This window comes from Homalodisca vitripennis, chromosome 6 (genome assembly GCF_021130785.1).
Source record: "Homalodisca vitripennis isolate AUS2020 chromosome 6, UT_GWSS_2.1, whole genome shotgun sequence".
NCBI classification, from domain to species: Eukaryota; Metazoa; Arthropoda; class Insecta; order Hemiptera; family Cicadellidae; genus Homalodisca; species Homalodisca vitripennis.
The window spans coordinates 86,426,844-86,482,434 of record NC_060212.1 but is presented as its reverse complement, the minus strand read 5'-3'; the positions used below and the strand labels follow the sequence as shown (position 1 = coordinate 86,482,434).

The 55,591-nt window shown below is 34.2% G+C and overlaps 1 protein-coding gene across 1 annotated transcript; it reads left to right on the top strand.

Moving 5' to 3' along the window:
• Positions 1 to 320: 320 nt before the first annotated feature.
• Positions 321 to 29,075, top strand: LOC124364518 (armadillo repeat-containing protein 8-like). The gene is made up of 11 exons (XM_046820064.1): positions 321 to 469; positions 2,978 to 3,051; positions 8,779 to 8,993; positions 10,794 to 10,987; positions 13,196 to 13,356; positions 14,048 to 14,210; positions 14,828 to 15,052; positions 18,849 to 19,028; positions 21,164 to 21,373; positions 25,287 to 25,481; positions 28,142 to 29,075. Exons 1-11 carry the CDS (start codon positions 443 to 445, stop codon positions 28,412 to 28,414), a joined length of 1,917 nt encoding a protein of 638 aa, XP_046676020.1. The 5' UTR covers positions 321 to 442; the 3' UTR covers positions 28,415 to 29,075.
• The last annotated feature ends 26,516 nt before the right edge of the window (positions 29,076 to 55,591 follow it).

Sequence of the window (55,591 nt, the reverse complement as noted above, 5' to 3'; positions counted from 1 at the left end):
CATTTGGCACCGACATTAAATATTCTTTTTATTTAAGTGATCGCGTTAAATTTCTTCGTGTTGGTTAAGGTCTTTGGACCCTAATTTACCATGTTTTCCAATGTATCGTATTTACTCATTGTTAATATGTTATTGAATTGATTGTAAATAATAAACAAAAGTTGTAAAAAACATCCAACCCTGTGGATTTCGGCACTTTGACCCTATTATGTTGATGAGATTTCACACCGGTAGAAACTTCTCGCAATAAATGATGTACTAAGAAAAAAGTAGGGGAAAAAACAGAACAATACATTATAGTTTTGTACTGCCATGCCGAAGAACCGAGAGTGTTCGCTTTGTATAGTTCCGTTCCATCTCTCCTCTAGGTTGTGTCTTAACCTCTAAAAATTGTTTATGTGCGTTGGAATGAAATGAACGTGTTAGTCTGAAATACAGCATCATGGTTTCAGTTATTAGAGCTTTTATGGTAATTAGTATTATTATCTATCTATATAATATGCTTCAATTTTGTGCTCATACTTAGACTAGTCATGCGCAATATTATTTCTTTATTCTTTATAATTCAGAGACCGGCTCTTTACTCTACCTATGTTCAAGAATGCAGGGCCTATGTGTTATAGAAATTTGTTTAAAATCTATCAAGATTTTATGAAATGGGTTTGTTTTGCATTTTGTGTTGTAAATTATTCTTTTAATTGATTATTGAAATGACATTTGTAAAAATTAGTTTAAAAAAGGCATTCTTGCTTTTCAATAATTAGGTCTATACAGATGGGGTAGGTTATATTCATTGACAGACTTTTTAACCCCTTGGTTAGAAGAAGCTTGTGAGACAAAGTGCACAGAAGTGAGTGGCATGAGCAGTGCCAGCACTAGTGGATGTGTGTTCTGATATGTGCCAGGCCTAATTGTTGGTTTTTTAAGCTTGTATTAGAAAATTCATAATTTGATTACATGAAGAGGTAAAATTGTTTATACCATGGCATTTAGTGGTAAAATTATGCTCTAAAATCTATGTTCCTAGGCAATAACATAAAATTGACAGCAAAATGTGTTTTTTTATGATTTTCATTTAGTTTTTATTAGTAAGTTGTTAATATGCGTACATTAAGAAACAGAGGTGTAAATGTGTATAATAATTAAAGGATACAACTAATACATCATTTGATAGTGCTTGTTTTTTTTATAGTTAACCTTAAATGTTGAAAACTTTATAACTGTTTTTGAAAATTGTCTTATTCCATGTCAAACTGCCCATTTATCATCTTACCTGTTAAAAAAAGATAGTTTTTTAAATATAATATAAGATCAAACTAATTATAATAATCCTGATAATATGTAACTTAAGTTATGTAATCCCAGGGCTATAACCCTTATGAACATAAAAACTAAGTGTATATTACCAAATAAATTTCTAATACTGGAAGAACATGGTTAGCCACTTTACCCATCTTATATCCAGGCTACAATTTGTATTTCAATTTGTCACTTTGTAAACTAGGCTAGGATATGTCCAATTTTTAACAAAAATTAAGAATTAGTTTGTATAAAAACAGTTTTGGTTATTATTTATGTATAGGCCTTATAAGAGAATAGCTGACGTGGAGTAAGTTGAGTTTCTTGGTCTACTTACAATGCTAACAGAACAGTTTTGTAGTATTTGGTGTGGTCCAAGTAAAAAGCAGTTCTTTACCTTTTTTAGTGTTATATTTTAATAACCGGCTATTTTGTTTGTCACTTTTTGCCACTATTACTAATTGCACGAGCTGTGTTTATGCACTAATTAACATGTTTAACAAAAGATTGTTTATATTAATGTTTTTTTTTTTTTTTTTTTAATATGTGTAAAAATATAAAGCTTTGTATTTTAATCATCCAGTAAATAAAACAGCAATTTGTGCATGTTTTAAAAAACATCCAGTTACCTGGATATAGGTATTGAAATGTTTAGAGGATTATTATTATAAAAAGTTTAAATTAAATTTATTGTACACTAAATGTTACGGTTTTTCACTTTTTGTAATAGATTCAATAATAAAAGAAATTTATCATGCCATTTTGTTTATTATATTGTTTACTAATATCCATGTCCTAACATGTGTCATTTTTTGTTTTCATAATAAACTCAGAAGTTTACCTGGCAATTTGTATTTTTTATAAGTTGCTTTTTTATCGAATGTTAAACTTAGTTTAATATGTGTCCGAAGTCAGGAATAAATGTTAAAGCTAACATTTAAATTTACAATCTAAAAGTGATATTGGTTTGCTTTTAAATACAATATTGGATACATAACAATTATATACATTTATGGTTTCTTATTGTAAACATTTGAGGTCAAGAGAGTTAAAAGAGAATTATTTATGGTAAGGTATTTATATGTGAGGTATTTAAAGAAAATACATTGTCATTTATATTTTATTGTGTAATGTAGAAATTTAAATAAATAATAAATTTAATAAATAGTAAATTTGTATAAATAATGGTATAGAATATATTCTAAAGTTCTTAAAAGCCAGGACTTTACGAATCACTATAAAAATGTCTTGTATCGAATAAAATTAATTTGCCTGCTGCCAGTAAAATACATTTTGTTTATTAAAGAGGTATCGTTAACACTGTTTAATATGGAGCTTAAAAACGTTTGTTATTTAAATCTTTTGGTGTGATGATCCAACTTTTACTTATCAGTGTTGAGGTAGGTCCAGTTTATATCATTATGTATCTTGTAAAGTGTGAATGCCATGTACTTCATATGTAAATTACAGTTCTATTGTTTGTAATAAAGGACTGTCATTTAAATTACACATTTTCAAGTACATATTTCATTTTTGCTAGTGTTTACAGTGAAGTAAAAAATAATAAATAAATAATAAAATAACATTGGTTTAAAAATCTAGCTTTAAAGAACAATCTTTGAACTTTTCTAGGTAAAAGCCAGTAATTAAATTAATTGTGTTTTTATTTTGATTCCAGGATATGGAGAGTTGTAGGTACTACATTGATGAACTCTATTCCCAGGATACTCAAAAATGTTTGGATGCTATTGTGTAAGTACTTATTTATTAGTTTTATTATTTCAATTACAATTTTTTGTATCAGCTATTTAAATCTTTCAGTGTCTTGTTATACTTTTCAAAATGTAAACTTTACAGTTGTAAAAAATTTGGAAAAGTACGACCTTGCATTCAACATTTGAAGCCTCTTGTCATGAAGTATAGAAACAATTTTATTTTCATGTGAGTTTGTATTACTAGAGTAGCAATAAAAAAACAAAATCACTATTTTCTTTACACTTTAGACTGCCATTGCAAAACAAATATAGGTAGAGTTAACTTTTTCTTTGCCAAAAAGTTTTAAGAGACTAACACCTTTAAAATAATGTATAACGTGATGTGTGTTCGTATTTGAATTTTTTGAGATTTGAAAGTGGGACAACTTTTATTTTTACAGAGATTAAATAATTTTAAATCAATTCTTTGTAGTCCATTTAATAAGAAATTTGATAAACTAAACGTCTGCAGTTTGCTGTTTGACTGGTAGACATTTTAAGTGTGGGGGGTTTGGATGGTTGTTTGGGCTATTTTCATTATGTGCTACTATGAAGACATTTGCAGAAGGTTGATTTTGAATATGAAAAACGGTTCTGTCACTAATTATTGTTTAGAATTTAAATATTTTTTATTATACCTACAATAAATTGAATATCATGTTGAACTTGTATTGACACTTTAAAATAAGAATTGTATTAAAGTTGTTTTGGAATAATAGGCCTCTTGTAGGTATTAGACCCAAGTCACTAATTTCATTTTTATTATCCTCCTCTGATGAATGTTCACACTCTCTAACTTCTTTGAGATTATTTAGAGGCTCATTAACAAATCACTAAAAATACAGTCACTGTCACTGTAAACATGTTTTCAGTGCTAAAATTATACACAGGACCAGTGGAAAACTTGGTGGTCTCCCTGGTTGAACAGTTCTGGGTCATCAACTTTCTTTACTTCAATACTAAAACTACTATTTATATAGCTTATTACATCTATCTAATATCTATCTGATCTATGAAACAGCTTTCTATTATTATGAATTATTTATTGACACATCCTTATCATGTAATTTGCCACAAATCATTAAGTAGAGAATCTCTTAACCCTTTCAGGGCCAGGACCAAATATGAGACGTTGCAAAATTTTTTCATATCATATCCCATTGTGACTAGTCAAAAGTGCCAGGCTAAAATTAGCGATTTTGCAGTCTCTTAGATTAAAATTTATAACTTTTCATAAAAATTAGAGAATGACCTAAAAGTTGCACCAAATTACTCGTATAGATATATATACTATCAAAAAAAATATATAGATGTAGTTTTAAGTAATTTAAAATAAAAAAAATAATGTTTTAATAGATTACATACATTTTTTTATTTTTTTTTGTAAATAACTAAAAAAGGAAAAATAATTTTATTGTGGGAAGCTATTTTATTATATTGTACATTTAGAAAGGAATAACCATACAAAATTTTGTGTTATTTCTCCCATAAATACATTTTTTATGACACATTTTGTATAATTGTAATACGCATAATTATTGTACTTTGCAACATTTTATAAGTGATAAAGCAACTGACTCTTACACTGCAAGAAACTTAAAATCAAACAAAAAGTCAAAATTACATGAAAAATCTTGTTTTAATTGTTTTATAAATTATCGTATATAAAGGATTATAAATATAAAAATTAAGATAAAATTAAACTTACGTTTACTGATTAATGTGCGATCTCAACTCCTTTTTCTTGATGATACTCCAAGAAACAGTTTGTCTTACAAAAAGGAATATCACACTTGTTACACTTCCAAACAGTTCGAACGCCTCGGCCCGAATCTGTTTTCTTTAGCTTTTTCGAACAAACACCACAAACCCGTCCATGTTCCATCTTTTCTAGTTTATGTGCAGATTTAGGGGTATTCATAGTGCAAGGAAGGCTTCGTTTTCTACCAGTTTTTTTTTTTTCGGGATGAAAAATTTCCTATGAGCTGTTGGAGCAGGGCTTTTCGGAACTCCAGTTGAGTGCTACCATGTTTTGTTTTTTCTGGCATGTTAGTTAGTTTTTGTAGAATAAATGAATTTACAATCGCTGTATTGATTACAAAATGGTACAAATCTTTCCACCATTTTTTAGATGGTCTTCCAAAACTGTAGTACGTCCGGAACTGGTCAGATCGGTCCACCCCTCCCATGTTTTTTGTGTACTGAAGCACTACTTCAGGACATTTTATTGTTACTTTTTTATTGCCCTTCCCCGTGTGTCTTTGAATGTCATGCTGAACTTGTGGATTGGCATTTGTAGAAAAAAACATAACGTCTCGATTGTCTCGCCACACAGTCGATATGACTCTTCCACTTTGAAGGTTAAGACTTTCTCCTCTTTTGAGTTTCAGATTTTTTTGATTCTTGAAGTCAGCAGGCCAGCCAAAGCGGTTAGACCTGACAGTACCAAAAGAGTAGATATCATTTTGGAGTAAAATATTACACAACTTGAAAGATGAAAAAAAGTTGTCGTAATAAAGATGATGATTTTTTCCAAAGAATGGCTCAGCCAAATCTAAAACAACCTGCTCTCCTAGTAAAAGGTCGTTGTTCTTGGGCTCTTTTTTCCCCAAGTATACTCTCCCTCCTAAAAAATAACCAGTTTTGGAGCAAGCAATTGTCCACATTTTCATTCCCCATTTTACCGGTTTTTTAGGCATGTATTGCTTTAGGCAAAATCGACCTTTGAACCCAATCATGGCTTCGTCAACAGCTAGTTCACACTGTGGCTTATAAAACTTTTAAATGAGTCAATAATATCCAAAACCGGTCTAATTTTATATAAATAATCATAGTTCTCACTATCACGATTTGGGGCTTCAAATTTGTCACTTAGGTGAAAATATTGATTAATTCTTTTGAAACGGCGATGAGTCATTGCCTGACGCACAAGTGGGCAAGAAACAAGATTTTCACTAAAATAATCTTCAACATCTGGAAAATCATAAATCCCCATAAAAATGTCTATTCCAATGTGTGCTTTTATTTCCTCTCTAGTAACAGGATCCCATTCATTGTCAATATTTCCCAATTGTTGTTGCTTATAATTTGCATAAGCATTTGTGCATTCAACAATATGATCAAAGAACGGATCCCCACCGACGAGTAAACTAAAATACTCAAGCTCAGAAGTGCAAGGAGGGAGAGAGTGTGTCTCGCCACTATCTTCAGAGAAAATATTTGGTTCTATATAGTTTATTTGTCTAGACCAGATAGGCGGGACCCGAAAGGCGGTACTAGAGGCGCGAGGCAATGGCGGGACACGGGTGGTGGAGCCGGCGGCGCGAGGCAGCGTCGGAGCACGTGGCGAGTCATCAGTGTCACTATCTTCTTGGTTAGAACGGTGAATTTCCTCATCACTAAACACATCGCTATTCATGGAACTTTCATCGTCACTGAAACCATCACCTTCAACATCCACTTTATTGTCAAAAACGCGATCAATTTCGCTATCACGCAAACACCTTGAACCTGCCATCTATGAAGACTGTGAAAACAACCAACAAAATGATTTCAGTAAACAAGTGGTTATAAAAAGTCCCAAATAGTTCATCAAATTACGTAAGATAGCAGCACAAGTCAGAAAGAATTGTACTACTAAACAACTAGATCACGGTCAATGAGTAATCAATGAACGGTTTCAAATTATTACTCCTAGGTAGCGTCCCTAGTCATAAAACTATGAATACACAAGGCAACAATGACACTGCCAATAGATATTTCCAGTATTAGTTCCCCAAACAATCGTATGACAGCAGCACAAAGCAGAGGGCGTCGATAAAGCAGTTGGAGGCGTTTGGACTTTAGCGCCGGACGCCCTGCCGAGGCGTTTGCCCGGGAGAGGGTTAATATATGCCCGATAGTTTTTCCCACGCAAAGTTAGCTTGTATAAAACATAGCAAAATAGTAATGTCTCAGAGAAATAGTCAGACAAAATTTTACATTAATAATTTTACAGATAAAAGAGTAAAAACTTAGTTAAATACATTAACATTACAAGAATAAATTTTTAAACATTGGTTGAAAATTATAACAAATTTCAAACAGAGAAGTTATAACTATTTTTTTATATTTTGAAAAGAAATGTAAAAAGAGTTGAAAGGTACAGAAGGGTAACTGAGACCAGTTTGTAGTCCTTAAAGCCCTGTGCAGTATTTTGCTCTCCAGAATGGACTTTATTTTTAGCAACAGATGTTTTGGCATCTAGTTGACATTAAATAAGCAGATTAAAAATATATACTTTCATAGTCTTGAGAAAAGAAGAAGGAGGTTTAGTTTTTATTTTATTATATTGACATGATATGTTTCACAGCATAAAATTAAACATGAAATATAAGCCAATACATTTTTCTCTAATACTTTTATACGAGGAAAATGTTGCTGCTTAAGAAGCATGGTCCAAATTAAAATTTAACCTAAATAGAGTTTATCGTAGTGTACAAAAACACTAATTTCCAATTAATTGAATTAATTACTATAATCTAACCCCCTAAATCTTCATAGTGCATTAAAATAGCTGGGGGAGAATTCTTTCTGTTGGGGATAGTAGAAAGAAGCATATATCATAATAAAAAAAAGTTCATCACTTGAAGCAAAAGAGTCCTTCAGTTCTTAGTCATAAAAGACAATTGTGCATTTAGATTAACAAATGCAACCTAGTGACCTAGTGTTTACTTTTGCTCCTAGTGATTGAACTTACTTTTATTAAAATCTGTTGTATAGATAAAACACAGTTATAAATGCCTGTGCTCTTCTTACCGCTTGTTTGTGTTTAAAACTACACTACAGCAATGAGCTCCATGCCAGGCTGTAACTACCAATGTCACATAGTGTATCTCAAACAAAGTAAATTTATTGGCAATGGGACAGCCATTCATTTTCATGGAATTTCAGTAATAAGTCAGTCGAAAATAAAAATTATGAGTGTTGGTGTTGTTAAAGATGGTAGTATTATTGAATGCTATTCTTGAAGTTTTTTATAACATTTTTGCACGTAGAAGGACAATTTATTACCGGCCGATGCTATGCTTTAGGTTTTTCCCTTGGTTTTGGTCACTTTCTGTCCCTCTCTGGTCTGCTCTTGCTTACAACTTAAAAATGTACAAATTCATGGTTTAACAAGATATTAATCATATTAAACAGTGGAATTTAAAATTTAGTAAATTTAGAAAAATGAATACTACAATATTCTGATACACTGTAAATTATTAGGAATGAGTAAAAATAAAATATTAAAACTGTTTACAAAAAGTTGAGAAATGAAATTTGTTTGAAGTCCTCTAAATATTGCAAGGAAATGAAATACTTTACACTATTCTTTCTTAAACACCCTCAAATCGAACTACTCCCAGGCAGAGGCTTGGTAAGGAGAAAACAGTAGGTTGGTACAATTTTTTTTTTTTGTTTGCTGGGGGGTGTAAAAATTTCTATGCTACCTGATTGTTTGTTGTTTTATCTGTCAATATTGAAATGAGTCATCAACATTAAACCATTAAACCTCAGTGAAGGCTTTACATGACATGTGGTGTGGCGTACTCTTACCTTGTTCTTAGAGAGTAACTCGTAAGACATAGAATTTTTTATTTGAGCTAACAGCACTTTAATAGTTAAATAGATATTTGGAAATGTACTTTAAAAACTTGGGTTGTTAGTTGAGATAATAACTTGTTCATTTTTAAATTCTCAGGTGCTTGAAGAACTCGGTGATTGGCAGCAACCGACAGAAGGGTAGTGTGATAGCACAAGGTGTGGTGCCGAGGTTGGTACAGTTGTTGTCAGATACCAGTCTGCCGTTGGAGGTGCGCAGGGAGACAGCCGTCACACTTGGCTCACTGGCCAAGGGCACCGACGCTCATATCAAACAGCTGATAGATGTCAACGTGGTACCTCTACTTCTGAACAGTATGTAATTTGTCTTCAATATCAGTGTAAATGTCATCCTTAGCATGCTGTGATGAGTGCTAATTGCTGTTATGTGGTTGCCTGTTGTCTTCTAGAGAACAGGACTGATCAGTGCTTGTTGCATGCTATCAGAGAATTTTGAATTCTTCCAAATGTTATCCATCAAAAATTTAATGTTTCTGGTTGCATAACTGTGTAAATGTTACTTTTTATTTTATTGTAACCAGCTGATGTTTTAATGATAGAAACGAGGAACTGACATCTGTAGTTGTTTCCATCAGTAAAAGCTAAGAATTATTCATTTAGGTCATTGTCTAGGTGCAGTAGGCTACTGTATATTAGTAAAATATTTCTAGAAGTTTTGAAGTTATAAATCCTATCATTAGAATTATAAACAGTAATGTTAATTTATGTAAATGGACTCACTATAAATAAATTTTTTATGAATTTTGTCTTAAAGGCTGAACTAAAATGTTGCATAAAAACTCTGTACTGCAAGGTCCTAGTCTCTTTTTTTGAAAAGAACCAACAAATACGCTTTTTAAATCTTGGTAATTGTAAGGCCTGTTTAAAGTTTTCTTTTTCTTTGCAGGGGATGGATAAACCTTAAACATTCATTAGGATGTTTATAATTCAGGTTAATTGAGACCAGAATTTAGAATAAAATAAGAATTATATATAAGAAAATAAGAAAATTATTCAGATCTTCAAAATAAACCTGTAATAGAGCAGTAGATGTGTTTAATGTGAAATTGGCCATAGTTCATTGTATCAGTTAATGGAAATTGGAGTGTATGAGTAAATCCATTGCTATAATATAATTTTAACATTCGTTTTGACACATAATATTCTCTGGTACAATCTTCCACTAAATGAGCTATTTTAGATCTTATCTATTGCTTTGCTACAACAAAATTCATCTGAGTGCATCAGTAAAAATGCCACTAACAAATAGATAACATGGTTTCTGAACTTTAAAAAACCATTTATTAATTTTTGTACTGCAGTAATTGGCCGTTTTTGCAGATGAATCTCTCATTTATCTAAGAATAACGAGTTGGGTTGATGTACTCTCAGTTTGTTTTTAAAACCATGAAATTGGTGTCTCGGCTGCTACAAATGCTTCAGAGTGTGTAGCCCTGCTTCTTGAATGACACTTTCATTCTAATACTAATCCGATTCTATGTTTCCCCCATCACTGCTCCTCCTGCTACTACCCAACACACAATTCGCTTGCAACTCATCCACAATGCTGACATTCATCAATCTGGCGTAAATCCACCATCATTGTATGTTTTTGAAGTGCGCAATGTCCTGTTAGCATTCCAAGTAGCGTACTAGTCATATATCTTCCTCATTTAGATCTAGGAGACTAGTCCAATTTTTAGCACACAGTACAAAGAGATAAATACTTTTGATTCCTAAGTAATTTTATTTGTTGTTATTATCAAGCCATAGTCAATTATTTATCAGCTCATTAAACTTTTAAAAACTATGCAACATTATAGAGTGATCAACAAGAAAAAAGTAAATAAATGGAAATAAATCAATCAACAAACAGTACGTTTAGGATATAAATAAACTACAACAAAACACTTAATAAATAAAATTATAGTATAGAAATAGTGTAATAAATAATTTAATAAATACTCTTCATACTAACTAGAATCTTAAATCACAGGCATGTGCCTGGTCAACATATTCTTTTACAGAGTTCCACAGTAACATCAAAAAGAAAAGTTATTAAATTACCACTGTAGCTTGTGTCTGTGTGACAGCTGACATTTGACTTGTACATAGGTGTGATGAGCAGTGATGACCTGAAGCTGACCGAGGCTTGCCTGCGCTGTATTTGCTCTGTGTTCCGACACCCTAGCGCTCCTGTCGACTTGATATTCACCGACTGTCATCTGCTATCCCACCTGCTCACCCTCACCATGCAATCCATCACCAACCAGATCTGTGTTACCACCATTTTCAGTTGTTCCTGCAAGGTTTGTTACACTATGATCACAAATATAATGAGAATAATAACCACTTAATGTTGTAACTTCACGAAACCTCACTTTTGGAAAAGATCCTTTAATCATTTTTACATTTTCATCTTCAAGTGCTATTTTATTACATCCGGAAAGTGCTACATAAATGACTGCACAATGTAACACTCAGGTGGGCATATCATCTATGATAACACAAGTGGGCACATGGGTTATCACTGTTGTCCATTGCTATGTTTTGTTTTTAACAAGTACTTTTGAAAATTTTAAAGTATTTGTTCAAATGAGTTTAAAAACTATTTTGTAACTGACATCACACTACTCTAAAATAAATTTGTGTAATATTATATATGTAACATAGAAATTTTATATTATTGACAAACATCTTATTCATGCTGAATATTGACACTTTACAAATAATCTGTATTAAAAAATTGTAAAACTTTACTGTACAGAATTTTATTGTGAACACACACACACAAAATGTAAAGAAATATTTTCATTTCAGTTGTTATATAATGCTTTACTTGCAATTCTAGAAAATTTGACAAAATAATCAACATCTTGTAATAGTTATAAATATTTTAGTGTACATATTTTCAATAAATTACCCCAACAAGTAGTATTGGTTACATTGCAAAGATTGAAAAGCGTACTGGATTCAAAATTGAAAATAGAATTATTTTATACCCTCCTTAAAGAGAGTTTTTAGATTATAATTAAAGTTACTTACAACTTAAATTTTAATATTTATATTTCTTTGTGCACAAATTAATTTACTTTTAGGCAACATATTAGCTGAAACATCTTTGTCATGTTGTTGTTCATTTAGTGCAAAATAGTGAATTATTCTTACATTAAGATATAGTTATTTATTTATTGTATTATTTTATAGTTATTGGCTGGACGTCTATATAATAATAATGTTATCTATTAATTATGATTATATTTTGTTATATATCTTAACATGTATACTGTATGTATGAATGGATAAAAAATGACTGACAATGTTGATTGCTTTACTAGGTGTAAACACACTTATGATTTGATTTGGCGTAGGAGAGTGCTATGAATAAGTATCACATTTAAGAAATGAAACTTCTCTTTAGAACATAATAATATCTAGTAAAATCAAAGATTCTGTGTAAAATGTCTGGAAACACACATAACCTAATATTTTCAACCCTTAGCAGATACAATTTATAAACGTGTCATACGGCTAACTAGATGACTTTTTATGCAATAACAATCACACACGTTCATTGGAGGGGATAGCCTGTAGGAATTGTCTTGGAAATCTTATATGCAAGCTTATTCCTTTATGCATGTCATTTTAAAGGTATTTACTATTTGAAAATAATGTTGCAAACTTCAGAAGCTTTATTTGCTACAAAAATGGCAGCTGTTGTAATAAAATCAATATTAAATTACACACAACACACTTAACAGGTGCCATTTTGTATAGGAGATATGTATTCATAACAATCTTTTCAATGAGTCTTTGATTATAGCCAACATCTATTTTTAAAGTGTCAATATCTCAGAATGTTACTTTGTGTTAATAATCGACTCCAGATTTACTATTGACATACCCATTGGACACCAAATGTCATTACATTACTCCCCTCTGCCGGCTCACATCAGAACTATAGACTATAGTCTCCCTCATACAGGCCGATTAACAGTAAGAGCTTTTGTTTTATACTCATTATTTAGCAAACCATACCGTTGAACACAAGCCGCCCCCTGTTTGTGTCATAGCCGAGGCCTAAAATTAATTCGTATTTTTAGATGTATCTGTCCATTCCTGCACAAACTGTCGACATTGTTAGTGAGATAAGGACATTTTTTTAAATACTGTAACATACCATTCCGCCATGTCTGAGTCATGTTAGGTCTCAGTTATCTTAAGTTTATCTCCGCACCAACATCTTATTTTTTGTTTCTGTTTTGGTAACGTTGAAAAGAATCAGCTGTAAAATTACTCATTGTTTACCGTGGAAACCATGAAAGAGCTGTGAATTGATAATTAAAAATGAGGGGAACCCTGTACAGCATTGTTTACTTTATTTAAATGAGCTATGGTTTGATCGGTAAACCACAATCGGACCGGTTCAATATAGTACTGTAGTATTTATTGTATTTTATTGAAAACAAACATAATTTTGCTTTACAATATTTTAACGTCCCACTTTATATTTCCAGAGGTTCGAACAACAACATGCGCTGTGTGATCGAGGCATTGTGCCGACGTTGGCAGCACTTCTTTGTTCCCCCCACTCAGCTGTTCTGATGCCTACCCTCCTCTGCCTTACCAATCTCACATATGAGAACCCGAAAGTCTCTTATACAGTTATCACAGCCAGGTAACGTCAAACATTCTATTATCAGTATTATTATAAGTATTATATAAGTTCAGATTCTCTTACTGACTGTAATCTTATAGATTAATTTTTATCCCATAATCCAATGAAATATATTCATTAACCATCCATTAAATACAATGCAACAGGTTTCATCAAGTAATCAATAGCCTATTAACAAAATGTACTCTAATATCGGTGTCAAGAACCTCTTATCTTATACAGTGGATTTTTCACCAACCAATTATACAATCTACCATTGAAGCTACTGGGAGGTTAAAGTCGAACCGATGGCGGTAGTTTGTTAACAAATTAAATTAATATTTAAATAATTTTAAATCATTAGTTGTATTGAATAAAAAGAGAACACAGTTTATTTTGTATTTATTTGTATTATGTCAGTACCTTTTTTTTAGTTGTATCATTATCAAATATTAGCACAATTACATATTATTATCTCCCATTGTGTTCAGGTGTGAAATAGTTATACATAATTTTTGTCACTTATTTGTAGTGGTTGAGTGTATTTAGAACTTGAGATGATTATTTTAGACCAATTTGAATTGAACAAAAGTACAATAGGAATATATATATTTATGAAATTCTAGTTCTATACACAACTCATATTCTGGCAAAAGCTTAACGTGTGCACGTATGACTTCAAAATTGTGTGATAGCATATACTTGTTGACAGTTTTGGTGGTAAGAGTATCCCAGACCTTGTGGTAAGGCTAGTGGAGCGAGATCGTCCGACAGAGATGCAGTTGGCTGCAGCAAGAGCGTTGACCAACCTCCATCGTGCCGGAGCTCTTACAGCAGAGGATCCTAAAATATTGTACAAAACCCTACCCTGCCTGGTGTGTTAATAAGTCATATTGATTATAGATAATAGTTATTTATAAGTTTAATCTATATACATCATTTTAAGAATTTATGATCATATATTAGCAGGATTTTGGTTTATAAAATCCTTGTCAGATTTTACTGTCCAGTTATTGAATTCACTTCCTGTATAATTAAGCACTTCATGTTGTAGAATGTGTTTGGTTGATTTCCTAATATATAAATTATTAAAATATTTCAAGTGGACTATGTGAGTATTAGATCTATTGAAACAGTAAGCTTATTCTACGTCAAATCATATAATAAAACTAGGAACTGTCTGATGTGACCAGTATTGTTATCAGAAGTTTATATGTTTTCACAAAAAATTTTGAATTTATAAGTCTAATTTTCTTAGTGAATTGTTTGCTTTGCCTCGTAGCAAAAGTCCAACTATACAAAAGTATTAAAAACCTAATTAAAAAAAATATATATATATATATATTTTAACATACTGTATATTGTAACTGATTGTAACTTTGATTAATTATATGTTTTAAATTGCTAAACTAAAGATGTTTAATAAACATTGCTTGTATTTGTCGTACACATCACCTCATGTAATAATAAGAACACAAATTGTCCTGTGCAGGTGTGCCTGTGTAAGAAGGAGCGGCCGAGTCATGAGCGTGTCCTGGCTGCCGAAACGTTGGCTTACCTGACCGAGGTGGACACTGAGCTGCAGCGGTTAGCCTCTATCTCCAACCACCTTATACCTACTTTGGCAGACTTGCTCCATTACCAACCCGAGAACAACAACAATCTGGCTCAGCAAGAGACACGCATTGCCCAGGATATGCGTCAGGCTGCTTTCAGGGTTAGTCTCCTTATAACTTTTTTTATAGTGAATGGAAACTGAGCTATTTTTGTGAAGTATAAGTACAGACAACAAATCCCTTATGTTTTTTGCTCTCTGGCTACTACAGACGCATCAGCTGTCCTGTCACGTAACTATTCCACTACAAGACAGTTGTTAATCATTTTCGAAACTGTTTTCCCTCCATTTTACGGGAAACTCACGTTATGTTTCTGCCTGCTAAGTGATGTTACACTGATTGTACAAAGTACTCTGTTACTTAAGTGAAATATAGTAAAATAAGTGATCAACTTTGTTCATCTGAAATTGATAATGTTTTGTCACCGGGTGATTTATTTGCAGGTAGGCTATATGTGATGATGCTAGTGTCCAGTCAATGATAATTAGTGACAGTGATCCAGACTTTATTTCTGGTACGGACTCTGAAGATTACACTGGTGTTAACAATGTCATCGAAGAATCAGACAGTGATCTGAACACTAGTGATGCTAATAACACTACACATCATACATCTGGTAGTACGAGTAATACGACAAATACCCTGGGTACTGATATAGGCTGAAACATTTGTAAGGATAAGCAAAAACTTTTCAATTCAATTGGAGTCCAAAATTAAATTTTAATTCGTCTGATGATGCAAAACCTAGTTTTTTGAGCATTACTTGACTAAAGAAGTCATTTAAATGATGGTTATGGAAACAAATCATAATGCAATTGATGTAATTTTTAAGGTGCAACTCAGACTTAAGAGGCTAAAAGACTAGAAAAATCTATTCCAGAGGAAATGAATAAATTCATTGGTGTGCTTATATACATATATGGATTTAATATCATTTCCAGGCATAACTGGTCAAAAAAACTCTTTGTATCTTGAAAAGTAATGAGCAGAAACAGATTGCAGTTACTTTTACGTTTCTGGCATTTCAATCACAACAAGAACCTAGAAAAAAATCGGCAAAGTTAAACCTCTTGTGGACACTGAATGATTTATTTCGTAACTGGAAAAGAACAGAAAAAGATTGAGTGATAGATGAGACAATTGTGCCATTTTATGGTAGGTTAGGCTTCCGTCAATATATTCCTAGAAAGGCGCACAAAATATTCAATCTGTGTAATAAATTTAAGTACACATACTCAGTAAAAACTACATGGGGAAAGGTAATATACGAAATACTAAACTTGAGTGAGGGGTCAAGCATGCTTTTATTTTTCTCTTGCATTAGCACCAGGTCATGAGCATAGCATTGTAGACTCCTCTTTTCTGCGTTTGTTAGGAGATCGTAAACCACCATCTCCCTCAAAAGGGGAGACATAATCCCTCCCGGGGGGGGAATTGGGTGCCGTGGTTGTGGCTGATTCATCCCCAAACTTTGCTGTTACTTCTCTTCTTTTTAGGAGGGCTACTATCCACTTTACAGCATCTGAGGGAACTCCAAACCGTTCCAGAGCTGCCTCCATGAACTGATTTGTTGAAAGCTCCTTCAATATCCATAAAGACACTGACTAGGGCTTCCTTTTCTTTGAAGTTGTCCTCCACTGCTTCCACTAAGCTGTGAAGAGCGGTGGTAGTTGACTTACTTTCCACATATGCATGTTAATATAGACTGAGTGGGTGTACCAGTAAGGTTTAATCCCTTATATGTATATTTATTAATTTTTCCATAGTTTTTACCATGAAGGTTAGGCTAATATGTCTGTAAAAATTTGGTTGAGACAAATCCTTGTCCTTTTTTCGCACAAGTGCCATCCTCCAGTTCTTTGTAATGAATCCTAGAGCATAACTGCTTCTGAACAGGATGATCAGTGTGTTTAGTAGAATATCCTGCCCTTCTTGGGGAAGGGCTGGGAAAACTCGATCCACCCCAGGAGATTTAAATAGCTTGAAGGATCTTATTGCCCATTTAATCCTTTCAGATGTAAAAATTCTTTTTGACTGTTGTCTGGATTTAGCAACACCTCTCGACCAGATATCTCCCCCACCAGAGAATGAAAATCCTCATTTCAGTAGAGAGACTGCCCGGAAAGTGTGTGTCCAGCAACAGTTCTAGAGTCTCCTTCTTGTTCACCGTAAGGCTACCCCAGTATGTAGCCTGGCAGCCTCTGGTGGCTGTTTATGTTTTTCCAGGTTCTTTTGTTTTTTCTAATTTTTTTGTATTTGTTTTGGGCATTTTGGTATGTGAACCAGTCGTCTGTTCTTTTTGCCCATTTAAGAAGTTTTCTCATTTTGTTTTTTTAGTGTTTCTAGCTTCCTAGTCCAACAAGGCACATATTTTTTTAGCCTACTGTGTCTGAGGGGGCAGTTTTTCTCATAGGCCTTTGTGATTGCATTCTCTACCAAATGAGTCTACCTTTCTAATTCAAATTCATTTTTCTGACAGGGTTCTATTTCCTCCAACCAACTCTTCTGCTAAGGACACTCTGTATCCCCTTTAGTTGGTGGTTGGTGGGACTGTGGGTCACGTTCGTCTTAACTCTCGCCTTTTATGTCGAATATAATGAGACAATGGTCCAAAAGTGAGGCCTCCTGTGAGAAATTCCACGTTACAATGTTAACGCCTTTCACCTTTAAGGCCTTTAGATAAGGTAATATCCAAAACCTCTCGTCTTACTCTTTTTATAGAAGTGGATTACACTCCCTATTTTCTGCAATAAGGTCATTACTAAAAATAAATTGCAGGAGTTTCTCACCACCTGGGTTAATGTAGGAGTGCTTAGTAGGAGTGGTGTGTGTTGCAGTCAGTCAAGGATGAGGGCTACACCTCTTTCTCCAAAGTACTGCAGTGGCCTTTGGATTTCCACTGGTGGGCGGTGTGTTGAAGGGAAAGGGAAATATGCTGAGGCAAACATTACCTCTTTATCCCATTTTTGTGAGGACTTTGATGTAACCTTTGTTGATCCAAGGTTCCTGGATTAGGACGATATCCAGGCCTGTTGTGAAATCCTCCTTCCCAAGATGTCAGTTGTGCCCTTAGCATGGTATAGGTTTATCTGAATGAGGCGTATACTAACACTTTATTACCACCTCCTCCAGGTGGTCCACCCCTGTCCATCTTTTTGGAGTGTTTGAGGACATTGCTTCCTATTCTCCTCTGTGTGATTGTGATTCAGGGTCGCACTGACTTGGCTCATGTATTGGGGTGTGCTACTTCGCACCCCGCTTTATGGGTTAAATTGTCATTTGTTGGTCTTTTCAATTTCATAAAAACTGTATTGTAGTTTGTGGTAATGTCTTTTTTATAGTTATAGAATTTTTTTTCTAGCTATTATCAAAATTCATAATAAAGTTAATATTAAAAATTCCAAAATGTAACAATTATTTTAGATTTTGTTTAGTTTAAAATGTATAGTTAGGTTTTATTTCATATGCTTGGAGATTTTTTACGAAATGTGTTATAACGTCGAGACTAGGAACTGATCTACTGCCGATTAGCGACCATCCAAAAATAGGCACAGTAGATTCACAACGCTGGGCAAACATAAACTTTGAAATAACTAACTGCAAGCAAAATATTATTCACAAAATACAAATAGTTATGTTTTTGCTGTCGGTAATTTGCGTAATGCCAATCAGCTATAAATATTGAGTTTAGCTCCAGTTCACCTTCCTCTTAGTGCATTGTCTGGAATGATGCTGTCACAGAATTCACTCCTTGAAATCTTGAGTCATGTTTGTCTGAAGAGGTCTAAAAAAAGTCATGGCAAAGAAGTTTATTATGAACTCTTTACATCGTTTTACATCAGAAACGCTTGATTGAAAGTTTTGTATCATACAATATAATACTGAGTTATGTTGCAGGCATTTGCATCATTGGGAGCTAATGATGAAGATATCCGCAAGAAGATCATAGAGACAGACAGCCTGATGGAACACATAGTCACAGGGCTGCAGGACCCTTGTCCCAAGGTACGACTGGCAGCTGTTCGGTGTCTTCACTCTCTCTCCCGCTCTGTACAGCAACTTCGGACAACGTTTCAGGTAACTTGGAAAAAAATCTTAGTGTTATATTGTAGAAAATTTTAACATTACATACATTACATTACTGTTAGCCAGAGATTAAAAGTGAAGACTTCTGCTGGTGTGAATGGAATACTTGCTTTTATTACCAAGAGAATGGCTGAAATTTATGGCTGAAATGGCTGAAACCTTGCTATTTAATTGGAGTTGAGCAACAGGGGTTTAACTTCAAGCCTATTTCTGTTGTTAGGATTGTTCCTAAAATGTTTGATATCAAAATCATGTTCAGATGTATCTATAGAAAAATAACCCGTATGCTTTCCCCTCATCAACATAGCTTTTTATGTGGGCAAGTTCATATAATATATTTCAACTTGCAGAAAGATTGTGATAAGCTAGCTCCCCACCACTTAATATTAAGGAGACTACCTGTTTTTAGTTTCTCTATAGATCTTTATCTTTGGATACAGTTATATTTATAACATAGGCTTTTCAGAACAAAGGTTGAGAGTATGAAGTCTTAACTGTTTGACTGCTTCCTCGGGGGTGTCAGGAGTAAATTCTTGGTCCACTACTCTTCCTTATTTTCATCAATAATATACCATCAGTTTTAGAATGCGATGTTCATCTTCTTCAAGCCTCTCTTAATAGAATTGTTTAATGGGCTAGCTACAGTTTGTTACCCTTGAACCTGGTGAAGTCTGAGGTGATGTCTTTTACTCGGAAGGTACATACACCTCTCTTTCGTTATTTTATTGATGACTAGCCTATAGTGTGAAAGATGATTGTTTCAAAATTGGGCGTATTACTTGAGTCCAAGCTGTTAATGTCTCAGCATGTTAATTTTGCAGTATCTAAAGCAAAACAAAATCATGGGTGGAATTAAGTGGATTGGGAGACTCTTTAATAGAAAAGAGACTTGTCTGATGCTTGTCTGCTGCCTTCACTATAGGCCAGGTTAAGTGTTAGAGAGGGCTTCTTAGCCCTAACTTCGCCTGGTAAAATAAGACATTCTTTACTTTTTTTTTTACTTTTTTTATAAGTTACAGATGTCATCTTGAATATAACTCTGTCATCTGGAATAGAAATAGGGGATACACCAGTGATCCTGTTGAGGGATTTCAGAGGAATTTTATTTCTTGGAAGGCCTTCCAAGTTTCCGGAGCCCTATGCCGGCCTTGAAAAGGATGTTATAAAGCAGGAACTTGGACTTTTGACTATAGAGAATCATCTTCCGATAGATTTATGTTTTTTCCACAAAGAACTCCATGGAGCTCAAATGTCATTATTGGTGTTGACCTCAGGGTTCCAGTACAATCCAGGACAGTATTCTTGGAGGATGTACTGGTGTCTATTATCCTATATCTCATTTGTTATCAGGGCAGAGAGGGTTGACTATGATAGTGAAAGTAAATTCTGTAAGACGTTGTGTGATTTTATTTAATTGACGTACCTTGTCCGAGTTTCATGGTAAATTCTTGTTTTGGACTTCTTTTCCATTACAAGGTCTTTAACTGTTTGATTGTCCCTGGTCACCTGTTTCTCACTAGATGGCTTTTCGTCCCTTTTTTTCGACAGGATGGAACGGAAAAATTTAAGGGTGTGTGGGAGTCCTGCAAAGACAATTAATTGTGAATAATGGTATATAAAATTGTATGTATATCTTTTTTACAACAATGAATAACACATCTTTAAACAATTATGTATTTGTAAAACCTTTCCATTTTCGTTATTTTCACCTTGAGCTTCTTCGGTACACCTTTCAGAAAAATGTAGTCACTTCAAAACTATGTATCAGAAAAATTACAAAATATATTATCATCCTAAAAGGGCTAGAAAGCACACTAATGAAAAAGATGTTCACAGTATACATTATTTTTTTAATGTGTTAAAGTTCTAGCTGTTAATATGGTCGTTTGGTGAAAATCATTATTTCTTTCTCTCTCCCTTTTCCCTCTCTCCCCCTTTTTCTCCCTCTCTTGCTCTCTCTCATCTATTATATTTATTTCTCCATATTCAAGGCCAAAGTATTGGGTCACTATGAATGGAATTAAAAGATAAAAAGTTTCTTGCTTTGAGTTCCAGTTTTTGAGTACATATAAAAACTATATGAAAATTTTGTGTCAAACCGAATGAGACAGGTGGATTTTTTGCAGGACCATTCAGTGTGGAAGCCGCTGATGGCATTGCTGCAGAATGCATCAGACGACATCCTCAGTGTTGCCTCCTCTACGCTGTGTAACCTGCTACTGGAGTTCTCTCCCTCCAAGGAGCCCATCCTGGAATCCGGAGCTGTGGATTTGCTATGTAACCTCACCAAACGACCAGATCCTGCGCTTAGGCTCAATGGCATCTGGGCTCTCATGGTCAGTCCACTTGATTTGTGTATAAGTTGATAATGATGAGTAGGGTTAGTCAGAGTATCTCTGCAGAATTGTTTCAGAATTGGGACTCACTTCAGTTATTCAAATAACCATTAAAAATCAGTGCCTTGATCATGTTAACCTTGTAAAATTTCTTTAGATACTTTTAGATAATGAATGGATGGGATTCTTCTTCTTCTATGGGGGGGCTTATTGCCATGCACTTAAGCCTCAAGGGCCTTTTACGCACCCGGTAAGCACACCATGAGGTCTACCAGTCTATAATTACAGCAGTTCCACAAACCACCGAAAACAACCTATCAGGTCCTCTTGGGGAAATTCACCACCCTTGTCCAAACTACCAAAGATGGCATACCGCTCTCTTGCTGTTGCAGGACAATCAAAGAGCAGGTGTTCAGCAGTTTCCTCATGCTCATCACACATTCTACAGAGTGGATCCTCCCAAAGGATGCCAACTCTGTGAAGATGCTTCCTCAGGTGATCATGTCCCGTAATCAAACCTATAACCTCAGAAGTCATCAATCTACTTATCATGTGAACTAATCTTGCAAAAGATTAAACTCAATGTGCCATCACTTAGCCATCTGACTCGAGTATCTCGCAGGGATATTCTTTCAGTTTCTTGTCATGATCATATTGAGTCATCTTTTTCATGAAGAGGAAAACTTGAAAAGAATATTTTAACTTCAGAAATAGACACTCAGTGCCACCTTCTACAACATAGTCAAACCGTTGAGGCAAGTTTAACTGGTAGTTTAAACCACCAAGGACTTTCCCCATAATTATCAATCATTACTAACCATAAAGGTAATAATGTAATTTTATTTCACGTGTAAGCGAGCTTAAAAGCGTTGTGCATTCGAAAATGCATCAGGCATAGATAAAGTTCTACATAGTAGTTTAGAAATCATGTGTTGATTTTCTAACAGTATCTTTTATACACTTGTGTTTTAACCCGTTTGCATTTGCAAGTGCCACTGGCATTTTCCCAAGTCATATGCATAAGGTGCCAGGCTGTTTTTTTTTTTTTTTCATATTTGTAAGCTTTTGGGAAAATAGGTGTTGTAAAATAACTATCTAACAGATTTTCATAATTTTGTTGCTGTTTTTTTTTTCTAATGAAATGAAGAATATGAGACATATTGTTGCAAACAAAATTTGCTTTATAAAAATTAAATAACTTTAGTTTTTACAAAAAAGATTTTTACTTTTTTATTAAATTTTAAGTTTTAACGTAATTTTGGTGTATACAGTATTTTTTAAAGATTTTTCACTTTATACCATGATAAAGGCCATAAAATTCTAAATAAAACCCATGTATAATATATGATTCTACAATAAAAACAAATATGTCATTACATCTATAAACAAAATGCTGCCCAGTACCGACATTTTTTAAATTGTACTTCATTTGTCAGAGTTTAGAAATAATATATTAATAGTGAAGTTTTCATAATACATCAAATAAACCATCAAGATAACACAAATAAATGTGATTAGTAAATGTAGAGATAAATACTTGCTTATATTTCTTTTGTATAATAATAATAAATAACCCTATTATATTTACACTGAAAATATTCACGTTTTCCGCTTGGACCCAACTCAAATCATTACATTACTTTTATAAAGAAATACGGTAAAACACTGTATAAGTTAATATTTTAGTTTGTATTTACTCAAATTCTTGGTTATCGGCACATAAACAACAAGAATGGTCGTTACGCAACACACCATTTTACGCAGCATCATGATTGGTAGACAAAATCATCGCGTAGGCGTAGGTACTTCGGTATATTTGCAGCCCTCTATTTTTGGACTAGTTTTCCTTATCGTAGACCAAAATAAACTTCATTATACGTTCCTAATACTTTCCTTCTTCCATAATGAATCGAAAAATATCCATGAATCTTATTTCTTATCGCCAAATTGCCAGCGAATAAGTCTAGACAAGTGACCATTCAAGTAGGCCTAGACGTACGAATCACGTTTCAGTTTTGAATAATAAAATGTTGTTCTTTTAGTTTTTGTTTTCATTGATTGTCGTAATAACTTGTAAATTTCAAAATAGGTTAAAAAAGTCTGTTCTTTTTAATACTGTAATTTATTTTATCCCAAAAATAAACTCGCCCAAAAATAGTAGCCTCCTGATAAGTATCCAAACAACATATTGTTTCACAGGTCAAAGAGTAGGAAAACAACATAAAACTCGTGTTTATAGATAGTTTGTATCCTATTGAATATAGCTATCTGGTTATTTGGCCAAAATAACCTAGTACTAAATAAAATTTATTGACATACAAAACGTCAAAATTAACGGTGCCGGCACATAATGCACTTTTTGTACTGTCAAAATTAGCGACGCTGTGGCACTCAAAGGAATAATCATGTAAAATGTTTTAAATCTACAATGAAAATATTATTTTAGCATAGTTGTACATTTTAATGTAATTTGCAGATATAGATATCATTGTGTTAAATTGAAAAGAAAGTTTATTTCACAGTATAAAGATTTTGTTTCCTTTACTTGCAGCTTTAAGATCAAGACTTGCATCATCTATTTTAAAACAATGTTTTGCCATAACCTCTTACCAAACAACAGTGTACACAAACACATTGAGTAGACAATATTGTGCTAATCTGGGCATTCAGGGCAGCCAACTTTTGGTGTGAGCCATTTAAGCCAAACCTACTACTATTTCAGCTTGGGAAATGAATGGATGTTTAAACCTCGGATCAAAGTTAAACTAGTTTACTTTAATCATAGGTTATTTAATTTTTGGGAAAGTGGCCCTCAAGACTATTGGGAATGTGTGTAGATGCAGTTGTGTGTGTCCCTCTTATCACGAGTACGGAATAATGACAGTAGCAGGACTACTGATTATTGATGTGATTGATGAGTAATGGCCAGTCAGCAAGTCTACAAGCAGCATGTTTGGAAATTGCTTGTCTCGCCCCAAAAATTCATTCTACAGGTTTATGATCACATAACAAAGTAAAATGCCTGCCATAGAGGTATTTGTATACTTGTTCTATACCCAAAAGGATTTCCAATCTTTCTTTATTGATTGAAGAATAGCTTTGTTCAGCATTGCTGAGTTTTCTGGAAGGAGTTGCTATGGGTCTTTGAGCGCCATCTTGTCCTTCTTGTTATATATTGTTATATTGCTCAAATGTACTATTTACAGGCACTAATTTTACAAAAGTACATTTATATGACTTGCTGTAATACAGTTAATACTTAACAATGTCAATGTTTGTAGAAGTTGTATGACAAATAAATGTTAATTTGTAGCTAAAGTCAGATGAAGCTTTCGTTTACAGTGCGCTATGCTCAAGTTTGAAGAAATTGAAGCTTTTATTTAGTTAAAAGCTTGATCACAATCCTTATTCCACTCCTATGTAGACCGTTTATGTAGTAATCTGTGAAATAGAAAACACATTTATTGTAAATTAAATATTAATCTTGAGTAGTAATTGAGTAGAATTGATCACCCAACAATGAGAGAAGCACTTACATTTCTTGGAGCAGGTTGATTTCTTTATTACATCAACTCGATCTTCAACTGGGTTCATTCCATCAGCATTGATATTACGGCCAAGATAATTTACGATTTCCTGGAATAACTGTAACTTTTTTGTAGTATACATAATGGAGTTTTGTTTACCAATACAAATATCATCAAAAATAGCTAGCTACTTTGTCTATACCAACCAACAGTTTTAGAAATATCTCTGAGCAGTTTTGATAAATACACAAGCATGTATTGAGACAAATGAGGCAAAATGAGATGCATGGCCACTCACATTCCACCTCTACTCAAGTCTAACACCCATGACATTTTATTATTATGTTGTAAATATAAAATTTTTACAACTGTCCTGTTTGTGACAGAACATGGCATTTCAAGCTGAGCAGAAGATTAAGTCACAGATCCTGAACACATTGGGGACTGACCAGATATTCAGGCTGTTGTCGGATCCCCAAGTCAATGTACTGATGAAGACTCTTGGGCTACTTAGGAACCTGCTGAGTACTAAACCTCACATAGACTACATCATGGGTCTTCATGGCAACCAGATCATGCAAGTAGGTCCACATGTTTTATTCAAATAAGTAGTTGGAAAACCTTAGAGTATTTGTTTTTATTTAAGCTATCAACTCTGCATTTGCTTATCAAAAAACATACACATCCATTCTCTTTATTATTAGAAGCTTTAATTTTTGCTTTAAAAAATGAATGTAATGTGATTCATACTCACTGAATGTTATTGACTAAGTGCTCCTGTCAACAAAGACCTCTTATAGAAGTCAACATTTCAAGACAAACAGTATGTTGGCAATGTTATTGTGAATGGATTAGTCTAAGCCTATGTTTATCAGTCCACTTGATCATACTGTTTATGCACTTGTTGACTTTGGTTACGCCATCATTTATGTTGTAAACTTCAAACTTGGCATGGATCTGTTCATCGTTTGCATTCATGTAGTATTCATAGTGAATAAGAACACTAAAGTCACTAAAGTGTGGTGTAGTAAAGTCTTTTTACTCTAACACACAGACTCTTTGGTATAGACTTATTAATATAACCAGGATGTCAGCTTGAATAGTGTAAATCAGGGGTGCCCAACCTTTTTTACCCAAGGGCCACATTGTAAAGCCTTTATGGCCAGGCGGGCCAACATCCCAGGGGATTTGGAACCCCAAACAAAACGTATTGCCCGGGGTTTGTTCCAGAAATCTTGTGGAAAATATGAGTTTTAAGGTTATTTGGCCCTTGTTTCCTGATTATTGTAATTTCTTATTATTTATTAGTTGTTAGGTAAAGGTTTATAATATATTATGTTTTTAGGTTCTTTTAGTAGAAATAAATATAAACCCAGACTTTTGGATGTTTGCTCTAATTCTGAGGGAACAATAAAAAAGTCACCAATAAATTGAATACATTGATTTTAATTAATCCTACTAGGATACTAGGACACAAATTACGTGGCGAGTGGTAACCTTGAGTAGGGGTTACGTCGCCGCACCGTGCGCTGTGCCGTGCTTTACACGCGCTCTATTCGCCAGGCAGCCACCACCGTAGTCAGTGAAATCTGTCTGCAACTACTTTACTTCTTTCAACACTCATACTCCACCAAATGAATACGGCTCGTTCTACGTGAAATCGGCTGGACTGCTTGGTTCTAAAATTTTGTATTTATTTAATATTTCAAATGCTTGTAAACAAATTTGGTTGTTTTGGCAACAATGCGGGCCACATAAAACTGACTCGCGGGCCGTAGGTTGGGCAGCCCTGGTGTAAATATTACACCAAATTTGTATCTTTGATGTGTTTTTTGTTTTTAGGTGTCCCTGGTCTAAAACACATTTTTTTTCAAATAATAAAAATATTATCTATAAAGCAGGACTAATGGTTTTAAATTTTGAAAAATTACAACATTTTGTTCTATTAGTCCCAAAAATAAAGTTGCATATGAAGGTTCCATCCTGGTTACCATTGCAGTCCTTTTCATTTGTATGTAATTTGTTAGTTTGCATGTTACCATTATTCATGATAAGAATGAAAGTTACAAAGGCAGATAAAAAGGAAGTAGAATGTTTTTCATTCTTAGGTTTTAAATTTAGAAAATGTTCAACAGTCCTAATTCCATCGTCATGAGGAATATTGTCCATTGTCATGAGGAATATTAATATATAGAGATTCCACGTCAGTTGTTGCCAAAAGAAATTTATCATCCAAGGATTGAGGTATTTCAGACAGTCTGTCAATGAAGTGGTTGGTATCCTTGATATGATATGATGATTTAGCTAAAGATTGCAGATAACTGTCAACGAAGCTTGAAATTCCTTCCATTAGTGAATCATAGTTGGAAAATATGGCTCATCCATGCAGAGGGTGAATCAGCTTATATTTTTTAGGAAGTTTTTGTAATAGTATTATTGTATTAGTGATTGAAACATACATTATAAAAAAATAAACAAGATTCTGTATTTCATTAGATGTAAATATTAGGTTGACCAACAAAAGTAAGAGTGGTAGTAAATATTTATTTCTTAAAATTGTTTCATAGAGTACACAATCTTGAAAAACTCATGAATTAGAGGAGAGAGCTTTTTTTACAAACCTGTAAAAGATTTGGTAGAAACATATGCAGTTGTATAATGTATATATAATTGTTGTTATTATATTATCTTAATTTGTTGGTAATTTATTCATAATACAACAAATTTACATGAAATTCTTACAAAAACTACAAAAGCCTAAAAGGTTTGGTACAAAAAGGTACAAAAGGCCTGTAGTCAATATAGACTAATTACTCTTTTATTTTTATGTGGTTGATTTTCACTTATAAACAGCCTCTAATTATTAAAGAACCAAATTTTCATATATGAATATGAATTGCTAGAACTTTTCCTTTGCAGTGCTATAATTAGTATTTGAATTTAATTAATTTAGGATGTAAAATTGAGATTAAATGAAACTTTGCAAAATCAACCCATTTTGGGTTGTTTAGGGCATGTGCTACCATTGAAAAAAGTGAATTTAACATTTAACATTTTTGTAAAATAATGTTGTCAGTATGTAGTCTTTCAGACTCTGTAAATGGTCACACTGTTGACCTGTCTATTTGTAGCAGATTTTTGTGATGTACAAGACTTGAAAACATCAAAATCAATGAGGTTGTACTCTAAGCTACAGAATTACCGTATATTGTATGTAATAGTAAACTGTTGTGTTATGTAGGCAGTGATACTGATCCTGGAGGGCAACCATTCAGCAGAAGTGAAGGAGCAAGCTCTCTGTATACTGGCGAATATTGCGGATGGAGATTCGGCCAAGGACTACATCATGAGTAATGAGGATGTGCTGAAGAAACTACAGGACTATATGGTATTCATAAACGGGTTATTTAGAGACCCTAGGGGTTGGCGTCGTACTTTGTCTAGACCTGATATCAGGTCAGGTCGAGTTTACGTTGGGGGCCTGAGTGGAGGATTTAACCAAAGAGCTCTTTAGGGTTCAGGCTCGTGTTTTATTTAAAGACTTGGCCGTTATAAAACTTATTTTAATACATATCCCAAACAACCAAAAATAAAGACTATTTTACTAAATTAAAAATTGTTGTATTGTTTTTGTTACTATAATAAAATCTCTTTTATTTCGTTTTTAAAAGAGATGTGATAGTAAAATAACGAACTAAATCAATTTGTTCAGTTATAACAATTTGTGTCGTAATAACATCTTCAGTGATGGGAGGAAGACAGTTTTTCTGTGATATGTATTATAACATAACATAAATAATAGACATTTAGTAAATACTATTAGACTAATAGTACTTTTATCTAGATAAATTATTGAATAGTTAATTTTCAATCTTTAACAACTGTTTTAAAGTGTAATTTTTTTTAAAGAATTTAGTTATGATATTGACTTGAAAATATTTTCTCTGAATTGTAATACTAATTGGATATTTACTTTAGTGGATCAGATAATTTTTCAAAATTTGAAGACCCATGATTAGTGTAGAGTACAAGTTAATTGTCTATCGAGGCCAGCAAATTAGTGAAAACAATCTGTAAGATATAAAGAATTGTCACCAGTTTAGAATAATGAACACTAGCAAGTACACAATGTGTGATGAGTATAATATAAAATACTAATCATGTTAACAAGAAAATTCTGTTTTTAATTTTGTTAATCAGTTTAAAGCTGTCAGTTTTGGTAAATATCGTCATTACATTGCTTGCTTAGTCAGAAAGTTGCTATCAAAGAAAAATTTTGAAAAGCAATGTGACAAGGTAATATATTTTAAAAAATCTGTCTCACAAATGAACAACAATCCAACCTATAATAAACAAAAGTGAAAGTTGACAATACCTGTATATTCTATAAAATTTGTGAAAAATATTATAAAAATGTTGTATTAATGCTGAATACCTAAATTATTGGGTTCCAGGAATGCACTTATACGAATTTTAACTTTTTGCATGCTGCTAATAAATCCATTGATTTATGTTAATAAAACAGAAAAAATCTTCTTTCTTTAAGTTCAAATCTAGTTTTACTATAACAAAGTTATAAAAGGTAAACAAAAAAAGTATAAAATAGGGCATTTTACTTAAAATTAGCATACAGTTGGACAGTTTGCAGGATTTTATCATTGTCACTATTATCACTTTGGTCAATTTAGCTAATATTATTTATTAGTATATCACCATAGTCACTCTCAATATCATCAGGCAATGCACTTGAAAATGATGCATTCAATACGCCTATGACAAAGTTATCAAAGTTTGGGTCTTCAGGAATTTTCATTTTGATCACAAAATAAAAATTTTACTATTAAAATAAAGTGTCCTTGTCGCACTATAAAATAAGATAAAAATTTCAAAGTAAATACAACACTATCACACAATGAAAACAATGACGAGGTAGGTTATAGATGCTCTCTTGACAACCGACGAAGCAGTAATACACGCCACTGGCAGATGACGGCATATTTGGTTATGGCTTTGTAGGACACGCACAACTAAACTGTAGGAACAAATGAGCTGGTGGACGCAGCTAGGTATAGGGCATCCCCTCCCCCTGCCAAGCAGTGAAGGTTTTCTATAAATATTTTCTTGCCAACCACGATAGGCACAGAGCGTGCATCGGTCATTTCAAAGGCTTTTTGTCAACTAAAACTCCAAGATGCACAATGAGTAATATTAGATACAATCGTGTTTGGTGTTTAGGTCAAACTCTTACCATTCTAATATATCTGTCTACGGCGTGGGAAGGGTTAAGTTATTCTTCCTGCATGCTAACACGTGTTTTTGAGTGCGTGTTTGCTGAAAATCGCCATTCAAAATCTCTACAAGTGTAATAAATAATTTTGGTGTGCTCTTTCTATGGTCTCTATTTTTTTTTCTTTATTCTATTTACAAGACTGACAGCTTGTCCCATCACTTTGTATAGAGAAAGTTATTTATTAAAAAATATAAAAAAAGAAGGAAAACTATTTTTACTTATCATGTTTTTAAAATTACATTTGCCAAGTGGTGTCCATTTTGCTTATATCTCATTTGAAGATGATTTACAATATTATGAGATGTGTCATGGTCTAATAAATAGTAGTTATCTCTTCTTGAATTTGCCTTTCATGTTTTGAGTGAGTAAACGTTAAGTTTAAGGTAATTAAGTCCACATGTTAGAGTCATGTTTTCTGGAAAATTCATTTTTTCTCACAGTAATAGATGTCGGCTAGCCCATTTCTTAGACCATGCTCTTAATAATTTTTGTTTTGTGTACGTATCATTACATGGACATTACTTAGCACATGTAAATTTAAATTCAAGATAAATAAATAGTTTTCATTCCCTTTTATATTTTTTAATAAACTAAGTTCTATCTTAAGTATTGTATGTTTTATTATCCTATAAATATGGAAATTTTTATTGGGTCACACTATATATAGATACAGCTAACTGCAATATTGATATTTTCCTTTTATGTTGACATTGATATTTAAAGTAAGTAATAACATTCTGGAATGTCGAAATTTAATGTGTTTTAATAGTAAGGATATAAGAACCATAAACCCGAAATAGTGAAATGATATGATTTAATAGCCCAATAGAACATTACATTTGTATGCTTTGTACCTTTTTATCTGAACTATTCTACAATGTAGCATAAATGGGGTGTATTTAAAATAAACAAATTTAAAGCAACTTTTAGTCCAATACATAAAAAAATGTAATTTAAGCTTTCAAGATGTTGGCTGTTTAGGGTTTGGTAAAGAAATAGTTATATTTCAGTTATTGGGCATCATACAGCCATAAATGGAAATGTGTTTTATAATTCTCAAATCATTTAAAACAATGCTTTTTCTTAATTGTTTTTTGGATCTCATGTGATTTCATGGTATTGATCATATAATATTTGGACATGTATACAATAAAAATAGGAAAAAAGTAAGAACTACTGTAATTTCTAATTGACTGAACAAAATTTCATACAGAAAAAGTACATATAGCGTGGATGAGTTTGTTACCCAGTATCGACTAATAAAAAGTTTCAAGACAGCCATTATCATTTTAGCAAATTTTACCGTAATTATTTCACGACATAGACAATAATTACCTTGTTAAACAATTGTAAGCAACCTTTATTCATAAACATTTGTTGATATCTCTTAAGCTTTCAAGATGATGGCTGTTCAAAGTTTGGAAAAATAATTGTCACACCTCAGTTAGACATTATAGATCAAAGCAATAAGTGTTCAAGAGGTCCCAAGTCATTTTCATGAATGTTTATTCTGTCATGTTTTTTTATAGTAGCCTATCCCATAAGATTTCAAGATAGAGATCATACAATATTTTTTAAAGTCGATAAAGTCGAGTCATTATAAGTGAATATATTTTAAAATGCATATTTTAAGTAATTGCAATCAAACCGAATCTATGGTTATTAGGAAACACATAATATGTCTATAACAATCTAATCTTGTTTCATGACATTTGACCTTCGACTCTTAAATGACAGATTTAAATTAAATCCTCAAATAATTTATAGAGTTTGTAAGCTTCAAAGTCGAAACTTTACCAATTAGTTATTGTTTGTTATGGGTTTTTAATCAAACCAAGGAATGTGTAATTAAGTTGATCTGTTTTAAAAGTAATTTTGTTTTCATAATAAAAATGCAATCCATCTAAATTAGGTCTCTGGTATTAACAGAATATAAAATTGTGTCCATATTTTGAGCTTCATCTCCAACAAATGCACTAGTATTTCAATAAGTAGATAGGATACACTATAGCAGCTTGATTGACACTTGACAGTCAGATAAAAAAAAAATAATCCTGAACAATGTTTATTATGGTAATTGCTGCAAATAGAGAAATATTAATCTATTTACTTATTTAGCCGAGAGATTTTAGCCCTTTCCAGCCACAACTGGATAAGGATAAAATTTTATAACTGTGCAATACAGTTGGCAACACTTAGTGGCCTGATAACCCGAACGACAAAACAGCGAGGCCCGCCGAGGCACAGGACGTGGTCATAAATGAAAGACCTGACCGATGTGAGGCAGAGAACAATCATGGCCACCATTGTGGCCACGCGGTATGAGAGGCCAATCATATGAATTTAATGCCGATTCCAAAGAGTTAACCACTTTACATAAACATAACTTATCTTCTATTAAAATACGTCTGGTTTCAAAAAAGGTATAAATAACTTCACCTATCATCAGCTGCTCGTCAGAGAAACTGATAAAATGTAACAAAAGAGTTATCACACAGATAGACAGATAGATGGACGTATCGCCGTTTTCATTTTTAATCCCAAAATTTATATGAATTCTTCCTTGAACCAAAAGGAATCTATGTACCAAGTTTCAAGTCTCTAGGATGTCTTTATAAAGAGTTATGTCACGTACGGACAGACAATGACATTATATTAAGAAGACTGTTTCTGTCCTTAATAATAGATAATAAAATCGCCGTGTTAGTCTCATCATAGCAGAAAACCCATAATATTTACAATTATTTCCACTAGAGAGCAGCACCCTGTAGCTAAAGATGGTAAAACAATCTGAATTGAATGCCCTGTAGTGGCTCTGTAGGAGCAAGGGTTATTTCTATAAAGATTCTAAGTCACTTTGTGATTAAAATGTTGTATATTTCATGGTTTATTACAAATTAATTTTATACAATATAGAATTCAAATTTGTATATTGTAACCTCAGATGAATATTGTAATCTATTTCACCGGGTTAAAAAGGATATTGCGACATCTTTTCCTCGTTTGTCATGAGAGGCGACATTAATTGGGAATCTCTTGCTGGTTAGTCTAGCCAGTGAGGATCTCTTTGTATTTCCTTTTAACTTTTCCCGTGTACAGTCCAATGCACTGGGGTAAATATCCACACCTATGATCTCACTTCATTCTTTTACCTTCACTTTCTATTCCATTCCATCTTATTGCAATCTTTGCAAAGGAGAATGTATGTCACTGGTCAAAATATAACATGAACTGAAAGATCAAAACATCTCCGAACCAGATGACGTCTGCAATACAGCGTAGTCTAGGCTTCCCTGGTCTGTCTGGTATCGAGAAACATTCCCATAACTTCTCGTGAGAATTTCAAGAGAAGAGAACTGAAAACAATAACAACGTTGGGTCGAGAGAAAGGTCCTGGATAGATGCAAGTCCTGTTCAAAGAAGAATAAATTATCAATCAGTAGTAGTAGACTACAATCATCTTGAATTAATAGAATAGAGAAAGTGGATCATCCACAGTTCTCAAGTAAAATAGATCAAATCAAATCAAATCTTTATTCACATATACATTGAGTACAGCGATTGTGTCATTTGAATTACAATTGTTAAGTTCGAATTAGGTAAAAAGTATGTACAGTAAGAGTTACAGAATTCGTCATTATTCATCTTCATTGCTGAGTTCTCCAATCCAAAAACTCCTGGACTGTGTATATTGTTCGTTCCAGCAGCCAGTCCATGAGTCTTCTCTTCAGATTCTTCTCAGGGATTCTCTTAATTTCTTCTGGCAGACAGTTGTAGAAGGCAGCTCCTCGATAAGATGGTTTCTTCTCGAATAGACAGAGATGATGAGTGTCAAGTGCGAAGTTGTGCCTATGCCTTGTGTTGTATGTGTGGTGGTCTCCTAATCTGGCTCGGCCTATTTTTACTGCATGCATTACTGTTTCAAGAATATAGAGTGCAGTAACTGTCAAGATCCTGAGCTCCTTGAAGGCTTCTCTACATGTCTCTTGCGGTCTTAGTCCTTTCAGTGTTCTTATGGCCCTTTTCTGAATTACCAATACTCTTTGGAGGTTTGAAGCGCTTGTCCCACCCCAGGCCACTAAACCATATCTTAGGTGGGTTTCAAATAAAGAAAGAGTAGTAGGCTATGATGGCTGTTCTGTTATCACTGACCTGCTTTAGCCTTCGTATAGCATAGAGACCCATGTTCAGTTTTTTACAAAGTTGGGTCACATGAGGTGTCCATGAGAGATTGTTGTCAAGGACTATGCCTAGATATTTATTTGAGTTTAGTGTTGTTAATTCTGGAAGGCCTTGGTAGTCATTGGGAAGTGATGTGTATATCAGTTGATAGGTTTTACTTTCATTCAGGACCAGATCATTTTGAAGGCAGTACTGTTTTGCCATGCTGTATGCCACATAGGAGTTTATTTCAAGCTCTTGTCGATTTTTGGTGGCAACAAGTAGTGCTGTGTCATCAGCAAACATCACTGTCTCACAAAACTCTGAAAGGTAACTTGGAAAATCATTGGTGAGGAGTATATAAAGTACAGGGCCAAGGACAGATCCTTGTGGCACTCCTCTTTTCATTGGGAGGGTTTCAGATTTTACTGTGAGAAGGGTGTTGTTATCCTTGTAGCTGAGCTCAACCAATTGTTTCCTATCGCTGAGATAACTTGTGAACCAGCTGGCTTCTTTTCCAATTATCCCAAGTGCCTTGAGCTTTCCAATTAACAGGTTGTGGTCCAGGCAGTCGAATGCCTTGCTGAAATCGAGCATGACACTTGTTGCAACACATCCCTGGTCTAGTTTATCAATAATGTACTCAATTAGTTGTACTACTGCAGTTGTTGTTGATCTGTTCTTGATAAATCCATGTTGTCTAGAGGTCAGGAGGTTGTGTTGCTGCAGATGTGCTATAAGTCTGTTCAATATTACTCGCTCTAGGATCTTAGAAAAATTTGATATCAGAGATATTGGTCGATAGTTAACAGCGTCATTGATTTGGCCACTTTTGTACTTGGGATAGACTTTAGCCACTTTTAGACTGTTAGGGAAAATTCCTTCGTCCAGAGATTTGTTTATAAGAGTTGTCAGTGGGGTTAAAAGTTCACTTTTTACAATGTTTAATTAGCTTTGAAGAAATTTCGTCCTCTCCAGCAGATGTTTTAGCTTTCATGGAGTCAATAATTGTTCCTATTTCTTCTTCAGTAGTGTTGTGGTGCTGCAAGTTAGTAACAAAGTGAGCCTGAATAACATTTGCTGGTGTAGGATTTTGATTCAGTGTTCTATTTTTGTCAAGTGTCTTCTCTGCTATTCTGGAAAAAAATTGATTTAAAGCATTGGCAATGTTATTGGGAGAATCGTGTAATTCACCTTCAACAATGAAACTTGCTGGAATTGCTGGAATTGCTAGAGGAAGAAGTGGGAGCTCTTAAACACAATAATTTCTTAAATGCCAGAAGTAATGGCATCAGAAGAGTATTCACTATTATCCTCACAAACTCAAGACCACGTCGGGACATGGAAGGAAAGCTAAATTCAAAAGATCAGGTCTGACATCTGAAAATATGAAACTTAGAGTTGCTCATAAAAAAGTAGATATGGCTGTTAGATTGGGAGCATTCAGTAGAGGGGCCCTACAACCTACAAATATCAGCAGAGAATTTGTGTGAAAAACCAGATTAAAATTTCTATATCTGAGAGAAAACATGATAAAAGAAATAATGAGGATCAGAGAGATAAATCTGAAAGGAGGAGAACCTAACCAAGTATTTTCCCAAGGATCCAAAATAAGTTTAGCACTCTTGATTGAGGAAGGTAGCTCAGATCTGTTGAACAATTTTGATAGATGGAACCACTGCAGCATCTATCTTAACTAGATTAAGAACACGTTTGGCGGACCCAGTGAAGATTATGGGCAGAAAATCCAACAGATATTGGAAATAATCAGAGATCCTGTGTGATTGATTGGTTCGGAGACAGTAAAGTTGCCGGGATTAAATTCGAGAAGAGGAATGAAGAAAGCAATCGTTTGCCATATTTTTCAAACAACAGAAACAAAGTTCCTTAACTTTGGTCCTTCCAGGATATTAGAAGAAGCTAAAAGCTGACAAGATTTAGTAACAGCAAGACTTAGGGCAAGAGGAAATGGGGGATTGAGACCCCAAAATGGCTGACCTAAAAGAAAATTAAAACAAGAATAATAAAATTAAACATTTAGTGCGCAAAGGAAGATTCATAAGTACTAATCTGGAGGTTTACTGTATCAGCCTTGGGGATGAGTATGATCCAAGAGCTATGGGGAAGAACCATTAATGACCTGCCAACAAAGGTGGGTAAACTTGTTTATAACTATTCACGTGCAAACTTTAAAGAATGTCTACTGGTGGATAATTATGTGAGTGTATTTCCTATTTCAGAATTTTAACCAGGGACCTAGTAGCTCTGGATGTTAACACTGGCCACCTCAAAGAAAAAGCAGAAGGTAATTATAGCCTCATCATATTTTCAAAATCCTTGGAGAGTGTTCACCCACTGAGGTGGAACAACTTAAAGAATACTGCAAAAAAAGGAATAGCACTGGTTTTCGAATGTAATTCAAACACCCAACATACTCTCTACAGAGCCACCTATTCCAACGTAAGAGGTGAGATATTTCTTCGTTTTGTGTTTAGATACAAACTAAATGTTGTCAATGTGGGGAATGAAATCACCTGTGTAACAAGGGCTAGGAGGGAAGTTGTTTAACAACCTTAACTAGTGGCTGTGCAAATTTTGAGGTGACGGGTTGGTGAATAGTGGGTGAGGCTTCCCTTTCAGATAATAGGGACATCGGATTTGATTTCAAGACTTATTCAGTGAAGACACACATTATCGTCCTAGCAAATCTACTGATTGGGACAAGTTTTTTGGTCTATAACAAACTTAACTACAAGACAGAAATAGTTTCAGGTAATGAGGAATAACCCGAATTCTACATATAAACTGAAGAATTCACACACTTATGGAAACAATTCTCTGCCCAAATGTCATAGATAATCTTGCGCCCTTTTAAAAAAAAAAAAACTGGGAAACGTTCTGGACGTATGTAAAGGATGAGATACTTGGAAACTCATCTTTTCAAGCCAGTCAGCATGCTTATACAGTAGCTTTGACTGTACAAACTTCTCTTCCAAAGAAAGAGTAGCATTAAGGCATCGGCCTCTCGCAAGCATCACTTGGCCGATGAGTCTGCTGCCAAATAGATAAATATTTATTACATGTAACAAGAAATCCATTATTGCGGTGGTCCTAGGTACTGTCTGCAAGGGTCTATTCTTTTCCATACTGTTATTGATGAGTAGTATAAAAAGAAAGGTAGAAGCATTAGACTGTAATCTTCTTATACCATGAGGAAGTTTCATATGGGGAGTGCATTAGTGAGTGCAATTAGCGTACAATATTCAAAAGAAGTTTAATACATGGGAATAAAGTTAGACAAAAATACGTATCTGGATGATTCCTGATTACCTGATGATGTTGATACATAATGACAATCTTTTATTTTCACTTACAATAATAGAATTGAACGACGTGTGTCAAATAAATGTCATAAAACTGTTTCACTACGTCAAAAAATAAATTATGTTACAACATAAGAAATATGACAACTATCAATATATCATGTAGAAATAATCATGGCTAAAGCCACAGGAGCCACTGTAGCTGATTGTTTACGAGGATGTAAGACCTCATACCATAACTTACCTCCTCACCATAATCGGGTCATAGTCAAAACCTAGTTCATGATGGTTAGATGATGAAACTTTAACTTATGTGATGGGTCAAAGTCATAATGAGAGATTCAGAACCTAGATTTGGAGTACTCTTTGCTTAGCAATGGGAATTATGCAGATTTGAGAGGAAAGTAAAAGCTTCTGATGTGAATATTAACAAACCTCTACAAATGTCTCCAAAAACATCTACGACTACCAGCATGGTGTATGAGTTCTGTATATTCTTTTTAGTTAAGATGCAAAATCAACAACACCTCTGGCAGGACTGTCTAGAAATCTTTAAGTGTCAGTAAAAGTGAATTCAAAAACAATTTCTTATGTCTTACATCCTTAAAAAATGCAGATTTGATTAATTATTAAAGGTTAAGATATAAAATTAATTAATTTAATCAAACCTTTAATCCTCAGTGAAATCTAATATTAATGTGGATAAATAATTTATAATGAATGGTCTTTTCTATTCTGTCTAATAACATTTCAAAACCTTGTCTCTATCTTTATTTGTCTGAAACTGTTATAATTATTGTTATTTAGTTAAAGAAACATTTCAGTATAACTCAGATTTATATTTAAAAACTGGTTCATTTCAGAAATTTGTTGGGTGTTTGTCATCAAATAATACTCTTTTCAATTGGATTTACTATGACTTTACATTATATAAGGGAGAAGATGCATTTTAATTTTAATATATGGCCAAACTCTGAAAACTAATGTTTGTCGTTTTCACTTTTTAATAACCAGATATTTACTGCCTATGTTTTGGTTTTTGTGATTAACACACTTATTAATTGTATTCTTTTATCTTTTCATCAAATCATATTTTTTATAAATATATATATATTTTAAGTTAAGTTATAATAGGGGTAATGAGCACTTTCTTTTATTTTTACATGTTGTCTCATATACTATGTAACAGCAAATAACTTCAATCAATCAATCATCTTTATTTACTATCAATGAATAGAGCGGTCTTGTCTTGAGCCAGTTGTGAAGTCCTGTTGTTAGTAGTTTCCCTCTGAGTGCTTTTAAAGATGTGGGCAGAGCATTGTATAACTTGTATCCAATGTAACTTGGTTTTCTTTGGAACTGGGCTGTGCGATGAGATGGAAGGAAAAAGTCGGTGGCATACCGGGTGTTGTAGGAATGGATGTTTTCACCTCTTATAAGTCCCGATCTCTTGTTTGAAGTATGACAGTTTGAATGTAGAGAGCCACAACTGTTAGTATTTTAAGAGATTTGAAAGCATTCCTGCAGCTGTCTAGTGGTTGCAAGTTCGACAAAACTCGAACGGCTTTTTTCTGCAGTACTAACCTTAACTATTAACCTATTAAGATTGCTCTCAGAAGTTCCTCCTCAAACAGCTATATCATAGCGGATGTGTAATTCTATCATGGCATAGTAAGCAGTTTTTGCTGCATCCAGTCCTGCTGTCCAATATATTCTTCTGACCACATGTACTCCAGTGCTGATTTTTTTTACAAAGGCTATTAATGTAGCTATTCCATCTGAGGCCAGTATCAAGAGACAGACCTAATAATTTTGTTTCTTCTTCGGAGGTGATGTTTGGTAAATCTAAAACAGGTTCTGCTAGTCTACTGAAGTTTAATTGCACTGTCTTGGATCCATTTAACGCTAGGTCATTTTGGCTGCAGTAGTTAATTACTTTGTCAAGTGTGGATAATTAGTCTTGATAAAGGTCTTGTGCTTTGTTGTTTCTCAGAAGGAGAGTAGTGTCGTCAGCATACATGATACATATTGTTTCTATTTGCTTCGATGATGTCTGGCAAGCCATTAGTAAACAAAATGTACAGTACTGGCCCCAGGACTGAGCCTTGAGGTACTCCTCTTTTCATGGGCTGCAGCTCAGACATATATGCAGTCTTTGTGCCTTTTGTGACATCTTGGACTTCTACAATCTGTGTACACCCTTCAAGGTAACTGGCAAACCACGCACTTTCTTTACCTGTTATACCCATGGCAGCTAGTTTTTTTACTATTAGTCCATATCCCAGGCAATCAAAAGCCTTACTGTAGTCTATAAAAATTAGTGAAAAATGTTTGCGGCAATCTAACTGATCGATGATGAATTCGACAATACAAGTAAGTGCGCTATTAGTAAATTTACCTTTCAAGAATCCGTGCTGGTTTTCACTCAGGAGTTGTTCATGGTTAAGGTAGATTAATAATTGAGTCAGGACAAACCTTTCAATAATTTTAGAAAATGGAGAAATTAATGAAATTGGTCTAAGCTTTTTATTTCAGTGTGTAAGCTTTTTTTGTGTAAAGGGTAAATTTTGGAAATTTTTAGTGAGGCTGAGTGCAAAAGACTTGTTGACTATGCCACCAATAGGAGCTGCGAGTTGCAGAGCGCAATGCTTTACTACTCTTACTGGTATCTCATTAATTCCACAGGAGCGCTTAAGTTTTAAGGAAGCTATTGCATCTTGATTATCTTTTTGAGTGACGTGTTTAAATCTAAAAGGACTGGAATAGTTGATTGTAACTGGTTGCTGACAATTAAGTAAAGTGGGTTTAGGTTTCTGTTTTAGAGTTTCTTCAGCTACTTCAGAAAAGAATTTGTTGAAATGATTAGCTATAAACTCAGGATCACTTACAGTTTTCCCATTCAAATGAATTTCAAGTGAATTTGTCTCTGATGATTTTTTGCTGTGTCTCTCTGAATTAATAACTTGCCACAACGCTTTAGGTTTGTTTTGAGCTAGTGTTATTTGGTATGCAGTGGCATTGCGCTTGACTGTTCTTAGTTTCAAATCATAAATTTTCTTTTTCAAGGTCATATTTTCCTTATCAATTTGTGTACATTGTCTATTGTCTACAACTCATTTGATACTTGTGTAGGGCTGTTATGTATTCATTTTTGTACTCGATAGAAAGATGATCATAGAGTGGCCTTGAGTTTTTCCTAGTTTTCGATCTTGATTTTTTAATGGGGCAGTGTAGTCTAGAGAGCTCTTCTTACAGTTCCATAAAAGAGATTGTACGCTTTATCTACATTTTGTTCTGAGTGAATTTCTTCCCAGTTTTCTTCGTGATGGAGAGCTTTTAGGGCGTCTAAATTTTGCTTGCAGAAGTTTCTTCTGTGAGTTTAAGTTTGTGTTGGATTTATATTTAAATTAAAATCAATTGTACAAATTTTCCCAGTGTGGTCAGACATCCCCGTCCCCCCTTCAAAAACCGTGAAATCGATGTGATTTTCTTGAATATTAGTGCTTATCATGTCAATAGACTTAGCTGTGGATGTTGTGATGCAGGTTGCTGGAAGTGGGAGTCTTATAATATTTTGTGTGGATAATTCTTCATCAAGTTTTCTATTCTCTGTTGTGTCTATAAGCCTATCTATATTTATATCTCCCACTATGACTATTGATTTATCTTGAATTTGAGTTGTTTCGAGAATGTTACAAATGATTTGAACAGCTGCCTCAACTGAACCACTGGGTGGACGGTACACACCTAAAATGTTTATGACTCTATTTCTCTTTTCTTTTATTTGCACCATAGCAGCTTCATACACAAATTGTGTGCAAAATTGTGAGATGTTAATAGCATTTGCACTGATGTTAGCTGAGTCTTGTGTATATAGCAACACCCCAAGTTTATGACCTACTCTGCTATAGTCAGTCACAAAAGTGTATCCAAGAATCCTTGTATTTCTAAGGGTTTCACTATTCAATCCATGTTCTGTAAGTATTAATATGGATGGCGAGGTTGTGTTTAGAAAGTGGTTTAGTCTGTATAATTTCTTTGCTAATCCCCTTATGTGCTGATGCATCACAGTAAGTTTTGAGTTGGAGCATAATTGGTTGACTGATAAAGATTTTTTAAAGCCTTGAAAATTCAGTGTTTTTTTAGTTTGGAATTTATGAATATCTTGGGATTGTACATTTTTTGCTTGCTTTCTTTCCTCAGACAAGTCCTAAAAAAATTGTCCATTTTTCCTGATTTTCTGTTTTTTTCTTCACTTATGTACATCGGTTTTTCGTTTGGATGCCTGTCAAAGGGAAACCTAGATGCTGTTTCTACCCTACTCTCAGCAATATTTCTTACAAAAAAACCCTCATAAGTTTCCCCTTCCCGCAGTAGCTTAGCAGACAGAGCAGGGAGGCTTCTTTTTAGTGACGGTCATTTTTGTGAGGATTCTGCTTGTTTTGCAGAGGTTTGTAGCCCGTTTCCTCTTTTGTTCGTTTCATTTTTTATTGATCTATGCACTTGTGCTACAACTTAAAAATTATTGTTTGTCTCTCCTTGAGGTTGTGTTGAATTATAACATGTGCCTTTAGGTAGATGAACGATTTGTTCTTACCCCTCTCACGTTCAAGTTCTTCCAAATTATACAAATCTGCCTCATTTACTTTCTCTATATCTAAGGCTTCTTGTCTTTTAGGACTGGATTCAGCAGACTTTGCAGGATACAAGTTATTATCCTTTATCTTTTGGACTTGTAGAGAAATGCTAAACATATTTTTCATTTGTCCGACATTAGGTTTTCCTCTTGGAGTTTTATTAAAGTTACAGGAGCTATTAGCTTTGCCAGGGTTGCCTTTGGTGTTTTTTCATTGACTTTGCTTTATTTATAGTACGAATTTCTGCCTCTAGATTAATGATTTTTTGTTCTAATGCTGTGTAGTTTTGGTTTTAAAAGACCTACTTTGATAACTAAGGGTGTGTTTGCTGCATGGGAAGTTGAAAATGGTTCAGTTTGAACCTCTGTATTTTTTGAGACTTTTTCTCCAATTAGGCTGCTTTGACTCATGAGTAGGCTATTTTTTAGAGTTAATATAATGTTTTCTTGTTCTTCAATTTTGATTTCATACTCCTCTAATAAAATTTCTTGCTTCCTATCATTTTCTTCGAAAACGTTTAGGATGTATCCTTTGTCCTTAGCTCCTTGCAGTTCTGCCTCAGCAAGTTTATGTTGAAGTTGTTCGGCTCTGTAAATAAATTTCCTCATCTTTTAAAATATCTTCAATTTTGGCTTTCATGCTGTTTGCTTGGGCAATTAATTTGTTTGTTTGTTGGTATATAACATGTTATTTTGTAAAAAAAGCCTATACTAAATTAAAATATAAATTGATTAAAAATATTATTTGTATGAGTAAAGCATATCATAGTACTTACTCTGTTCAAAATTTGTTATTGACAATGGATGATTTGATTAAGTAGTAGGTAGGATTTTGGACATTTCACATCATTATATGTTACTTTTTAGTAACATCACATTCTTCTTAGTGCATCAGCTGAAATCTGGCACTGTCACAGACTTGACTCCTGAAATCTGGAATCATGTTCGTCTGAACATTCCTTGAAATTTGAGGAAAACTAAGTAAGAGTTCTGTTATAGTGAATTGGAGGTCTTCTTTAATCTTCTCATCCACGTTAGAGACAATTTTATCGGTCACAATGCTTGGCCGTCCACTTCGTTCATCATCACTCACATTAGTTCAACCTTTTTTAAACCTAATGTACGCACTCCACATTCAGTAATGACATCGTTCCCATAAACTTCACAGAGTTGTTGGCGATAAATCTCAATTGGTGTATTATGCTTAGCCAACAAAAACCATATTTTTGACCGCACTTCACAACTGACGGGATTTTCAATTACGTCACACATTCTAAACTGCTATTGTAAAACAACAAGGAATTACCTCTCACTAGCACAGCTGGATACACATCAAAATGACATTAATTATTAACATTAATATGACATCAAAATGACAGTGATAGACCCACCCCTAGCAGGTACAGAGTGAACTAATCTACTTTGTGGATATCCCTTGTATATCTCACTAATATTTATTTTTTAGAAACCAAATTGACTTATTTCTAGAAATTGGTCCTAAAAGTAGTCTAGTTTTTTGTATTTTATTATCTGGTATTATTGAATTGTTCCGATTAGCTGATTTGGATTTCCACCAGTTTTTTAAATGTTTCACTCAGTATTGAGAACAAGATTACTGAGTTAGTACGTTTAATTATCTTGATATTACTGTTTGGTAAATCTAATTCATCGAACAGTTATATGATTGATTGCATATTGAATATCAATATTAAGCATTGAAAATATATATATAGATAATACAGTTTGAAGATTTCGTTTTTGGTGCAACAATCTACTTTTACTATATTTTAAAAATAAAAATTTCTTGATGTTTAGTTTAAAATAACGACAATTCAAAAGCTTTAGAAATAAATTATATATAATCTAGAGTTCTTGCTTCAATAGTAACTCAGAATAAGCTTAAAACAACACACACCGAACTTCTAAAATTACAAGACTGAAGAACCGAACAAGAATTGCAAGATCAGTGCAGTGTTTAAGTACGGTAAACGAGTTAAACTTTGACACCAACTGCGTAAATAGTACAGAACAAAAGAACCTACAAAACAAGGCCTTCACTAAATGAGAGGGGACAGCAACAGTCAGTGGAGGCACTGCTAGCGTCATGAGCCACATACCACATCAGCCTGAGCCCGAGTCGCAGCAGAGGTGTTCCAACATAACTCCAGCTCAATAACAATGGAATCAAGAGATATCAGTCCAGCTACATCACAACCAGGAGTGGGACTATCTACTGACAAGACTGCACTGTGTAGCTCCGAGTCTCACGCTGCGTTGGAACAACCAGGCTACCACTTCTTCATGAGTCGTCTTGAGACTAATAAATAAACAATCCTAGTTGTAAGATTAAGTTTACTCCTAGTAATGAAATAGATTGTTAATTCACAAAACTAAAATATAAGTTTGTAAAAAATGCTTGAAACCCAATAATGCACTAATACCACACAACACACACACTCTCTTCCTCTCATACAAAGTAATGTCCATAAAAAAAATACTGAAAATTATAACTAAATATTTGATAACAATTGGTTTTGGAACTGAATACCTAGAATTAAGTTACGAAAATTACTAAGGTGGATGTTAACTGTACAGTGAATTTGCTAAAGTTTTTTTGAAGTCCTAACTTCCTGTGTGTGATATGAGTATTACTACCTCACTTGGGCAGGGAACATTCTACCAATCTGCTTGTAATAAAGCTTCTGTTTATTTATTTATTTATTTTTTTTTTTCATTTCAATATCCAAGGATGCAGTTCAAAAATAGATTGTTTTAATGTATTTTTTTCAAATTTGGATAAATACTAAAACCACTGTTATCTGTTTTTAGAGCATTGACTGAATCAGATATTCTGTGCTTTTCAGCCATCATCATTCTGTATATGACTCTCTTTCAGTTTTTCTCAGTAAAAAATAAAGTAGGTGTAAGGTATGTATTTCAGTTTTAGATGGTGTTCTGGGAATTCCAATTATTTCATAAAGTATGTGATATATCTATAGAGTGTTTTTTAGTGTATTGCAATACTTATTAATGTCTGTTGAAAGTTCTTAGCCTATAATTTTAGTTTTATATTTATTGACTATCAAATAACAAAATATTGAAATTATATTTTTTAATTTCTTGGGTAGCATGGTTACTAAGTTAGCAATTAATTTCTACCATGCCAATGTTTTTATTTACGGAGGCATTATGTAAATATTATGTATGAAGATAATACCAAACAAGAGCTTATGAAGATTCTTTCATAAAACCAGAAGTTACTTGAAACCTCATCCACCTCACTTGACAAGTCACACTGACCAAACTGTACAGGGACACAAAACAAAAACGGACTCAGTGGGACTCAATACACCCTTAACATTTCCTCCTCCACAAAGTCTGGCTCCAAGTAGCCAACTAAAACACCCAAACAAGAACCAGTTTAGCATATCTTTACAAAAAATCAAACACCAACAAACCCTACATTTAGGGATGACCCCACTTACACTTACTAACCTGATGGACAACGCCACTGAGCAGCTAAATATGTGCAATATAAAGAAACCTGCAGTTGCTTCAGATGAAGTTGTTATTCCACTTAAGGAGCCAATAGCCAGCCCTTTAAAAGTTTATAAAGGACCCCCTATCACTGCTAAAAAATTGGTTGACAAGGAATCCTTCGAAGATTTTTTTAATAGAAACATTGAAGAAGCCTTAAAAAACAGCTCCAAATCTACTTACAGTTTTAGCTGTGATAATAAATGTTCTGTTACAGAGGGTTCAAAAGATAATGTTTTAGAATTTGGAGAGCTAACAAAGGCCAAAATGAAGGAAATGAACTAGACATCCCACCACCCCAAGTTGTAACTAATACAAAGGCTCAAAAATCAAGAAAACTGTCAATTTTTCACCAAAATATTGACAGACTTGGCAATAAAATTGATCGGCTTGCTCATTTTTTACATACTTCTAACCCGGGCATTTTAGTAATAAGTGAACACGGACTAAACTGTGAAACAATTAAAATTGGAAAAATTTCAAATTATTCTCTAATAACTTCTTTCAATAGAGAACACCATATAAAAGGAGGAATTGCTATCTACAGAAATAACATGATTGGTTATGAAGTCAAAAAGTCTCAACTTAGAGAACCTAAGTATTGAACTAACATGTGAAGTCGCTGCTGTGAAACTCCAGATAACCAGGAAACGGCATTTGTATATTCTTGGTGCTTACCGTCCACCTAAAGCATCTCTCAGCCAGGCACTTTTAATCCTTTCCGATCTTCTGGAAAGAATTCCAGTGGAGAACAGCGGGATTTGACTGGTTGGGGATTTTAACGTTGACATGTTAGATAAGACAAAAAGAGAAAAAATACTATTTGATGAAGCTCTTGCTCCCTTTGACATGATTCGACTAGATCTCCCACCTACCAGAATTACTCACACCTCTTCAACTTCTATTGACATGGTTTGTACAAACTTCGATTTTAACTCTATTTCTGTTGATGTTGTGCACACAGGACTTTCAGACCATACAGAGCAATTTACGTTTGTGGACATACCTTCGAAACAGCTGAAAGGAACATCATTGACAAAAAGGTTTTTTAATAATAATAACCTTACATGCCTCAAGGGATTACTATCTATCCAGAGCTGGGAAAAGGTATATGAGTCCAGCAGTGCAGAAGAAGCCTATTGCAACTTCCTTTCCATTTTAACATCGGCTATGGACATTGCCTGTCCTGTGACCAAAACAAGAGTCAAGCCTAGTCGACAGAATAATCTTGAAACTACTAAATCCTGATATTGACCTGCTAAGGAAACAATTCCTGAAAGCTCAGGATCGTTATTTGTCAACCAACAGCCAAGAAGACAAAGTAAGGGCCTCAGCAAAGAAGAAGACATATGACCTTAAGTTGAAAGAAGTAAAAAAACAAACAAATGAAGCACATATTAACCAAGCCTCTAATAAAAGCAAAGCAATCTGGGAAACAATAAATAAAGTAAGACCTTCGAAAGAATCACCTCAAGAGGAGGAATGGCAGATTAACACTGGCTTGGAAACAGTCTCTGACATTGGTGAGGTGGCAAATATTTTCAATGAATATTTCGCTACAATAGCAGAGAAAACTTTAAAGAAAAATAACAGTTACCAACAAAGGACAACACTTAATAGCCTACCTGACCTTACAGCTAACACTATTTCATCCTTTCAACCTGCAAATGTTGACGAAGTACTTAACACAATTAACAAATTGAAATCTTCTACGTCTTCCGGAATAGATGAAGTTTCAGCTAATCTCCTAAAATCTTGCAGACTGGAACTCTGCTATCCTCTTTCCGATGTTATCAATAAATCAATGAGCCAAGGGGTATTTCCTTCTAAATTGAGACTCTCAAAGGTGTTTCCTCTACACAAACAAGGAAGCAAATATGAGATTCAAAACTACAGGCCAATTTCTTTAGTTCCAACAGTTTCAAAGGTTTTGGAGAAAATAGTTTTGAGCAGATTAATGGATCATCTTAACACAAACCACTTAATTCCTGACAGACAACACGGCTTTTCTAGCGGGGGAAATCAACCATTACAGCATTGACAGACCTAATCGAACACATAATTGACAATATTGACGCAGGCAACACAGTCACAAGCACCTTTCTTGATCTCAGTAAAGCTTTTGATTGTCTAGATCACGGCCTACTTTTAAGCAAGTTGAGCTCATTGGGCATAAAGCACTCTGTTTTGAATTGGTTTGGCAGCTACTTAACAGGACGAAAACAAATAGTATCCATCAAGCATACTCTAAATGGAAAAACAGAAACTGGAATATCTTCCCCTCTACCCATAACTAGAGGAGTGCCCCAAGGATCTGTAATGGGCCCAGTACTGTTTCTTTTATTTATATCAGATCTTCCATCCCATATAAACCACTTTAGTTATCCTGTCATATATGCTGATGACACAGTTCTTGTATCTAGCAACAAATTAATAGAGCAACTTGAAATAAGCACCTTCATATCTGTTAATATGGCTCAACAGTACTGTCTGAACAATGATCTAGTTTTCAACGAGTGCAAAACAAAACAGTTAATTCTAGGAAGACATGACGATGCAGTTTGCGAAACTCCAGGGTTGGAACGTGTCTTATCAACTAAACACCTTGGTGTCACTCTAGATGAAAAACTGTCTTGGAGCCACCACATTGACGAGATGTGCCACCAACTTAGCTCGGCTATTTTTGCCATAAAAAGAGTGAAAGCTACAAGTACATTTGAGGCAACAAGGATCACTTATTTTGCACTCTTTGAATCAAAGATCAGATATGGCATAATCTTATGGGGAAACAGTTCATGCAGTAATTTAAATAGGATTTTGGTCCTTCAAAAAAGAGCCCTTAGAACAATGGCTAGCCTTCAACCCCTTGACAGCTGTCGTGAAGTCTTTAAGAACTTTAATATTTTAACTGTGACATCCCTGTATATTTTAGAAGTTGTTTTATTTGCCTGCAGACTCAAGTTACCAAAAAACAAAGACATACATGGGCGACAAAACTCGCCATGCCGACGATTTCATCCTTCAATCCCACCGGACTGCCTTGTTTGAAAAAAAGCCTTCATATGCAGGGGCAAAACTATTTAATGTTCTACCTGTCGAGTTGAAGACTCAAGATTCAGCTACAATGAGAAGACAACTTCGAGAATGGCTAATCAATAAATCAATTTACACAATGGACGAGTTCATGACACATGCTTCAGGGACTCCTCAGCATTGACTACAAAATACCGGAAGAAACACTTTGTAAACCATCTTATTCTGGTTTTCTATTCTACCTGTCTTTCTTACTGTAACTTGACGCTTATATCTGTTCTTTATGATTATGATTAAAGTATTATTGATTGATTGATTGATTGATTGATTATCTACTAACTTGTAATTGCACCAACCACCAAATTTGCTTTATTATTAAGCTTGTTATTGCTTTCTTAATAATATTTTCACAAATTTTAAGCCGAAATCCTGTGATTCAGTTTAAATCTGTCTTGTAAACCATGAACTCAGCGCACTACCTTAAAGCTAACATTTCTCAGGATTAAGTGGCTTACCGTATCGATACTCTGGTGGGGGGGGGGGGGGGTGGGGGGGGGGGGGGGTGGGGGGGGGGGGGGGTGGGGGGGGGGGGGGGTGGGGGGGGGGGGGGGTGGGGGGGGGGGGGGGTGTGCGAAACTAACAAAATAATTGGAATATTTATTTTCCAAAATCAAAGACTAATATAAATATTAACCTCACATAAAAAGCACTACACATTTGTAGGTAGTTACAAAACTACTTACAGTACATAAAAGAACAATTAATAATAGTGTCATTAATATACTTAAAACAAATACCTATCAGTTTTATTATTTTGTAAAAAAAATGAAATGTTTTAAATCGGTATTAATAAAATACATGTTAAGAAGTTTGAAATTCAACACAATTACATTTTTTATTGTTAGATAATACTGGTATATTAATTATTTATTATGTGTCTTTCTGAAACGTTCGTGTGTCTATGCCAAACGTTTGTACCACATGTTGCATCGTCCTGTAGCATGATATTAAGTGATTTAGTAATAGTCTCAATAAGTAGAGCTGACTGACAAAACAGTTTTACCTAGTGTTTTCTAGTCCGCTATTTTCTTCGAATTGTTTGTTCAAAAGTTTTATTTAAGTGTTTTTAATTATTGCTTTTAACTTTTTACCGTGTTTAGATTGTATTTGTTTGATTAATTCACAAGATTCGTTCACACAAGAAATTTGATGTTCAATTCAAATATTGTAAACAAAGGCTTAACCTAAAATGTTTTAAACCTACTCCTACCGCTTATGACAGCCAGCCAGGCTAATGAATTGTTCCCGCTCGGACAAATGTTCGACGTTAGACATGAATGAAATGCTAACTGTTCCTCTTCCCGATAACAACAACGACTTCGTGAATCCAAAAAAGCAGACATATTACTAAAACTGCAAATGCTTCTCCACCTCCTAAGAAGTACTACCTCGATATGAGTGAGATTCATTCAAAAAAAAACCGATTCAAGATACTTGAACCAACCCATACCCAATGTTGCAGATCATAGCTACTGTCTTCCTTCCTCACAACAAGGACATGAAATGGAACAAGGATCTCCTGATGATATAAAGAAAAATAAATCACGATCTAAGATCCCACCAATATTTTTGGCGTGACGTAAATAACCACCAAGAAATAATAAAAGATATTAAGTGTAATGTAATATCAAGTTTCACAACTGAAATCAAAGCTAAATCGATCAAGATAAACCTAACAGAAATAAATGACTACAGGAAACTAACTAACTTTTATGAAACAAATCAAGTAAAGTTTTTCACGTTTAAACCTTCCCAGGACAAAAACCTTGAAGTGATCATTCGTAATGTTCCCCTACTCTCTAACTGACGAAGAAATCAATCAAGAGTTATGTGACATGGGTTACCCGACCATTAAAGTATCAAGGATTGTTCAACAAAAACAAAAGTCCAATGCCACTCTGTTTTGTAGAGCTGGAGAATTCGGAAAGTGGTCGTGATATTATGAACCTTGAAACAATTGTTTCACGCCATAGTTAAAGTGGAAATTAAAAGGAAGTCAAAAAACATCCCACAGTGTCTGAGATGCCAAGACTTTGGTCACACAAAAAACTTCTGCAAACTGGACCCTCGCTGTGTGCGGTGCTCGGGATCCCATCTCTATTCAGACTGCCCGGTCAGTAAAGAAACCAAACCAGTGTGTGTTAACTGCGGCGAGGAACATACTTCAAATTAACAGGAGGTGTAAATACTACCAGGGCATCAAGCAGAAATTGACCGGTCGCAAGAAATCCTCCATAGGGAACGACCAAGAATCTCGTCCACAAGTTACAACGACACGACCCGAAAACTCAACGAACCTAGGGAAAACTCAACCAAAATCATCTCCACCTCGATCTCCGTTGAATAATGAACTCCCCCAGCTATGCTGAGGTGGCTCATCCGTCGTACATTCCTTCAACTGCAAACTCCGTAGAGGATCCACAATCTCTGGAAGCAGGTAACATCTCAGGTCTTTGACGAAATAATAAGCAATGTAGTAAAAATACTCATACCCCAGTTGAAAAAGGTTATTCAGCAGGTTATTGCTTCTTTCTTTAAAAATGCCCGTGACTAACAATCAGGCCCCAACTCTCTTTAAAAACTTAATTGTTCTCAATTGGAATGCCAATGGCTTGAAAGACAAAAAACATCTCTTTACAGATTTCCTAGTAAGACATAATATTAGATGTTGCATGTGTCACTGAAACTCACTTCCTGCCCAATGATAAATTTAAAAATAAGTGGCTATTCTATTTACAGGACAGGACCGAGTGGCTCCTCATGCCTCTGGGGGTGTCGCAATTTTGATCCAAAAGAAACATAAAACACCACGAATTTCTTGCTCCCCAGTTACAAAGTTTAGAAGCTGTTTCCATAAAAATAATTTTACAAAATGGACTCAACTTTTCATTAGTATCAGCATACTTACCTCCTAACAAACGTTTTGTTGATGAAGATTTTAATAGGATTCTCTATAATAATAGTCCTACTATTTTAATGGGAGATCTAAACAGTAAAAACACTTTATGGGATGTCCGCACTAATAACCCAAAGGGTAATAAATTGAATGACTACTTGATGCGTACAACTATTAATATATCTGCTCCTGTAGAACCAACATTTTATCCGTGGCAGAGAAACCAGCAACCTGACATATTAGATATTGTTTTGTTTAATAATTTCAATGAACCGATAGTAACAGCAAACCTTATGCGAGTTAACGTCTGACCACTTACCAGTAATTGTAACTTTTTAAATTAAACCCGATTTTACCAATCCTCCATTGAAACTAATAAATGGTAAAGTTGACTGGGCTGTATTTCATAACGAATTAGAAACTAATATTATCTTGCCGAATTGTTTACAGTCTTTCGAAGATATTGACAACTGTGTACTACAATTCACTGAGCTGATTAAAAATTCGGTTAAAAAAGCAGTCGCAAAACAATCACAAACCATGTTTTGTCCTAATCGCCCTCCGCAAAGAAATTCTTAATTTAATTAAAGAAAAACATGTTTTTTAGGAGACGGTGGCAGAGACACAGGCATCCAGAAGATCGCCATGCAGCTTAAACAGGCTCATCAGGAAAAATAAAATCAGAATTAGATATTTTCAAAATTAATGACTATCAGAAATATTTGAGTGAAATAAACCCAGGCGATAGTTCAAATGTGGCTGGCAACCAAAAGAATTCTCAGAACGCCTTCTACGATCCCTCCCCTTCAACAAGGCCAGGAGACGTACCAGAGTGACTCTGAAAAATGTGAGGTTTTTGCGAATTATTTTGAAAATGCTTTTTCCCCTAACCCTACTGTTAATTTGCAAACTGAAGATGAAGTCAACAGGTTTTTAAATAGCACAATCTTATCTGCTGAGCTTCCCACTCAGTATATCTCAACATCTGAAATTAGAAATGTTATCCAATACCTACCGTTGAGGAAAGCTCCTGGGTATGACTTGATAACAAACTTAATATTAAAGGAACTCCCGCCAACAGCCCATCAGCTATTAAAAACTTTATTTAATGCATGCCTACACGTTGGTTACTTTCCTAAATCCTGGAAACATGCTGAAGTTATTGTTATCCCACAAGCCCGGTAAGCCTGTTAGAAATCCCTCTAGTTACAGACCCATCAGCCTACTACCCACTCTGGCAAAAGTATTTGAAAAGCTAATACAGAAGAGACTATGCAGATTCATTGAAGATGCTCAATGTATTCCTCCCCACCAATTCGGTTTTAGGGCAAAACATTCTACTACGCAGCAACTTGCGAGGTTAACACAAACAATAGTGCAAGGGTTTGAAAAAAATAAAAGACACTCTGCTGCCTTTGTTTCTGGATGTTGCTCAGGCCTTTGACAAAGTATGGCACAAAGGGCCTTCTGTATAAGCTATTTTCAAACTGGACTTCCAAATTACTTGCAAAACATCATCAAATCATTTTTAGAAAACCGGACTTTTTCAGTAAAAATAAATTCTACTCATTCCACTGTTCGACAGATCCGGGCTGGTGTGCCACAAGGCTCAATTTTAGGACCTATCCTGTTTAATATGTTCATGCATGACCTACCCATTCCAGCTCATTCTACGCTTGCTCTTTTCGCTGATGACACTGCCTTGATTTCCCAACATCAAGACATTGACACAGCAAGTTGACATGCTTCAGACTGATACAGACCTACTGTTGGATTGGTTCGTTAATTGGAAAAATCGCACTTAACCCCTCTAAAATGTGAAGCGAAAATATTTTCGCTAAGAAAATTCAATCCCTTAAGGAATATAGAAATTCAAGATAACATCATACCATGGAATGAAAATGACAGAACTGTTAAATATTTGGGTGTCTTATTAGACTCTAAACTTACTTATTAAACAGCACATAAATTCAAAATTAAATCAAGCAAACACAAGATTGGCACAAATTGTACCCAATTATCAATAGAAGATCATCTCTTAAACTTAAATGCGCTCTTTTAATCTACCAAGGAATATTCAGACCCCTCTTAACTTATGCTTGTCCAGTTTGGGGGTCCTTTGCCTCCATAAATCAAAAAATGAACAAACTTCAAGTATTCCAAAACAAGTTTTTGAGAATAGCAACAAATTCTCCATGTGTTTGTTAGAAACCGACAGATTCATAATGAATTAGAAATTCCGACCATCTGTGACTACATCCGAAAACTAAGTGCTACATTTCTAGAAACTCTGGACCAATCAACAGGTGCTGTCCAATTTTAACATTGGCCCAAAGAAACTGTCAACAGAAGACTGACAAGCACGTCTTGTTCAAGACATTTTATTATAATTTGAAACTTACATTGTTTGTCAAGTACTAATTTTATTGTTTATTTTCTGTTAACTGTATTATGTTATAGGGTGTCTCCATTGGAGCAAACCCACTAATGTTAATATTTCTATGTTCTTCTGTTCTCTATGATTCAAACTTCTGTGTATAATTATTTACTTGTAGTAATTGAACCAGAAATAAAGCTTTTGAAAAAAAAAAAAAAAAAAAGCATGATATTATGGGACCTTCAATTTGCAGCAGTTTTAATTTGGAATATCAGCTGCTTCTAGATTTAACTCGTCATTCCAGGAGTCAAGAAGTATCAGAAAAGTTCTGATAAAGTTCTCTTCTGTTAAGTTCGTAATCTTCAATTTAGAAAGATATTTGTTGTAACTAACTAGGAAATTCACAACAAATTTATTAAAAAGAAATTCTACACTAACACACATCTCTGTAAACTTCCCTCATAAATTTCAAAAGCCCACGTGTATCCTTGTTTACTACATATCTTAAACATTTTGATACCACAACGGTGGGTATTGTTTGGTATGAACTGACGATAACCTACTAGTTCATGAAAAGGAATAAGCGTCTCATCTATACATACCTCGTTTTGTAGATTACAAGCAGATTAACACTTATCTTGTAAGATGTCGAACTTTGCACAGCTAGTTGGTTTATCAGCAGTTTCAGTGTGACAAAAATACATTATTTAGAGCGAAATAACAAAACGATTACTAGTCATTGCTTTGGTATCCTCATTTTTGAAAAGTTTGATTCTGCTCTAATACTGATCAATGCTTAGAAGAGGTACAAGCACCATCCACATGCTAATTCCAAAAATCGTTCTTTTTGAATTCCATTAGTTGTGACCCAAGATTTCAAATAATAGTCAGGAGGGCTCATCTGAACCAATACACTGGTCTGCATATAGGTTTGTTTGAGTTGTAATTTCTTCAAACAAATTGCCATCAATGAACGATTGATAAATCTCAAATGGGGAAGTATTCCTGCATTTTTTTCTAAAACTTCAGCTGAAAATATAAGGTATTATATTATGTAGGCTGGAAAAATCAACCAATCCTAGGTAATGTAATTTATAGGTGTGTTTTGATTAAGTGTATTGCATGTATCGCTATTACCTGACAGCCTGATTTAATTGTTTCACTGAACGATGGCAAATGTCCGGAAAAATCCTGTTTCCTTCATTACCTGACAGTTCGTTTTCTGAATGTGAACTTCCACCGATAAAATCTGGTATAGGACTTGATGGCAAAAACTCTAGATATGCCTTCTTAATCGTAACCAAAGAAACTCTCGAGTGACATATTAGTGACCATTTTCATAGGCTCATCATCCCTGTTTAAACCACAGGGATCTTCA

Excerpts from the sequence above, each read along its gene's own strand:
- LOC124364518 (XM_046820064.1), top strand. The coding sequence starts at position 443 with ATGGTTTCAGTTATTAGAGCTTTTATG. Across the intron at positions 10,988-13,195 it reads TTTTCAGTTGTTCCTGCAAG|AGGTTCGAACAACAACATGC; the intron begins GTTTGTTACACT and ends TTATATTTCCAG. Across the intron at positions 21,374-25,286 it reads ATGGCATCTGGGCTCTCATG|AACATGGCATTTCAAGCTGA; the intron begins GTCAGTCCACTT and ends TGTTTGTGACAG.